This window comes from Natator depressus, chromosome 1, assembly GCF_965152275.1.
Source record: "Natator depressus isolate rNatDep1 chromosome 1, rNatDep2.hap1, whole genome shotgun sequence".
Taxonomy (NCBI): domain Eukaryota; kingdom Metazoa; phylum Chordata; order Testudines; family Cheloniidae; genus Natator; species Natator depressus.
This window is the reverse complement of record NC_134234.1, coordinates 112,086,541-112,158,629: the sequence shown is the minus strand read 5'-3', so window position 1 is coordinate 112,158,629 and position 72,089 is coordinate 112,086,541. Positions and strand designations below refer to the sequence as shown.

At 42.8% G+C, this 72,089-nt stretch overlaps 2 pseudogenes; one reads left to right on the top strand and one right to left on the bottom strand.

Moving 5' to 3' along the window:
• Positions 1 to 10,386: 10,386 nt before the first annotated feature.
• Positions 10,387 to 12,361, bottom strand: LOC141980474 (uncharacterized; annotated as a pseudogene).
• A 43,288-nt stretch (positions 12,362 to 55,649) lies between these two features.
• On the top strand, positions 55,650 to 61,043 carry LOC141979799 (sulfotransferase 1C1-like; annotated as a pseudogene).
• The last annotated feature ends 11,046 nt before the right edge of the window (positions 61,044 to 72,089 follow it).

Genomic DNA, 72,089 nt, shown 5'->3' with positions numbered 1-72,089 from the left:
AACATCTTGACCTACTGTATCTACTCATGGGGGAATTCTGTGCCACTGCACAATGTAGAATTTGCACAGAAATTAATGTTTTTTTGCAGAATTGCCACCCCACCCCACGCCAGAAATGGGCTGCAGAGCTGATGACCACCACTAGGGGGTACTGGACCCTGCAAGAGCCCAGCTCACAAATGGAAGACACTGCGAGGGGAAGGGGGAGGGTGCTGGATGGTTCCCGGCAGCTGAAGTTCCCAGCATGCCCTGAAGATTGACATACAGGAAACTCCATACAAGCCCGCCCCAGCATCAGGCTGTTTTTCCCTCTGGAGCCCTGAGCTCTGGAGGGTTGTGTTGTGGGGGAGAGCCTGGGCTGGGGGAGGCCCCATAGCTGGGGTTTGTGGGGAGCGGGTGTTGGTATCTGGGCTGGGGGACCCCACAGATGGGCTCTGCTGGGGAGGGGGTGTGGGTGTCTGGGTTGGGGGGGGCACCCCGCAGCTGGGATCTGGTGGGGAGATGGTGTGGATGTCTGGCCCACCCTCTACTGGGCTCTGGGGCAGAGAAACAGGAACTGGGTTGTCGTAGGGGTTTCCTTCACTCTCTGCTCCTGGAGGAATTTTTTTGTGTCTGTATTGTTATAGACATAGTTGCTGACAGGTATTTTGAAATAAATTACCAAAATAACTGAAACTGGTATGATTATGTAGTGTTATTTTGACAAATAAATAAATATGCAAACAAATAAAATATGCAGAATTTTGCAGAATTTTAAAATATTGTGACAGAATTTTTAATTTTTGCTGCAGAAATACCCCAGGAGTATGTATCCTTAATATCCTGAGCCACTCAATATTCTATGTGCCCTCTTTTTAAGAACACAGAAACAGATCCAGGCTACCAGCTTCTTACGTGCTGTACATTAGTAATCACTATCAGTGCAATGAGTTTCTTTACAGGTACCCCTTCACAGAAGTGTAGTTACAGTAAAAAAGATTCCTTATGAAAGGGCAAATCCCTGTTAAAAATTCCTCCATCTGCAACTTGAAATAGGGCACAGAGAGCTAATCTCACTTAGGACACCAAGAGCTCTAGGTAATGATTTTGAAAAGTGCTCAGCCACTGACTTCAATGGTAAAGTTAGGCCAGTGCTGAGAGCTTTTGAAAATTCAATCCTACACTTTCAGCCCGTCTACAGATAGGTAGGCATGATGCTTTTTTTTTCCTTTTTAAAGAATAGGAGTAAAAGTAGGGCTGTCGATTAATCGCAGTTAACTCACGTGATTAACTCCAAAAAATTAATCATGATTAAAAAAATTAATTGTGATTATCACACTGTTAGACAATAGAATGCCAATAGAAATTTATTAAATATTTTGGTCATTTTTCTACTCTTTCATATATATTGATTTCAATTACAACACAGAATACAAAGTGCACACTGCTCACTTTATATTATTATTTTTATTACAAATATTTGCACTGTAAAAATGATAAAAGAAATAGTATTTTTCAATTCACTTCATACAAGTACTGTAATGAAATCTCTTTATCATGGAAGTGCAACTTACAAATGTAGCTTTTTTTGTTACATAATTGCACTTAAAAACAAAACAATGTAAAACTTTAGAGCCTACAAGTGCACTCAGTCCTACTTCTTGTTCAGCCAATCACTCAGACAAGAAGTTTGTTTACATTTACGGGAGATACTGCTGCCACTTATTATTTACAATGTCACTTGAGAGTGAGAACAGGCATTCGCATGGCACTTTTGTAGCCAGCATTGCAAGGTATTTACATGCCAGATATGATAAACATGTGTATGCCCCTTCATGCTTCGGCCACAATTCCATAGGACATGCTTCCACCCTAATGTTGCTCGTTAAAAAAAATGCATTAATTAAATTTGTGACTGAACTCCTTGGGGGAGAATTGCATGTCTCCAGCTCTGTTTTACCTGCATTCTGCCGTATATTTCATGTTGTAGCTGTCTCTCGGATGATGACCCAGCACATGTTGTTCATTTGAAGAACACTTTCACTGCAGATATAACAAAACACAAAGAAGATACCAATGTGAGATTTCTAAAAACAGGTACAGCACTCGACCCAAGGTTTAAGAATCTGAAGTGCTGTCCAAAATCTGAGAGGGACAAGACGTGGAGCATGCTTTCAGAAAAGCTAAAAGAGCAACACCCCGATGTGGAAACTGTAGAACCCGAACCACAAAAAAGAAAATCAACCTTCTGCTGCTGGCATCTGATTCAGATAATGAAAATGAACATGCATAGGTCTGCACCGCTTGGATCATTATCGATCAGAACCCATCATCGGCATGGACACATGTCCTCTGGAATGGTGGTTGAAGTCTGAAGGGCCATATGAATCCTTAGTGCATCTGGCACATAAATATCTTGTGACGCCGGCTCCAACAGTGTCATGCGAATGCCTGTTTTTACTTTCAGGTGATATCGTAAACAAGAAGCGGGCAGCATTATCTCCTGCAAATGTAAACAAATTTGTCTGTCTGAGTGATTGAATCATAGAATCTCAGGGTTGGAAGGGACCTCAGGAGGTCATCTAGTCCAACCCCCTGCTCAAAGGGGGACCAATCCCCAATTTTTGCCCCAGATCCCTAAATGGCTCCCTCAAGGATTGAACTCACAACCCTGGGTTTAACAGGCCAATGCTCAAACCCCTGAGCTATGTTGAACAAGAAGTAAGACTGAGTTGACTTGTAGGCTCTAAAGTTTTACATTGTTTTATTTTTGAATGCAGTTATTTTTTGTACATAATTCTACATTTGTAAGTTCAACTTTCATGAAAAAGAGATTGCACTACAGTACTTGTAATGGGGGAATTGAATTCTTTTGTTTTTTTAGAATGCAAATATTTGCAATAAAAATAATAATATAAAGTGAGCACTGTACATGTAGTCTGTGTTGTAACTGAAGTCAATATATTTGAAAATGTAGAAAATATCCAAAAATATTTAAATAAATGGTATTCTATTATCGTTTAACAGTGCGATTAATCACGATTAATTTTTTTAATTGCTTGACAGCCCTAAATAAAAGAAATTCAGACTGAAAAGATAAATAAATCCAATGGGTTTTACAAACAAGCTTTTCAAAAATAGATTTAGACTAAAAAAAAAAATAGATTCCAGCATTTAAAAGTAAAAACAAACTAAAATTGTGTCCTTTTAAAAAATATGCTCATTCTTATAGAATAAACATTGCATTAAAAATCTCCCAGCCATTGTGTTTTCTGCATTCGTCCCTGGAACATTGTGTAATCAGTCCTATTCGGGACTATAACAGAGTTTCATTCAGTCTACCTGAGTTCCTTGATTCATTTACTTTTAGTGTATAGCTAAGGATGTGTGTCATCTGCAGGTTTAGCAGTTAAAAGATAATAAAATAGGTATGAGACTTTTTGTTATTCCTGCTTTTAGTGAGTTACTGTAAGGTGAATGAGTAACAGCCGTGTTAGTCTGTATTCGCAAAAAGAAAAGGAGTACTTGTGGCACCTTAGAGACTAAACAATTTATTTGAGCATAAGCTTTCATGAGCTACAGCATCCGATGAAGTGAGCTGTAGCTCACGAAAACTTATGCTCAAATAAATTGGTTAGTCTCTAAGGTGCCACAAGTCCTCCTTTTCTTTTTGTAAGGTGAATGTCATTCCCAGACATGTATTTTGCATTCTAGCCTGATGTCTGACACTTACCTGGATACACTCATAAAATCCCTAAGAGAGAGAACAAGCAACTTTAAATCTTAAATTCGTCATTTTCTTAATTAAAACCTGTCCCTGCCTACAGTTTAGGATACATCAGACCTTCCTCCTCCTCCTCAAACTGCATGTCATATGTTGTCAAGTCCCATTCAAATAGAAGTGGGCTGGGAAAGACAGGGAGCAATGGAATGTGCAGTAAACTGTGACATGGAAGGGGTTAAAAAATTAAACAGTCGCCAAATGATGCCCTCACTATGTGATAATCCCTTTTCTTCTGCCTCGATTGTGGGATACGTCAGGATGTCAGATCTGCAGCTGAACCCCACCATGGGAGAAAAAGCAGAGCAGCTAAGGGGAAGTTAGACATTAAATTAAGAATTAGAGATTGTAATTGTGATCCAACATATCTTTGTTCTAACATATCCTCAGCTCAGTGTAAAACTTGCCATAAACCAAGATATAATAAATTCAGGAGCTAAGTTTTCATTGCTTAATCAATGAACAACCGAATTCCTATGCCAGTACATAGGAGAAAAGTTAGCAAGGACACCCGAAGGGTTTATAGACTAAAAAAAAAAAAAATATTGTTTAATTAATGCTTTCATTACAACAAAATTATTTTCTGGAAACCTTCATTTTGGCCTGCTCCAGCGTGTTCATTTTTAAAACTAGAAATTAAAAAAATAGAACTGAATATGTGAAATATGTGAATATCAGGGCCTTTCTGAATTTGTGCCAAGAGAGCTATTAGCGTGATTGAAGGTGAGCCAGCCAAGATGAAATCCTCTAGGGAACAAGAAGAGAGACGCCTTTCTGCCCTAGACGCATCAACTATAATGAATGATAGGCAGAGTGCATGACAAGGACTGAAATAGAAGACTGTGACATAGGCTCAGGAGCACTTCAGAATAATTCTTTCAGTCTCATGTGTCAGAGGCAAGTCATAATATTTTTCATGTAGCTATGCTGTCAGCGCAAAAAATAAAACACAAAGCACTATTTACTTTGCAAGTTGGCATCATTTGGGCCAGAAGAGAAGGAATATTGAGTTAATAAAATGTGTAGGTTAAATTCTCCTTTCTGTTTTTGTACTGCTTATAAGCACAAGGTGCAGTGTAACACAGTAACACTAGGTGCTGCAGGAAGCAAGAGACATAATGAGCAATCTACTGATTACACTTATTTTTCCCTCTCTTTGGTGTTTTCATCCACAGCACTTAAGGCCGTATGCAATGGATTGTATCCAGGAGCTGCTGAGCCAGGCAGGTTGCTGAAGGCTGTGGATACAGGTCTTATGACTTCCTCAGGAGCAAGACTGGCCTCCTGTATACGGTTAAAACACCCCTCTGTGTTCCTGAGAGTTGTGAAGAGTTGATGAAAATGAAGTTCCCAGTCCAGCATGCCACAGCTCTCTATTTTCTGCCTCTCACAGCCAGTCAAAGAGGTTGCAAGACTAGATAACTCCCTTGTTCAACCACAGCAGGTGAAGATAAAGAACAGTTGTCAGGGTTATTTTTAAAATGCGCATTGGTAGGCATAAATGCTGGAACTAGGGGTGCTGGAGATGCTGCTGCACCCCTTGGCTTGAAGTGGATTCCATTATATACAGGGTTTACATTTTGGTTCAATGTCTCTCTGCACCTCCTACTGTACAAATTGTTCCAGCACCCCTGTTGGTAGGGATCATCCCCTTTTCCTAGAGATTGGTGTCTCCTGACCCTGAGTAGCAGGAGTTAAGGAGAGGTCTCCTGCCCCCTTCTCAGGTGGCCCATTCTCCTTTGGGGAGCAGTAAAAGTAACCCAATGGGCTCCTCTCTCGTATTTGCTCACCTACCGTCTAGAAGTTACCATTATTATTGAATGTTTGTATCAGTACAGCAGAGCTTAGCAGCCCCAATCAGGATCAGGGCCCCATTGTGCTAGCCTCTCTACAAACAGAAGGCACAACCCCTGGCCAGAAGAACTTCCAAATTTATCAGCCAGCAGAAGTGAGTTCTTCATTCCCTGCTGCCATTTTTTTTTTCAGTCTAGACTCATGATCTTTGAATGTTTGAGACTGGTAGAAGTAAGGATGGGGGAGAGTACTGTTCAAAGAAGTTAGGTAAGATGGGATAAGCATTTGAACTTTTCAAGGCTTGTGCTAACTGGACCACTAGACTTTCTAAAGTTCTCCCAGAAGTAGTAATATTCCTCAGAATTCTGAGTGACAGTGAATTTGACAAATTGCACAGACCTAAGAAGTAAATTTGACACATTCTAATTATTGTATTTCAAACTTGGTATTGTAAAGTAATTCAAAATTAAAGCTAGGGACATGTTCCTGTGGACAGTGATTTGATGGGAAAGTTTCAGGAATCTGGAAGTGTCATCCAAAAAGAACGGAATATTCAGAAATTGTAATTAGCAAAAAAAAAAAAAAAAAAGCATGTTTCTCTGGTTTTGGATCAATGAATTATTCACCACAGGTTATTCCAAGACTTTCTAAATCTATATCTGAGCTTTGCACAGTAAACTCAGAAGAACTGCAACCAAATAATTAGCATCACATATTCATGGATGGTGAAACAACTTTGCATTTTTACAATGATTGAATAATAGCCAGTTCAGAAAAATATAGGTCTCTGGGAGTAAAATAGAACAACAGAATGCATTATTTTTCTACCACTGAATTATCAGTTCCCACAAGAGTCTTGTTATTCACAGTAATAGCATATGGTGAAATTTTGTTATCATAAACTACAGGGTGAAATCATAGCTTCATTAAAGTCAATGACAAAACTCCCATTGACTTCCGTGGTGCCAGGATTTCATCCCAGGAATTTTACTCACATCTAAGGGAACAAAATGTCATAGGAACATGTCAATCAATTGATGCCCAGAATGTTACTATTGTAAAACTAAAGAGAGGGCTGGGTTTACAAAGTCTAGTGTAAATAAAAATGTTGTGATTATTTGTTTTTATATAAATGAAAACAGGGCTATTGTTTTAAATTTAAATAAATGTTCCACACCAGAAATGGAACCCTACACAGATCTGCATTGTGCGGGTGCACAAGAATTATACAATGGTAGGGACTAGAAACAGCATGAAAGTGACTGGTTTAGTTTAATTATCTAAACTGGGCTAAATTTTGATTTCAGCACAGCTGTAAACTAGGGATGGTGCACAAGCCATACCAGACTAGTAGTAGCCTCTGAAGGCATTGTGACTCACCTTGGAGTCACAATGTCTGCTCTTCTTCCATCTTGATCCCAAGGGGCAGTAATTTACTGCTAGCCTATAACAGGAAATTACTACTCCACTTCCGTGTTGGCTTAGAGAGTAGGCAATGGAGCCATAGGTTCACATATTTCCTGCCTACCTGCTCTGGGGAAGGAGTAAGGAAGTGAATAGCCCAGGGCGTCTTCCTGCAGAGAAAAAGTAGCATTTTCCCTCTATAGCAGTATTGCGCCAAATTTCATGTGGATAAGAATATACAGAAAGCAATAGCTTGGAGGTCCAGCCATAGCTATCTATCAGTGTGCAATCCATTTCCTTAGTTAGGGAATTTTGCAATCTGTTTGTAAATCCTTTGCAATTTGCTTTTCAAACATAAGCCTTGGTCCTTAAAATGCATATAAGTGTTTTCAACTTTATGTGCCTGAATATCCCCAGTAACTTAACATACATAAATTTAAATGTGTGTGTGCATATTTGTAGGATCAGCACCTTAGTGCCCTCGTGAACATGCGGAATATAGTCTGCTATCGGCGCTGTAACATACTTGCAAAAAGTCATTCTAAACTTATAGATACATTTGCTCAGATTCTGCTGAACATTATTCATACAGGTGATATAGATATAGTGAATGAAAAGCAAACTACCCACATGTTTGCAGGTACCACATTGCTTATATACTACCCAGATACTTCTTTAAGAGAGAAGTTATATTAGCTCTTTCAGCATCAAATTAATGCATACTTGAAAACTGGGCCAAAAACTCTCATCCTGGGTGCCTAAAGTTAGCCAAATAGCCTGATTTAATTTTTCAGAGGTGTTACTCACCCACAGCTCTCATCAAAGGCAAAGAAATCTGTCAGTGCTCTGTACCTCTAATAATCAGGCCAAATTTTTAGGTGCCTAAGTTTAAGCACCCAGAGTTGATAGTGTTTGGCCAATAGTGTTATACTAGAATATCTACAGGTGAAAAAATCAAAACATGAAATTGTTGAAGTTACAGTACTGAAATAATTGTCTCTTTCTGCCTAGTTTTTTCAAAATGCCACGTCATCTGTCAAGAGCTTAAATAAGGAATCCTGACTCATGTATTTTATTCTTCTCCTCCAAGGTAAAACTGTATAAATAAAATAAATAGCAGTAGTAGGCTCTTCACTATGTGAGTCGCAGCCAAAAATGGCATAAATCGTTTGTAATATATCCCTGGGGTAAAAGTTTTCACTCATGTATTTTTCTATCCGTTGAGAAATGGCAATTTAAGACTCAAATGTCAAAACACTAATTAGAACATGAGGAGGAGCATTTTTTAAAAATCTATTAGTTCACTTTAGCTTTGACGAGACAGCTGATTCCTCCAAACTTGTAAATAAAGGCCGAACAGGTTACATTCCATTTCTAACTGAAATGTCTTGGGGCTTGTCTACACTTAAAATGCTACCACGGCACAGCTGCGCTGCTGTAACACTTCAGTGTAGACACTACCTATGCCGATGGGAGAATCCCACCCGTCAGCATACTTAATCCACCTCCCCAAGAGTCGATAGTTGGTAGACAGGAGAATTCTTCCATTGACCTAGCACTGTCTAGTCAGGCCATGTCTACACTATGAAAGTACTCCGATTTTACAGAAGTCAATTTTTGGGAACAGATTGTGTAAAGTTGAGTGCATGCATCCACACTAAGTACATTAATACGGCGGTGTGCACTCACGGTACAATGGCAAGCATCGACATTCCGAGCGGTGCATTGTGAGTAGCTATCCCACAGTTCCTGCAGTCCCTGCTGCCCATTAGAATTCTGGGCTGAGCTCCCAATGCTTGATGGGGCCAAAAATTTGTCACGGGTGGTTATGGGTAAATGTTATCAGTCAACCCTCCATCCCTCCCTCCGTGAAAGCAACAGCAGACAATCATTTCACGCCCTTTTCCGTGGATTGCCCGAGCAGACACCATAGCATGGTAAGCATGGAGCCTGTTCAGCTCACCGCAGCAGTTATGACCATTGTAAACACCTCGCGCATTATCGTGCAGTTTATGCAGAACCAGCACCTGTAAAACCAGGCGAGGAGGCGACGGCAGCACAGTCATAAGGACATGAACACAGATTTCTCTAAAACCGCAGTCCCCAGCAATTTGGAGATCATGCCATGGAACACCGATTCTGGGCCCAGGAAACAAGCACAGAGTGGTGGGTGTGCATAGTGTTGCAGGTTTGGGATGATTCCCAGTGACTCTGAAACTTTCGGATGCATAAGGGCACTTTCATGGAACTTTGTGACTTGCTTTCCCATGCCCTGAAGTGCAAGAATAACAAGATGAGAGCAGCCCTCACAGCTCACAAGCAAGTGGCAATAGCCCTGTGGAAGCTTGCAATGCCATACAGCTACCTGTCAGTTGGCAATCAATTTGGAGTGGGCAAATCTACTGTGGGGGCTGCTGTGATGCAAGTAGTCAACGCAATCATTGAGCTGCTGCTATCAAAGGTAGTGACTCTGGGAAATGTGCAGGTCATACTAGATGGCTTTGCTGCAATGGGATTCCCTAACTGTGGTGGGGCTATAGACGGAACGCATATCCCTATCTTGGGATCGGACCACCAGGGCAGTCAATACATAAACCGAAAGGGGTACTTTTCAATGGTGCTGCAAGCTCTGGTGGATCACAAGGGATGTTTCACCAACATCAATGTGGGATGGCCGGGAAAGGTTCATGACGCTCGCGTCTTCAGGAACTCTGATCTGTTTAAACGGCTGCAGGAAGGGATTTACTTTCCAGACCAGAAAATAACTGTTGGGGATGTTGAAATGCCTATAGTTATCCTTGGGGACCCAGCCTACCCCTTAATGCCTGGGCTCATGAAGCTGTACACAGGCACCCTGGACAGTAGTAAGGAGCTGTTCAACTATAGGCTGAGCAAGTGCAGAATGGTGGTAGAGTGTGCATTTGGACATTTAAAGGGTCGCTGGTGCAGTTTACTGACTCGCTCAGACCTCAGCGAAACCAATATTCCCATTGTTATTGCTGCTTGCTGTGTGCTCCACAATCTCTGTGACAGTAAGGGGGAGATGTTTATGGCGGGGCGGGAGGCTGATGCAAATTGCCTGGCCGCTGAATACGCGCAGCCAGACACTAGGACAGTTAGAAGAGCACAGCAGGAAGAGCTGCGCATCAGAGAAACTTTGAAAACCAGTTTCATGACTGGCCAGGGTACTGTGTGACACTTCTGTTTGTTTCTCCTTGATGAAAACCCACCCCCTTGGTTGCCTCTAATTTCCCTGTAAGCCACCCGCCCTCCCCCCTTCGATCACAGCTTGCTTGCAAAGGAAATAAAGTCACTACCATTTAAAAAACCTATATTCTTTATTAATTGATTATAAAAATAGGGAGATAACTCACAAGGTAGCCCAGGTGGGGTGTGGGAGGAGGGTACGAGGGAAGGAAAAGGCCACTTTAAAACTTCTTGAACGACAGCCTTCTGTTGCTTGGGCTGTCCACTGGGGTGGAGTGGTTGGGTGCCCCGAGCCTCCCCCACCCCATGTTCTTGGGCATCTGGGTGAGGAGGCTATGGAACTTGGGGAGCAGGGAGGGCGGTTAAGCAGGGGCTGCAGCGGCAGTCTCTGATCCTGCTGCCGTTCATGAACCTCCACCAGAAGCCGGAGCATGTCCGTTTGATCCCGCAGTAGCCCCAGCGTTGCCTCATGCCTCCTCTGATCTTCCTGCCACCACCTCTCCTCATGTTCATCGGCCACTTTCCTGTACTCTGCTGTTGTATCCCTCCACACATTCTGCTGAGCTCTGTCAGTGCCGGATGACTGCATGAGCTCAGAGAACATTTCATCGCATGTGCGTTTTTTTTTGCCGCCTTATCTGAGATAGCCTTTGGGACAGAGGAGGGAGGCTTGAAACATTTGCAGCTGGAGTAAAAAAAAGGAGTGAAGTATTTAAAAAGATACATTTCACAGAACAATGGCTATACTCTTTCACGGTGAACAACACTATTCACATTACATAGCACATGTGATTTTGGTACAAGGTCGCATTTTGCATCTTATATTGAATGCCTGCGGCTTTGGTGTTAGAAATCACACACGCAGTGCCGAGCAACAGAATTCAGCTTGCAGGTGGCCATGGTAAGCCATAGTCTTTCGGCTTCTGCAACCTTCATAACAGCAGCGCCCTCCTGTTCCATACCAAGCAAAGCATGTTGAGTTGGCCATTTAGTGCTGTGGTTTGCCTGTTAACATGCAGCAGCAGAAACCAAACTAACTCCTCTGCATCCAGTTCTCTGAGATGATTGTTTTACCCCTACCCCACCGTGAGGCTAGTATCAGGGAAGATCCCTGCTAGCCAAACGCAAACAGCTCAGTGCCAATGCCCCTCCCTCCCACCGCGTGGCTAACTGCAGGGAGGATTTCTTTTCAGCCATAGGCAAACAGCCCAGTAGGAACGGCCACCTCTGAATGTCCCCTTAATTAAATTCCCCTATTTCAACCATGTTACCATGAATGATATCACTCTCCTGAGGATAACACAGAGAGATAAAGAACGGATGTTGTTTGAATGCCAGCAAACACTGGGACCATACGCTGCCAGGCTTTGTCATGCAATGATAACAGATTACTTGCTACTAGCATGGCATGGTAAAGTGTCCTACCATGGAGGACGGAATAAGGCTGCTCTCCCCAGAAACCTTCTACAAAGGCTTTTAGAGTACCTCCAGGAGAGCTTCATGGAGATGTCCCTGGAGGATTTCCATCCCCAGACACTTTAACAGACTTTTCCAGTAGCTGTACTGGCCACGAATGCATCCCAAGTCCTCAGGGCTACTTAATCATTAAAAAACACTTGCTTTTAGAACATGTATTATATTTAAAAAGGTACACTCACCAGAGGTCCCTTCTCCGGCTTCGTTGGGTTGGGAGGGTATTTCACTCAGGGTGATAAAAAGATCCTGACTGTCGGGGAGAACGGTGTGCTGTGTGCTCTCCTCAAGCTCCTCCTCCTCCTCATCATCATCATCTTCCCCGTCCGCAAAATCCTCAGGCATGGAGGAGAGTACCCCATCATTGGAGTCCATGGACACGGGTGGGATAGTGGTGGCGGCCCCTCCTAGAATTGCATGTAGCTCAGTGTAGAAGCAGCATGTCTGGGGCTCTGTCCCGGAGCGTCCGTTTGATTCTTTGGTTTTCTGGCACGCTTGTCTGAGCTCCTTAAGTTTCATGCGGCACTGTGTTGCATCCTTGCTGTACCCTCTGTCCCTCATGGCGTCGGAGATTTTTTGAAATATTTTGGCATTTCGTCTTTTGGAACGTAGTTCTGATAGCACGGATTCCTCTCCCCATACAGCGATCAGATCCAGTACCTCCTGTTCGGTCCATGCTGGAGCTCTTTTGTGATTCTGGGACTGCATGGTCACCTGTGCTGATGAGCTCGCCTGGCCAAACAGGAAATGAGATTCAAAAGTTCCCAGGACTTTTCTTGTACACCCGGCCAGTGCATCTGGAGTTCAGAGTGCTGTCCAAAGGGGTCACAATGGTGCACTGTGGGATAGCTCCCAGAGGCCGATACCTTCGAATTGCATCCACACTAACCCTAATTCAAAATGGCTATGTCGATTTCAGCACTAATCCCCTCGTTGGGGAGGAGTACAGAAATCAGTTTTAAGAGCCCTTTATGTCGAAAAAACGGCTTCATTGTATGGACAGGTGCAGGGTTAATTCGATTTAACGCTGCTAAATCCAACATAAACTCATAGTGTAGACCAGGCCATAGGGAGTTTGGTCAACTTAACTACACTGCTTGGGTGTGGATTTTTCACACCCCTGAGCGACGTAGTTATGCTGACCTAATTTTCTAGTGTAGACCAGGCCTTATTCTGATACATCGTTACAGAACACACTTTAGAATGTTACTGAAATTCTAATTCATCCAAACAGAATATTTCCTTTGTTCATGGAGAATTTTGAAAACAATACTACTAGACTGCTATGATTCTAAGTATTAAAAGTCAGAGGAGCTGATACTACTCCCATAAAGTCGATGAGACAAGAAATAGGCTAAGAATCTTCCATATTAGCTATTCATATAGAAATACCACCACGATAAAGAAAAACTGCAAACAGTACTTAATCATACTCTTCTTCATGGAAAAAGGCAACACACTTTCTATTTATATTTCTTAAAATGTGAAAAGAATGTTAATGTTGCAAAGCCAAGTACTCAAAAGGAGGAGCTCAGAACCGGTATCAAGTTCCAGATGTTGATGGTTTGGGATGATGTATGCAGAGCTCCTGGCTTTCTAATATGCGGGATTTACATGTATTAGCTGTCTGAATCACTAAATTCTTCTTTCGAAGCTTACATGACACCAGGAAGGAAAAAAATCACAATATATAAAGACATTAATGGTTATTGCATTGTGTCATTGCAGGGCAGAATTACGGTTATTTGGGTGCCCTAACTGGCACTTTCCAAACTTCAAAACATTTAGATTTCTTTTAAATTTAACCTTAACTCTGAATTTCCTAGGTTTACAGTGCTTGCTTTAGAATAATTGCAACATCCCTGTATTGTCTTTTACTCTAAATTACTCATATGTACTTTCAACCTTAGCTCCACGTTAACATAATTTTTGTCTGGGAATAGTCAGAGTGTTAATGTTCTATCGTTGGTGTGATGATTGCAATGAAAGTGTGACTCATTACTACATCTTTTATGTATGGGGATGGGGCGGTCACATTGTGGGATATCCGCAGAGAAAAAAAGATTAAACTGTACAGAAAACAGCTTTTCACAAGAGGCAACAGCCATGAATTAGTAGCATCTCTGGGGGGGGGGTGGATTTTTATAATTTTGTTCTCACAGGTTTACTGTTTTTCTATTTTCACTCTGCCTTTCTTCTTAGTCAGAGTCAACTCTCTCTTTGCACAGGCAGGTTCTCGCTGCTGTTTGCCAGAATAAAATCCGTTAAATAAAAATCACAGCGTGGTAGGCAGTTTTCTGTTTGTCTCTGACTGTGATAGCCCTCCAGGCGAGCACTCACACATACTGCTGAAGTGAGTGACTGTACTCCTGACTCTCCCTTCTTCAGCCACCCTGTTACCCTGATTTACAATCTATTTCTTTTTCCTTCCTCCCTAGCTTCCACAGCTGAGCCAATCTCCAGGTAGGCTTTGTGGCCAGATCCTCAGCGGGTGTAAAAGGATGTCACTCTATTAAAGTAATACCAATAAACAAACACATAGCAATACCAATAAAGGCCAGTATTTTGATATATATTTATGGATTAACAATTATTTTTCTCAGCTCCTGGCAGAAACTCTCTCCCATAAGTCTCATCATAGTGAAATGAAAACAAGCAGCACTGAATGCAGACCCTTTCGATCCCCAGTTTATATTAGCTGTCTATAATCTGTACTGAGCCACCAGGAAAAGAGGGGGGCAAAGGTGACTTTAAACCATTCTTGCACCTTCCCAGTTCTGTGCTAGTGCAGTGACCAGTGTGGCTCCCAGAGTAAAATAAATCAGCCAATGGCTGCTCCAATTTACAGCATCCTTCTGAAGATTGCCTATAGGCTGCTATGCAGCTCAACATTGCCATAGTGCTCAGCATTCTGAAGACACACACACACACCCAACAACCTCTTTTCCTCACCCAGCCCTAACCCAGTACAGCCCATGCTCTGAGGCCTTATTGCAGCCCTGTGAAGAGCCTGTGTCTGTGGAATTCTCCCCCAGCCAGCCGAGGAGCTTCTACAACCTGTGTACACCAGCAGAGAGATTATTATTCACACTTATTTGTATTACCAGTGTAGCTAGGAGCCCTTGTCATGGAACAGCACCCTCCCCCCAAGCCAGGCACTGAACAAACACAGAACAGAAACAGTCCTGGCTCCAGAGAGCTCACAATCGAAGTATAATGTACGAGACAACAGATGGCTACAGACAGACAGGGATGTACAAGGGAAAAAATGAGATGTTACTGGTCAGCTTGACAGGCAGTGGTCTCAGCCCCAGAACCCCGAGTTCCAGAACCACTGCCACTAATCCTGGGAAATGTCATATCTTCCTTTTTGTGATGGGCATGGAGCATTCTGCCAAGAGTTGCAAGTTTCCCACCAGCAGGAGTAGGCATCTCCTTCCCATTGTGTACCCCAGGTACATCACCTCTTGACTAACTAAGTGGCACTTGGATGGGTTGGATGTAAGCCCATGCTTTTGAGAGTCTGCAGGATTACAGCAACATGTTTCATGTGATCATTCCACGTCTTGCTACAGATGACAATATCCTCAATGTACATGGACACATTAGCCTCTGAAAGGTGGCTACTGAGCCAGGCAGGCAAAAGGACATAATCCCTCAATTGGTATAGTCTGAATGGTATGAAGACGACCATCTTCTCTCAGGACTCCAGGGTTAAGAGGATCTGCCAGTATGCCCTAGTGAGATCAAGCATGGTGATATAACTGGTGGCCCCTCTCCAACAATACATTAAATGTCGGCATCAAGTGTGTATCAAAATCGGACACCACATTGACTTTTTGGAAGTTGATGCAAAATCTGGCAACCCATCCTGTTTAGGCACAAGCATGATGGGGTTCCGCCATTTACTGTGCAACTCCCCAGCTACCCCAAGGTCCAACATGGCCCATATCTCTCTTTCCATTTTTTCCCACATGTGTTTTGGCAATGGTCGAAAATTCTCTTCTCAATTTCTATGTGGTGAAACACTAGGTGAGTCTGACCTGGCACCACTGAAAAGACCATAGCCTATAGGCCCTCTTCCAATGGCACTTGGTTGAAGCTGGAGGACATGGAGGCCTCAGGCCCAAAATTCCCGTTGTGAAGGAAACAGTGTTACCAAAAGCCCTTCCTGATCCTTCCATGCCTTTTGCAAGCTGACATGACACATTTTAGTGTCCTTCCTCCTCTTGGGCTGGCAAATCATGTAATTTATCAGACTGATCCATCTGACTGTTTCAAAGGGACTTTGCCACCTGGCTAACCATTTAGATTCTGAAGTGGGTAGTAGAAGTAATACCTGGTCCTCTGGTTGGAAATCCCCAGTGCAGGCCTCCTTGTTGTAGGCTTGTGTTTGCCCCTGCTGCACCTTCACTGTGTTCTCCTTTGTAAACTCAGCCAAGACCTTTATAACTGAGGGAGAAATTAGTATCTACTGTATCGTGTTAATTGCCTTGGAACTTTGCTCCTCTCATGTCTGATGAAGGCGGTCCAGTATTCCACTCGGTTGTCCAGCACAATAACTCAAAGAGGGAAAACTCCATTTACACCTGTGGGACCTCACAGAGAGCAAACAGGAGGGGCAGGAGTAACTGGTCCTAGGAAAACCTGTCTTATGAAAGGAGACTCAAAGAGCATGGCTTGTTTAGCCTAACCAAAAGAAAGCTGAGGGGAGATATGATTGCTCTCTATAAATATATCAGAGGGATAAATACCAAGGAGGGAGAGGAATTATTTAAGCTCAGTACCAATGTGGACACAAGAACAAATGGATATAAACTGGCCACCAGGAAGTTTAGACTTGAAATTAGACGAAGGTTTCCAACCATCAGGGGAATGAAGTTCCGGAACAGCCTTCCAAGGGAAGCAGTGGGGGCAAAAGACATATCTGGTTTCAAGACTAAGCTTGATAAGTTTATGGAGGGGATGATATGATGGGATAGCCTAATTTTGGCAATTAATTGATCTTTGACTTTTAGCGGTAAATATGCCCAATGGCCTATGATGGGATATTAGATGGGGTGGGATCAGAGTTACTACAGAGAGTTATTTCCTGGGTGTCTGGCTGGTGAGTCTTGCCCACATGCTCAGGGTTTAGCTGATTGCCAGATTTGGGGTCAGGAAGGAATTTTCCTCCAGGGCAGATTGGCAGAGGCCCTGCGGGTTTTCGCCTTCCTCTGCAGTGTGGGGCACACGTCACTTGCTGGAGGATTCTCTGCACCTTGAAGTCTTTAAACCATGATCTGAGGACTTCAATAGCTCAGACATAGGTTAGTGGTTTATTACAGGAGTGGGTGGGTGAGATTCTGTGGCCTGCGTTGTGGAGGAGGTCAGACTAAATGATCATAAAGTCTATGACCTTCTGACCTTAAAGTCTATGAATTTATGAGTCTAGTGGTGGGATACCAGGGCTACAGACATGGTGGGTAAGGGTGCACATCCCCATGGATGCACTGCAGATATATAGTGCCTGTGGGGTCCTAGTCTGGTGGGTCCATTCCAGGTCCCACCAGACTAGGCCACACCAGAGTTTGACTGCCATGCAAATCTATCAAACCTTGCACCTTCATGCCATTGACTTGTACGGGAACCAGTAATTTCTTTGGCTCTTTCTTGCTTGCCCTGGAGTCAGTCACCCAGACTTGGTGACAGTTACAATCCGCATATGAGTAGTCTTGATGGAAGTGGCCTGGTTGCCCACACATGAAGCTAGGCCCTGTTGCCGGAGCTGGGGTCCCTGCTTGGTCTCATACACTTATTGCTGGCTTCATGGAGTGACTTCTCCTAGGGCCAGCCACACTTCCTAGGCCTGGGTACTGATGGGGATGTGCCCGCACATACCACCCTCGATTCCCAGCCCAAGCCCTGCCGGGGTCAGGTTGCCGTACCCATCTCATGCCCCTCTTTCTTGCTATCCCTTCTGTGATCTGCACAGGGGTGGGGGTTGGCTACCCCAGGGGTCTCCACTATGGGCCCAGTGTTGAGTAGATAGTTCTTGAATAATGTTATGGCCTCCAAGAGGATTTTGGAAAGGTGTCACACCACCCACTCCCATCCTTCTGCCAGGAGGACTTGGATAAACTGTTCCAAGGTGACTCTTTCAGCTACCTGGGCTCCTGTTTTCTCATCGGGATGGAGCCACTGCCACCAATGTTCTCTTAGATGCTGGGCCACGACCTGTGGTCATGTCCCAGATGGGAAACTTTCCCATCGGAAATGATGGTGGTGAATTTCGATCAAACTATCAAAGGCATCCAAGATGGCCACCTTAAGCTAAGGGTAATCTTGTGCAGCTGCCACGCTGAGGCTTTGATATACAGCTGGGCTGTTCCCATGAGGCATAGAGCTAGAGGAGTGGGCCAGTTTTCCACAGGCCAGTTGGCCACTGCGGCAACCCTCTTGAAGATTAGCAGGAATGACTCTGGGTTGTCCTCCAGCTCCATTTTTGTTAGTTTCAGCAGGATACTTGGTGTGAGTGAGACACAGACTGGCCCCCGCTGGTGCCAGGTTCCCTGTAACAGTGTGGCCATCTGTTATGCCAGCTGTTGTGGCTGATCCATCTGTATAGTTAACTCTCTATTGAGATGGTGCTGCTACTGAATGGCTAGCTGTTGAAGCAGCTGGGCCTGCTGCTGCTGTTGCTGTTCCTGTTCCTGGTGCTCCACAATCCACTTTAGTAGTTTGTCCATGTCCATCTTCAAATCCTTACCTCCCTTTTTCTTTCCTTCTTTCTTTTTTTTTTTCAGTATCCCTTACGTTGGGCCACGTTCTCCACCAGTTTGTAACAGGTTTCACTCAGAGGCCAACAGGCCTAGTGGGCAGGCTGTGGCTCGACAGTCCTTCCACCCTGTAGTGGGTTTCACTCAGGCCAGTAGCCCAGTGTGCAGGCCATGGCCCACCAATTCCCCAATGCCTGGAGTTCTCCTGGATTGATGGGGGTGGGAGGGAGGGGAAGGTACAGGGACCTGGGCCTTCCCTCTCCACTTGTTCCTGGCCCAGGGCCCAAGGAGGAGAGGCATGGGGCGTCTTGGTCACCTCTTCTTGGTGCACCTGACAAGCTTTCCATGGGCCACTTCCTAGCTCCCAGGCGTTGATTTAGGGAGTGGTCACAGCCTACTTTCACCTCAGCTGGAGTTCCTAATTAGTCCCAGCTGCTCAGCCAGTCAACTGATCATTCCCCAGCTCTCTTCCCAGTATCCAGTTATTCTCCCCCATCAAGCAGTAGGAGAGGAAAAAGGAGCAGGCCGCTACCCCCCAGCTAGGTCTTAGCCATAGTCCAGACCCTCTTCTGTGGATCACTTTGTCCCCCAGAAACTGCAAACTATCTTCCCCCTTTGGACAGTCTCTCTTTCACTCCCTCCCACCCTCAGCCCCACTTGATTGTCAGAGTCTCTTTTTGAGCAGATCTTCCATTTGGAACATGCTCCTCAGCTGCTGAGGGATCAGGCCTTCATGGCCCAATACCTCTCCTTCACTCCCCTAGTCTCTGGGTGGGGTGTCTGTAAACCTCATCACAAATCCCCACAAAAAATTGGAGGGGGTGGGGGTTGAGGTGGATCCTCTGAAGATCATCTTCAAGGAGTGATTAGAGAGGTAGAAGGAGACCCCAGAGAGTACACAGTCATGGAACCCAAGGGAAGATGAGGTTTCAAGAAGAGGAGCATGGTCGACTGTGTCAAAGGTGGCTGACAGGGTCAAGGAGAAGGAGGATGAGGATGGAATATTGGTTCTGAATTTTGGCGAGGAACAGTCATTAGAGACTTTGGTGAGAGTGGTTTCAGTGGAGTGCAAAGGGAAGAAGCCAGATTGGAGAGGATCTAGGATGTTATTAAAGGAGAGGAACTCCAGGCAGTAAATGTAAACAGCACATTCAATGATCTTACAGATAAAAGGGAGAACTGAGTTGTGGTGGCAGTTGGAGAGGCAAGTGGGATCCATATAAGTCCTAAATATAACAAGCAATTTTGGAGCCAAATGTTGGTTGTCTTAGGGCTCAGAAACTGTCACATACAATGTTTAATATTTGTTGTTCTTGTACATCCCCAGTAGGGTGACCAGACAGCAAATGTGAAAAAGCAGGACAGGGGGTAGGAGGTAATAGGAGCTTATATAAGAAAAAGACCCAAAAATCGGGACTGTCCCTATAAAATCGGGACATCTGGTCACCCTAGTCCCCAGCTGTTGTAAATGGTATCTGCCATTTTAGGTGCTGTTAATCTCTGAAGAGAAATAATCCATGCATTTGTCCATAGTCAGTGCAGTTACGATATGACCTGCTAATAACCCAAATGAAAATAGAATTTATACTGAATTAGACTGTTGGACAGCACCCAAGACACTGACAGCACCCAAGGAACAAAAATAATACTGAACTTCAGAGGGGTAGCCGTGTTAGACTGGATCTGTAAAAGCGGCAAAGAGTCCTATGGCACCTTATAGACTAACAGACGTATTGGAGCATGAGCTTTCGTGGGTGAATACCCACTTTGTCGGATGCAACACTGAACTTGTCCTTAAGCCTCATTGGATGGCAACTAAAAGTTGATAAAAACCTACATAATGCTCTGTCTACTGAAATTGGATGGTATATGTTAAATTTGAGTGTGACAGGTAATCTGAGACCAAGTGAAGGATGACTATTGCAGGGTCTGGAGTTCAAATAGGCAAACAAAATAGACTTTTCTGTTGCCAAAATATATTAAAATAAAGCAAAAGAGCTTCTTAATGAAATAAACAAAGTTTTGTATAGACAATTGTCATCAGAATGACTTGTTGGAGCCACCATCCCTGTCAATAATTTAAAAGGACTTCTCACCGCCAAAATTTTATTTTTTTCCAAGAGAATAGCTATCTCACAGCCAATGAAAGAGAGTCCTTAGGTCTTACCCCTCTTGTAATCTCTTGGGACACCATAAATCACTTTAGCTGATCTCAGTGTTGCTGTCCTCATTTAATCCAATCCTTACATACCAATGGATGTGCACTATCTGGGGGCTTCTTTTCTCTCTCTCCCATAAGGAGATGAGTCGTGGTGGGTAGGGATGGGTCATGGTGGCATTAATTGAATTTTGCTATATCTATATTGTTGACATTTTATTTGAGCTGGGGGGTCACTGATGTTTCTAATTATTAGTGTATTTTGAAAGACTGCCAAGAGCATTGGATAGATGCTCTTGTATCATAGAGTTAGTTGTTTCGATTAATGGAATTAAATATACACACCAATATACAGTGACCACCAGCAATGTTTACAAATTACCTCAATGTAACACGGTGATTTGCCCTTTAAGAGTAAGAGGCCTTGGGCTAGCCAATCCTGTTTAATAAGCCATGCTCTGCCACTCCTGTGCTGGGTATAGGACTTAAAAGGAAGGAAGCCCAGCAGCTCGGGGCTGGCTATGGAGGAGAGCAATTGAGCTGGCTGGGGCTGGCGATCCAAGCCACAGGAATGGACTTAACTCCGGTGGGGCTGGAGATCCAAGCCACAGGTGGACCCCTGGAACAAAGGGCCATGCTCCAAGGACACAAGTAGGATGAAAGCTTTTCCTCCACAAGAGGAACAAGGAGCTGAAGAGGAGCCCAAGAGGGATGAGAGGCAAGAGAGATGCTTTGGTGGTGTTTAATTTTGAGGAGCCCAGGGAGAGGCTACTCTATGAAAGAAGAATGTGGAGCCAGGTGAAGGCCATCTGGGAGAAGCCAGCTTGGGGCCCATGTAATTACAGCTGGACTTAGATACCCCAGGAGGGGACTGAACTCTTAAGTGACCTGGCTGAAGCCAGAGAAGACCCAGATGGAGGTGACCAACAGGAGGAGATAACCAAGAGGAAGAACCAGGAAGAACCAGTAAGTCCATAACAGCCACAAGGGGGGAGGGGTCAATTGATGAGTCATTTCTGTGCTTGTGAGGCTTGCTCTGGGGTGGGACCCCACGACACTCAACTATTTAACATCCATACTGAATGTCTCCAATAGTCAAGTTACAAGTAATGTTCAGAAAATTTGAAATTTCACATTTAAAAAAGAATGAACAAGTTTTACATAGAAAGGGACTCCTATTCCTTTCCCCACCCCCACCCCCACCCACACCCACACCCCACACACACAAAGCCCCAGTCCAAGCACCACAACTTCTGGCTTGCTTAAATGTGTCTCCAAACACAGTAGTTTGGGCCCATCTGTAGTTTTAAATATGGGCGGACAGCTCCACTTAGCTTGGTTACTGTGCCAATATATTGCTACAGTTGATCTTTAAAAGACAAATTGCAGGGCAATTCTGGCAGCTGTTGGATAAGTTAACAACTAACATTCCATTGTCCTGAAGAACAGCATTTTTTATGCCAGTACTTCAGTTAATGTCGCCTGTCACATTAAAACCAGAAGTGAAAAGACATTGCTGTGTGGACCCTGCATACTTAGAAGAAATAGTCGTTACTGCTGATAGCTTCCTAAACATTATAATGAAGGCAATCACACTACTTGCACAGGGTGCATTACAGAGTAAACATAGCTCTTGTTGACATATTGGGAGTTGCATGAAACCTGCTGAATATATAACTGAAACATACCCTTCTATCTTTTCTACTAATGCTGCTACTGTAGTTATGTTAAATCTTTACAAAGACCATTCATTTTAACATACTTTTAACCTCTACAAACACTGCACAAAGACAAATGCTATGTGATCAATAAAGAGCAAAGCCATGATATTCCTTGTCACAATCTTTGTTCCCTGATAAGCTTTGGGTGAAGAAAAAAATACAGTAACCAATCTAAAAACATTTGCAGTTTTCCTAGTGAATATCTCCCACAGATACGAAGCCTACCTAATGTGTGTGCTTGGCTGCTTTTTGCTTTGTTCCTCCAACAACAATTTATTTTAGATTTTAATCACAGTTACTTGGTAGGCACCTTATTTTTCACCACAGCATAATAGATTTCAGCTCACATAAAAATGTGATTGAGAGTTCCTACTGGTGTATAAAACTCTTATGTGTAGAGGATTTTAATTATTCTGCCTCTTTCCTTGCTGAACTGAATCATGTTGAGCCATGTTTTATTTATCATCTGTCTTCTTTTTTTTTTTTTTTTAATTCTTCCCTGCTGTCTAAAGAAGCATAAAGATCTCTTGTGTCAGTCATCTGCTCCATAACCTGTGGCTCTGGGAGAGACTTTGGCCTGGCACAAGTCAGAAGTAACTCCATTGAAGTTAATGCAGTGACTCCGGTATAGAGCTGCGGTGAATGACAGCCAAATTAGGCTGATGTCTAGTGCTCCTTGCCATAGAGGATTCTGGTTTACTCACAGATTTTAAGGTCAGAAGGGACCATCATGATCATCTAGTCTGATGCCCTGCATATTGCAGGTCACAGAAGATCACCCACCGACTCCTGTAATAGACCCCTAACCTCTGGCTGAGTTACTGAAGTCCTCAAATCATGGTTTAAAGACTTCAAGTTACAGAGAATCCACCATTTACACTAATTTACATCTGCAAGTGACTCGTGCCCCATGCTGCAGAGGAAGGGCCCAATTTGTCTCTGCCAGTCTGACCCAGGGGAATTTCCTTTGCGACTCCAAATATGGCGATCATTTAGACCCTGAGCATGTGGGCAAGACTCACAAGCCGGACACCTGGGAAAGAATTATCTGTAGTAACTCGGCACCTTTGCCATCTAGCGTCTCATCTCCAGGAGTTGGAGATATTTGCTGCTAGCAGAACAAGCTTTCATTTCTGTAAGCGCATGGACTCTGTGTGTGTGTTGTGTGTATGTTTGTGTTTGTTTGTTTTTACAGTCAATAGCCTTTAGATTGCCAGTAAAGTCAGTTTGTATGTTTGTACGTCAAGTAAGCTGCAGGTACTTGGTTTTCTGTTTGGTATGATCTGTGCTGAAGGTTTCTGTGCCAAATGTATTAAAACTCTAGGTTTTTGGCATTGTCAGTTCAATTATTTTACTGAACGCAACAGGATAGGACACAAAATCAAAACCTTGCAATATGTGCACTTTTCTAATCAGTATTGCTCTGCAATGGAAAATGAACACAACTTCTCCTTAACATATTGAACACCAAAGGGCAGATACATAGTTACAAGGAGAAGCATCTCAGGGAAGGAAATGTGGCTCTGTAACCACAACTCCCAGCTTGCTATGCTCCCACAGTTGTTCCCTAACAGATGGTAGCTTATTGCTGGTTTCCACTAGGATCAGGCCCTGAAGCAGCTAAGCTAAGCAATGTGCACGTCCAGAGCCAGAAACGTAGGCACCTGTAAAACTTTCACTGCAAAAGCATAGGCCCCTGCAGGGTTAGGCACCACCTGGGCAGGGTTTTGTGAATGCCAGTGGAGTCTAACTCTGCTACTTCAACATCTTAAGTCCCTTTGTGACTCTGGCACTAAGCTGAGTGAGCATAGCTTTCAAAACCCCTGGTAACTGGTTTTAAAATGTACCTCTGGGTGGGCTTTAGGTTATCTGCCTTTGCTCTTCTGTATGTTTGTGATTAAATGGTTGATTCCAAATTTTGCAAACTCCGTTTCTTTTAAACAGAAAAATTTAATATTTCTTTCTGGAGGGGATCTGCTGTTGGCAGTATACAGATTCCATTTCAGTAGGCACTATTCAGCAGAGTGCAAAAGTGCATTGATTTACCGTGAAAAGGGAAACGCCTTCTACCACTAGCATATTTTGGAGTAGCTCACTCAGATTAAATGGGTGGATTTCTAAAAAGGAGAATGAAATACTAACCTCCAAATACTTTCCCCATGTAAATAAAAAAACCTCTTTTTTCTGTCCTTATTGCTGAAATTCCTCATTTTAGCTAAATCATCTCTATACGAAATGTTCAATATGCAATTATTATACTTGTCTATGAAAACAAAGAGTTGTGCCTGTTTCAAGAGCTGAGCAAATAACTTATATGACTCATTTAACCTTGTTTTGTTTTGTTTTTTGCTGGGAGGCTATTCAACAAACAAACAATGTATGATTTTGAGGATCTGATCCAAGTTGCATTAAAGTCATTGGAAAAGACTCCCATTGACTTCAGTGGGAGTTGAACCTTCTTGGGTTATTCAAAATTATTCACCAAATAATTAGAGTGATTAACCCTTGACCTACTGCTTTCTCTCAACAAACTGCTGGTAAACATTCAACATCCAAAATCTGAAATTCAGTGTTTGCTTGACTAGTCTTGATTCTAGTGCTTCAGCTCTGTCAGTCTCATTGCCCCGTTGGTTGGGCTCCCTGACAATCCCTGGGCTGAGGAATTTTTCCCTGACAGAATGTAATTCTTACAGTTGGGGGTTAGATTTAAATACATTTATCTGCTCAAAATTAGCATTCTGTGAATATTCCATAATATTTACTTGAAAACATTGGCTCGCACAAACATTTCTGCCAGTGAACTCATTTACTAGACATTCACAGAACTCAAACAAAAATAGGACATGAACATGGGTGAAGTGACTTAATCATTATATTAGAGTGGACAGTTTTGGAAACTTTGCTCGGGCATCTACCCAGTTCTCTGTACTGTGCATCTCATTTCTGAGGAGCAGCGCTCTCATCGTTCTAGTCTTCGGCTTCTTTCAGCATCTGTTTGAAATGCACTGAATTGTTTTGGTGCTCTTCATGACTACATGGCAAAAGGATCAGTCCCCCTGTATGTACTGCATGCATGCATGCATCAAGACATCTAGACAGGCATAGGTGTAGTGCTGAGGAGGAACTGGTGGTCCTGGTACATGTAGATACCAATGACAAAGGGAAGGATAGGTGAGCGGTCCTGGAGGCCAAATTTAGGCTGCTAGGTAAGAGATTAAAGTCCAGGACCTCCATGGCAGCCTTCTCTGAAATGCTTCCAGTTCCATGCGCAGGGCCATTTAGACAGGCAGAACTGCAGGGTCTCAAGGTGTGGATGAGATGATGGTTTTGGGAGGAGGGATTTAGGTTTATTAGGAACTGGGGAACCTTTTGGGAAAGGAGAAGCCTATACAGGAAGGATGGGCTCCACCTAAATAGAAAGAGAACCAGATTGCTGGCATGTAAAATTAAAAAGGTTCAGAGAGGAGTTTTCAAACCAAGAGCTGGGGAAAAGCTGACAGATGTGGAGGAGCGCACGGTTTGGACAGACACATCCCTGAGGGGAGGATTTATTAAAGGGATACTCTATATCCTCGTAAGAGGAGGGGATAGAAGCTGATGAAGTACAGGTAGGAACTGAAGAGAAACTGTCGAACAAAAGAGTCCCATTCAATTGCATCACACGAAGGGCAGACAAGTAAATAGTGACAAATTTTATAAGTGCTTGTATACAAATGCTAGAAGTCTAAATACTAAGAGGGGTGAGATTGAGTGCATGGTATTAAATGGTATTGTTATAATAAGTATCACAGAAACTTGGAGGAATGATGATAATCAATGAGACATAATAATATCATGGTACAAAATAGAGAGGAATGACAGAGTAGGTCATGTTGGTGGGGGGGAAGCACTATATGTGAAAGAAAGCATAGAGTCAAATATAATAAAAGTCTTAAATGAATCAACAGTACCATAGAATCTCAATGGACAGCAATTCCATGCTTAAAAATACTGTAATAAGAGTATAGCAGTAGGAATACACTATCAACCACCTGACCAGGATGGTGATGGTGACTGTGAAATACTCAAGGAGATTAGAGAGGCTACAAAAACAGAAATAATAACAACCCCCAATAATAATGTGGGATTTCAACTATCCCCTTATGGGAGTACTTCACCTCAGGACGGGATGCAGAGACACAATTAATGATTGCCTCTTGGAGCAGTTAGTCATGGATCCCACAGGGGGAAGAGACAATTCTTGATTTAGTCTTCAGTGGAGCACAGGATCTGGTCCAAGAGGTGAATATAGCTGATCTGCTCAGTAATAGCCACCATAATATAATTAAATTTAAACATCCTTGGGGGGGAGAGAAATACCAAAGAAGCCACTATACAGTAGTATTTAAGTTCAAAACAGGGGACTAAAAAAAAATGAGGAAACAGAAATTAAAAGGAACAGTCACAAGAGCGAAATGCCTGCAAGCTGCATGGAATTTTTTTAAAACATCATAATCGAGGCTCAAACTATATGGCTAGCCCAAATAAAAAAAAACTAAGAGAATGTTTTTAAAAATGCCACTGTGGCTAAACAGAGCATGCGGGATGGATCACTCAATAAATGTCCCTGTTCTGTTCACTCCCTCTGAAGCATTTGGCACTAGCCATCATCGAAAGACAGAATACTGGGCTAGATGGACCATTGGTCTGACCCAGCATGGCCGTTCTTATGTTCTTACATGTATTATGTACATTTAAACTGAATTAAGGAAAAAATACAGATAAATATGGTAACTGATGACCTTAAACAACTCCAGTTAAAGATGGTATGTGAGCCCCAGCCAAACTAGAGAATGAGTCCATTCTCACACCACCACCCCCAAAAACCCCAAACACACACCCAAATCTTGGACCTCACTGAATACGCATGGGCAAAAATACAAAGGAGATAACCAAAATATTATTGTACTATAGCAGGATGGATGCCTTGTGGGATGGGTCCTGATGCCACAAATAGAAAATTTACTATGAGAGCCTAATGAGGATCCTAATGAGTTCCACTTCTTCAAAAAAGAGTCTGCAAGAAAGGTCTTTGCAATACATTCAGATTGGAGACCTTGTTCAGTGAAAGTATGTAGGCTTCTATTGATGGATGATAGGATTCCTGTCCTATTACTTCTCTGGGGCTTCTGATTAGCTTCAGGTGGCCCAGAAACCTCATGGTAGGCTAATGTCACAGCTCTTGTGTTTGACTTAGCTTCTCAAAGGTTTACCTCTGCCCCTTAATATATGATAACATGATTTGTCAGGCAATTAGCACTTTTAGAACTGTCAGCTTCTTCTGAAACAGCAACCTGCCCCTCTAATGGCACTACTGACTCCAGAGGAGATTAGTCCTTGACCTTAACTAGAGTCCTATTCGGCACTCTTTATGTGCAACAGGTGGATGGATACCTTCCCTGAACATTATTTCAACTGACCTCCACCTCAGCTCAAGCCCTGCAGGCCTGAAAATGGAGGATTCTCCTAGTCAACTCAGTAACAAACAGTTGTAAATGCCAATCTAGGCACTCCACAAATAATTATTTCAGGACACAGACATTTGTGATCTATCCTAGGACTCAGCAACAAAGGTTTGTGGTGTGTCTAGACTAGCTTTATAATTATGTTAGTTAACTCAAGTCAACTGGCAATCAATTAAACAGGACCCCAGAATCTAGTCTAGACAAATCTTTATGGTTTCACCTGTCATTGCGGTCAGTTCTCCAAGGACAAGGAATAGGGAAAACAAAGAAGGGAGGTGAGTGCTTGGCAGCTCTTGGACTCTGGAGATACAGTGTAGGGTCAGTTTTACATATACTACCCTCTTCATGTAAGGATTGGGAGAATAACATGCCCACATACTTTATAATGTTATAACATTCATGTGTGGGAAGAAGAGTGAGAATCAAGATATCAAGAAATGCCTCTGTTTTTTCATTTTTAAGCAAAATATTCTCGAACCATGGAAATTAAAGAAACTCACATGTAATTAAGTTACAGTTCTAAGTTTCTAACTATAACTAAAAGGGATTGAAAAAATGTTTTATCCCTTTAAGTTTCATAAAGTTCAACCCTGAATTATATACATTGTGAAAAGAGCATTACATTGTGAACCTGGTAAATGGAAGCCACAAGTCATTTGTAGAGTACTCTATTCCCCAGTGGCATTGGCTGCCTTTTTACACTAGATTTCTAAGCCATCCTTTACAGTAGCCAGGATCCTTGAAAGCATTCAGTGGTGCAGACATTAACAGCACAAACAAAGGGTGTTTGTATTTTAAGCAATGCATTACACATAAAAAAAAAAGTTGACCTTAAACTACTTATCACAGAAAGACATAGCAGTATTTTCTGGTTCCTTGCTATTTGATTTTAACAACACACAATGTAGAGAGCCAGAAGGTGTGGTAATTCTATGAGGTTCCCATTCAGCACTCTGTATTCAGGTAAAACGCCCATTGTAAGTAGTGTAAGTGGGAGTTTTGACTGAGAAGAGTGCTGAATTAGGGCACTAAGTAGTTAGAATGTGTGCTAGCAATTGGGAAAGAAGGATCCTGGGAACTCCACTTGCTAAACTTTCTCTACTAAAGCCCATGAAAGTAGATTTGCCACCCCAAATTTAGGCCACAAGCTTGCGCCACACACCATATGTAAAACCATATTTAGCTGATCCCCCTTCTAAGTAAACCCACCACACAAAAAAATCATGGAACTAACATGACGGCATCCCACTGTTCACTGCACTTGTGTGTTATACCCATTTCCCCACCTGTGCCTGTCTGGGTCTATTGAGGTTGCAAGTTCTTTGGGGCAGGGACCATCTATTATTCTGTGTTTGCACAGTGCCTAGCACAACAGGGCCCCATTCTTGGGTGACCCTTAGGCACTACTGTAGTAAGCATGATTAATAATAATTAATAATAATATAATGATTTTCCAGTGTTTGCATCTCCCCTGCCTGTTCCTGGTTCTATTTCCTGTTCCCATGCACAAGGTGTTTGTTTTCCTGCTCCTGTACTGCTGTGAATGGCTACATGCGTACTCCCACCTTTACTTCTTGCACTGCATGCAGGTGCGCTCTGTTGTTGCCACAAATTATCACAGGAGTAATATAGTAGAATTCTGTATTGCCTTCAGAGATGTCATTGCTAATAAATGTACTGTGACACAGTTATGTTAAATATATTATGTGAATATTAATACTAGAAGCTGAAGCTAGACACATTCAGGCTAGAAATAAGATGCAATTTTCTTTTGAAACAGCAATGGTAATTAACCATTAGAACATGCTACTCTTTTGTCATGTATTGTATTTCCCAGTCCCCCATTCTCTCTCTGTCTCACCCATCTATATGCCAAGTCTTTATTTTCTTGTTCCTTTCCCTTGCTCACCCGACTCCCGGGGATGCCCTAGCAGGCCCAGAATACTACTTTCACTTTCCTTAAATTTGGGGAGAGAGTCAACAGTGCTCCAGCACCTGTTGCAACAAATGATCAAAAGAAGCCTGCATCCTTGTTCATTAAAAAGGGGGAAGACTACATGACACTATTTTGTTGCTACCCAATAAACAGGCATATTTGCGCAACCCCATACATTCAGTACGGCCTGGATCTTGAGAGGTGCTGAGCGACTAGAACTCCCACTGAAATCAGTGGAAATTGCAGGTGCTCCGCTCTCACAGTCATGCCCAGCATGGGTTAGGATCATTCATGGAGATGGCTCCAGTTTCTGTAGTGTACCGTGGAAGAAAATCAGCGAACACACACAAGCGCACGTATGGGTTAAATGCCTCTATCAGCAGAGCTCTAGTAGTCTGTGCCTCACAGGGACGCATTGTTATGCTTGTCTCTCTCCCAAGTACCTCACAAAATACCAGAAAAGGATACTTCTTATCACTGGCAGCAGATTTTTCTGTGACATTTTAACTGAGCAGTTCCCTCAATCTTCCCACAATCGTACTGTGGGGAGGGGGATAGAAGGGCTGCTATGAAGTGGAGCAACGGAGTAAAAGCAGCAGATGGAAAATTACATGTACAATCACACAACAGGGTACCAATTATTTTTCCTTGGTAAGAACAAATTCTTGATTACTTTAACAAAACATGGTGAAAACTCCAAGGCTCATTCATATTTAATAAAGGCGAATGCAATCACATTCTATTGTGAGGGTCAGAAAGGTTGAAGGCATGTAATATTTGGATTTTTCTGTGACATTAAAGGTTAATTCCATTAGCATCTGCGGAGTGGGGCTGATTTACACCAGCTAGGCATCTGGTTTCAAGTGTTTAAGTAAAGTAAAAGAATACCAGAGAATTTACACCAACCTGCCAAAGAAGTTCTCCAATCAAGTTCCCTCAAAGCTATGGAGCAATTATTCAAAATAGTGCCATCTACTGGTTCTGACTTTTCAAAGCCTGCATAACATAATAGAGGAGTTACAATTTCAATCATAGTCTGTTCAGTGTTTTTGATTCTTGTTTGTTGTTAGCTTAACTGCATAGTTGGACACTGGGATACAATTTCAGAGCTACAGAAGTGATTGATGGAGACCAGAGTGTTTATAAATATCTTTACATTTCATCCAAATGCTATGTGAAATGTATATTTGTTTGCTTACTGTCAGAATTATTCAACATAGTATTTAGTTTTTTGGGGGTGGTGTGTGGGACAGCGTTGAGAGAAGGGAATTGCAGTATTTTAATTAATACTTCCCAATGCACTTACTTAGACCCCAATCCAGCAAAGCACTTAAGCATATACTTAATTTTAAGGAACTGAGTAGTTTCAGTGAAGTAGATGGAAATACTCCTATTTCTCTGATGCCTTGGTGTGCGGGAAAACATACGATAAAACTACATTCTTAGAAATTTGGCTAAAATATGTCTGTTTCTTATTTATCCAAGATGCTCAGGATCGTATTTTAGCTTCAGATTTGTATGTGCAGATCCCATATAAGTCTTTGACTTTATATCCAAACCAAGCTTATGGCCCTTATATAGGGAAACTTTATATAGTAAAATCATTTCATTGTCTGAATTGTGAATTTTAGAAAATGAAAATTATAAATTTTTGGCTACTTGGCAAAGTAATATTCAGCACCGTCAAAGCACTTTATATGTTTAAAGTGCTTTACAAATGTTACAGAATTAATCCTTGTAACCTCAACAAGGGATCCATTCGAAATGATCCTTTTTAAATAAAATAATAAAAATCTTCTCTCTGTTACGCAGTATAAGTAGATAATACATCCAACAAAACAAAGTTAAAATAATGTTACGGTTGCAAAGTCAAGCCCTCCAAAGTTATGAAATGCTAGAATTGAGGTTGCCTGTGTAACCTTAATTCAGCCCATTTGTGCATATGTATTATTAAACGGACTTCAATTACATGAGCACATAGGATCTTTTCCACAGAATGGATGAGTAGTTCTTCAATATTTCTTTGTTCAATGGGTGGACCCAGTCCTGTTTAATACACACCATCCAAATCCTGCACAGCATACAAAATGACTAATATCCTTCTGAGTATGCCCGTGGTGCTCTCACCATAGAAACTGGGAGCTTTGTAAACCTTAATGGATTTATCTTCACACACCCATGTGCAAATAGCTAGTATTATCCCTATTTTACAGCTGAAAAACTGAGGCACAGAAAGATTAAAGCCAGAATTGTCAAATGTATCCACTAATTCTGGGTGTACAATTTGAGACACCTAAGGCCTGATTTTTTTTCTTTCTTAATGTTGAGTATCTTTATTTGTTCAAAGAACAACTCCAGGCAACTCCAGCTGCAATAGTGAATGCTCAGCATGTCTTCAAACCTGGTCCCCGAAAATGAAGTACACACAATTAGTGGTTGATGGTGAACAGTTTGTCTAAAAGATTGATCTATACTTAAATTTTACCCACATAGTTTTGCTGGTTAGAAGTGTGATTTTATTCCCTACACAGCTATGCTGGTAAAAGCATTAGTGTAGACATAGTTATATCAGTGAAAAAGCACTTAGACTAGTATAACCCGGTCGATGTTTGGGAGGTTTGGCCACTTTAACTATGACAGCATACTTAAAGCAGGAAAACCTGAAATGTAGATAAGGCCTAAGGGATTGTCTACACTTGAAATGCTACAGCACCACAGCTGTAGCAGTACAGCTGTGCCACTGTACGTAGGTGCCGACTTCCCTTCTGCCCGGTGAGTGCTTGACACAAACCCCACCACACCACTGGCCCCATCCCTTCCCCGCCTCTTCCTGCCCCTGCACCGCCCTCGCCCCGCCCCATTCCACCCATTCCCCAAAGTCCCTGCCCCACCCTGCCCACTTCCTGCCCCCATTCCACCCTTCCCCCAAGTCCCCACCCCGGCTCCGCCTTCTCCCCTGAGTGTGCTGCGTCCCTGCTCCTCCTCCTCCCTCCCGCAAAGTTCTATGTGCCGCCAAACAGCTGTTAGGTGGCCAGCAGGCGGGAAGTGCAGGGAGGGATGGGGAGGAGCGGGAATGTGGCATGCTGTGGGGGGAGAGAAGGAGGTGAGGAGGGCGTGGGGGCGGCAGGAGTTTGGTTGCCGGTGGGTGTGGAGCACCCACGGAGTCAGCGCCTATGCCACTGTAGTACTTCAGCATAGACACTCACTACAGCAGCGGGAAGAGTTCTCCCATTGGCATAGTTAATCCACCTCCCAGCGAGGTAGTAGCTAGGTTGACAGAAGAATTCTTCTGTTGACCTAGTGCTGTCTACACCATGGGTTAGATTGGATTAACTACGTCACTCGGGTGGGTCGGATTTTTCATGCACCCTTTGAGTGTAGACCTGGCCTAAGTGACTTTCCTGACATCACATTGGAACTCTGTGGCAGAAGCATGGATAGAATCCAATCCTCCAGGACAGCATTCAACTTAACAAGCTTATCAAAAAGAAGATTGAAAGGTGACTTGATTACAGTGTACAAGTACCTTCACAAGGAGAAAATGCCAGGTACTAAAGGGCTCTTTATAGAATCACAGAAGATTAGAGTTGGAAGAGACCTCAGGAGGTCATCTAGTCCAACCCCCTGCCCAAAGCAGGACCAACCCCAACTAAATCATCCCAGCCAGGGCTTTGTCAAGCCGGGCCTTAAAAGCCTCTAAGGATGGAGATTCCACCACCTCCCTAGGTAACCCATTTCAGTGCTTCACCACCCTTCTAGTGAAATAGTTTTTCCTAATATCCAACCTAGACCTCCCACACTGCAACTTGAGACCATTGCTCCTTGTTCTATCATCTGCCACCACTGAGAATAGCCTAGCTCCGTCCTCTTTGGAACCCCGCTTCAGGTAGTTGAAGGCTGCTATCAAATCCACCCTCACTCTTCTCTTCTGCAGACTAAATAAGCCCAGTTCCAATTTGTCCACATCCTTTCTGTAGTGGAGGGCCCAAAACTGGTTGCTCACCAGTGCCGGATAGAGGGGAATAATCACTTCCTCAATCTGCTGGCAATGCTCCTACTAATGCAGCCCAATATGTCATTAGCCTTCTTGGCAACAAGGGCACACTGTTTACTCATGTCCAGCTTCTCATCCACTATAATCCCCAGGTCCTTTTCTGCAGAACTGCCACTTAGCCAGTCGGTCCCCAGACTGTAGCAGTGCATGGGATTCTTCCGTCCTAAGTGGTCTTTCATATTGTGGAAAGAGGTATAACAAAAACCAGTGGCTGGGAGTTAAAACCGCGCAAGTTCGTATTTAAAAATAAGGCACAAATTTTAACAAAGTGACTTAACAATTGGAACAAACTAGCAAGGGAAGTGGTGGATACTCCATCTCTCGATGTCTTCAAACCCAGGCTGGCTGGCTTTCTGGAAGATGTGCTTTAACCTAACACAAGTTATTGGGCTCATTACAGGAGTAAATGGGTGAAATTCTTTGGTCTGTGTTAAAGAGGAGGTCAGACTTGATGACCTAATAGCCTCTTTTGACCTTAAAATCTATAAACTGCCTTAATCAAGAGGCCATCTTTTCCCTTCCTCTAGTCATCTACCTATTCACCACATGACTTCTAACAGCTGCAACAAATGAAGCAGGGGTGCTACAGACAACAGCCTCCTTCACTACAACAACAGCCCAGATTCAGCTGTACTTTCTACCTATGTGTAGACCAAAAAATACTGCTCCAAATTAAGGGAACCTTCAGTTCCAAAAAGTTACCCAAGTGCTAACAGGTGAGCTAAAAGAGCAGCTATGGTTATACAGAACTCTGTCTTTGTGCTTGTAAAAGTTTCTTTAATGGCCATTCCAAGAAAGCTGCTTGCAACAAAAGTTGCATGCATGAATCTGCCTAAGTGAAAACTCAGAGACAGAAGAATACTAGTGAAAGGAAGAAAATGGATTTTTCCTTTGGAAAAAGGGAGCTTTATATACATAATTTTGGCCCCAGAACATCAAAGCATTTAAGCAAATGTTTAACTTCAATCACATGTTGATGACTCTTTGAAATCAATCTGACTTAAAATAAATAAGACTTTAACACATGCTTAAATGTAAGCATATGCTTAACTGCTTTACTGAATAATGGCCAAAATTGTGAAAACAAGGTACCTCAAAAATTTTTGGTCCCTTTTCATTTATCAGACAATGATTTCCCCACCCAGTGTATTAAATTTAGCATGGCCATGTTTTGTTTTCTTTTTTTCTTTTTTTTTTGTCTAGAAGCATCAGTGGTGCCAGCTTGATTGTGAAAACTAGATTTGTTAGAAGAAAACTGCACCCATTTTCTTCTTCCCAGCACTATGAAATTTCAAAGGGAAATTTCACCCCAAATAAAATGCGAAATTACTTTTTTTTAAGTTGCAGTTGGTGTTTCTAAGCACAGTGCTGGAGGCAGACATCTTGTTGAAAATTGATAAATTTGTCATTATATTAACCTTACATCCCAATGGCAGGGACTGTAATCACTTTCCAATCTGCTTGAATAATATGTGGCAGCAAGATGGCAAACTCCAGACCTAGACTTAGGACTGGGAATTTGTTCCTACCCTTTTCATTTTCCTGTTGTGGGACAGAGTGGGATGGGTGCAGTTTTCTATTAGTTCACTTATGTGCCCTCTGCTGAGACGATAGCAACGGAGCAAAATCTTATAGGTCTTTCATTTACAGTGGTTATTTTCTTTTCTTTTTAGCTTCCCAATGAGAGAACCTTGAAATACCCATTGATACATTTCCAGCAGACTATCTCAAAGTTTTAATTTGTTGGATTTTAGGAATGGTGTCCATGACAGTGTTTACCCGTTAACTGTTAATTAGCATTAAAAAAGAAAGAAGAATACAAACATTCATTTTAAACAGAAAATGAGCTACTCTGGGAGAAAAATAATCTTATAAAACAGTGGTTCTCAACCAGGGTTACACGTACCCCTGGGAATACACAGAAGTCTTCCAGGGGGTACATTAACTCATTTAGATATTTGTCTAGTTTTACAACAGGCTACATAAAATACACTGGCGAAGTCAGTACAAACTAAAATTTCATACAATGACTTGTTTATACTGCTCTATATACTACACACTGAAATGTAAGTACAGTATTTATATTCCAATTGATTTATTTTATAATTGTATGGTAAAAATGAGAAAGTCAACAATTTATCACTCATAATGTACTGTGATGCTTTTGTATTTTTATGTCTGATTTTGTAAGCAAGTAGTCTTTAAATGAGGTAAAACTTGGGGGTACGTAAGACAAACCAGACTCCTGAAAGGGGTACAGTAGTCTGGAAAGGTTGAGAGCCACTGTTCTAAAAGGCTGAATTTCTGCAACTAAACCCCATTAATGGGCATGAGTTATTGATTAAATAACATATAACATGAAAGTATGACCCCAAAATGTTTAGGGTCATCTTCTTATATAAAATGCCATGCTTGAAGAAACTATGCAGTCAAATAGGGCATTCATTAGTTAAACATTTAGGACCTGCTGGACATCAGCAAAACCTCTTTGTGAACTTGATCTCAGACATCCATTGTCAACAGTATAAAAATGATTGCTTTCCATAAATTGCATTGTGGATGTCATACCCACGGAGAGACTCAAGCATTCAAATCTTGAGCCAAGCCTCATCTTGTGTTGATTGATGGCTCTTTGTGACTCCGTTTTATGGGTTATGACCACTGGAGACTTCAAAATGAGCTAAGCCACACATAACAGGACCCCTTGCTTAGTGAAGCAGGGATGCAGGACTGAGAAACCAAACTGTTCTGTCAAAAAAAAAATACTTTGCTCAAAAAGATCTGTCAGACTTTCAAAGCTTTTGACAGGTCCCATAGTCAATGCATACAAAAGTATTTTTGATGAATGTAGACAAATCTATCCAGGGTGTTTCTTTGACATTTAAAAATACGAATATTTCATATTCTTAAATAAAACACACATTTGTCTTATATAGTCACCTCTCTTTCATATTCTACAAAAGAAACAGCTGTCTTCTTGTTATAAGAGAGAAATGAAGTGCTCTGTTTATAATGGTCAGTAGCTGAAGTTGTCCACCCAGTTGGTATAGAAGGGATGCTCATGTTTTTATGACAGTGATGTACAAGATGCATTAACTGGAAAGGTTTTTGAAGTCTTACCACACTTTTATCACCCATCCAGTTTAGACTGCAGTACCTTGTTTTGATGGGTGCTTTAAAAAATAAAAATAAAAAAAAATCCTTTGGGGTTTTTCCCAACATTGCATCCATTCTCAGTCTCCTGTTGAGAAAAGTTGACAGCAAGAGCCTGTCCTCTTGTCTTTCAAATTACATGTACAATATTATACATCAGGATCAAAGGAGCCAGAGTGTAGCTATAACAGCAAACAATATGACACAAAATACACGGAGAACCAAAACTTCATATACATCTGCCACCATCTTTAGACAAACGGATCTCTATTCTGGTGGAGACAGCATTAAACATATCAGAACAATAGCAATTTAAGGTAAGATTTTTCAAATGTATGTAAAAGAGTTAAGTGCCTAACATCCTTAGACACTCTTGAAAATTCCACCTTTACAGCCTAATTCTACTGCCACTGAACTCAACAGGAGTATTGCTATTCACTTTAATGGGAGTTGCATTGGTTCTTTAGCACAGCTAATCTGTTTTTTTCAAAACACACATATTCAACATTTTGTTGGAAACTAAAGGCAAGGCTAAGGAATCTGGGTTTAAGTTTTGAATATGGCTCATATCCAGGTTTCATGATACATGAATTTGGGGGTTGGATAAAATGTATTCATCTGGACACATTTCTTTGGCAAACACTTTAAGTTCCTGATCTTGCAAGCACTAAATTGTAGGAGTTACTTCATGTATATGAGTAGTCTCTGACTACACCAATGGAACTCCTCACATGCATAAGCATTTGCAGGATCAGGTCCTGAATCTTTTACATTATTTAATCACAATACGGGAACTGCTGCAGCATGGCTTCCATCTTGTATAGAGAACAATGATCACTTAAGCAGTATATAGTAGTAGTACCCTAATGCGAGAGAGATCTGTCAGGTTTGACCCATCCAAAATGACTGTTCAGAATAGCTCTCTCTATTATCTTCCAACAGTAAAAGAGTCCTACAGGGTCAAGGAAGCTACAGCTACACATTGGGTGATTTAAGCACTCTAGAGGCTGTTCGGCCTGCCACATGCCTATTTTCTTTGACACCTTGGCATTAGTTTCTCCTGTTGTTGTATCTTAGGGGAAAAGATAACAGAAACATTAACCCCAACATCCCTGTTCCAATACATTAGATCAACTTTCTGGGGCCACTAAGGTCTTAATGTTTACAACTTCTCACAGCCAATAGCACAATCTTGAGTCTGCCAGGTAATGCTGAAACACAGATTGTGCCGTTTAAAAATGATGCTAGTTCTCTGGGAAATAAAAACACAAACTACTAACTGCTTTTATTTCACTGCCTGAAGGAAACAAACTAATAGATGCATTGAAAATTGAGACATCAGCAGACTTTGTGGGCCCAATAATAGTTTTATATTGATATCATTCTACTGCCTTGAATGGCATTATTCCTGAATTCTCACCTGGGGGAGATGAGAATCAGGCCCACCATAGTCTGACTAGAGCTGGCTGAGAAAAGGGGAATATTTTCTTGAACTTTTAAAAAATCTTTATTTTTCCATACATCAGAAGCAGGACCCTGATTTTCCTACAGATGTGGGCAGACCTGTACCAATTACTGCATCCTACCCTTGAGATGTCAAACTACAAATGGATATACGGGACTGGTTTAGAATATATTTTTGATGGACACACAGATTACAGACTCTATTCACACACACACAAATTTCCACTCCTGGTAGAGAGACTGGCTGGGTGGGGCCCTCGTAATCGTGCAAGGTGCCCATGATGCTGCCAAGGCCCCAGGTTGACTAGTGCAGCCCAGGAAGTGGTCAGGGCCAGACAGGAGCAGGTGTAGCTAGCGTACTTGGAGGATGTACTGTGGAACCATGGCTGTAAATGAAAACTGCCCTATGCTGGCAGAATAGCCAGGTCTGAGGAAATACCACTCGTGTTCTCCAGGGAGGGAATTGAACTCCATGGCTTTAATGAAAGTTCCTGAAAAAGGTGGTAGTGATAAATGAATTTTTATACTTGCAAGAAAACCTCCTAAAATCTTTACAGCCCTCATAGCAATGTATTTAACGGAGCAAGGTTTTTATGACATACATAAAGAGTTGCTGCCAAAAGATCAACCTTTATTAACCCCATTAGGAGATGTTTCCTTAGTGCTCAGATAGGTCCTTCTGTTACCTAACATGGATTGTGACAAACATGTTGTTCTCCAAACCCCTCTCCCACAAAGAACATACATTCCTGAATCTCTACCAATGTGTAGCACCTGGGTAGTTATTTTTTAAAAAATTAATATTCACGTAAGGTTTCTCATGTCTATTTTCCCAGCAGGACCAGAATCAAAATGTGATTTCAGAGGGATGAGTAGAATTTGACCTCTGATCACACATTCTATGCTGGCTGGAAATTGCTGAAGTTGCTATTTGATTCTTGATATCATCAGGGATTTCACAGCTCCAAACAGATGTTGTAAAAAGAAAACGAGACTTTATTCTTTGGTTGGCTAAGCAAATGTCTTTTTTACTGAGGACTGGAGCCTTCACCGAGTGGTGTCCCAGCTTGAACAACAGATGTGTCACTTTAACAAAACTTCACTTCACTGTTCCAGATGAAAGGTCAAGATGTTTCTTTAGTGGCTAAGGTGGCACAGGACAGACTTTGATCGCTCTAGTCTAGAATACCAGAAAAGTCAAGAATTAAACTCTCCAACTCCAGTCTTCAGCTGCTGCTGAGGAGTGAGCAGTGCAACTCAAGAAGGAGGTGTCAAAATGGGTTTAAGGCACCTTTCCACTCCCCTGATCTTGCTCTGTTCTCAGGATAAGTTAGCGTACCTTAGGGGCTAATCAAATTTTGCTCTGATTGCCAGGGAATCACCAAGGCACAGGGAAGCCCCTTTTTCTCAACCAGAGCCGCTATTCCAGCTGCAGGAAGGGGTAGTACAGGAGCTGTTAAAGCAGTTCGATGCCACCAGACGATCCCTTACACTGAGGTGATACACCGGTGACCTCTGTTTTCAGCCTGTGTAGCTCCACCAGCACAGCTCAATGTGGCTCTTACACTCGAGAGCAGGGGTCCCCAAACTGCGGGGGGAAATGTTTGGGTGGGGAGGGCACGGCGGAGCTGGGCACGCTGGAGCTCCCTTCCCAGGTCTCTCTTCCCCCAGCTCCACTCCAGCCCCAGCCCCAGCCAAGGCCCCATCTTTAATTCCCAGGCCCAACCGCAGCCTGGCCCAAGCCTCAGCCCCCGACTACAGCCCAGCTCCGGGTCCCACTCCCAGCCGTGGCTCCTGCTTCCAGGCCCGGCCCCGCTTCTGGCCGCAGCTCCTGGCCCCAGCCAAAGCTCTGCGCCTGGCTGCAGCCCCAGCCAGAGATCCAGTCCTGGCCTCGGTCCCACTCCTGGCCTCCAGGGGGGCACGGACATATCACTTTATAGGTAAGGGGGACATGGGATAAAAAGTTTGTGGACCACTACTCTAGAGAATCTGGGCCACAGTACAAAAGTCAGTGGAAAGAGGACAGATATAAACTGTCAGTACCCAAACCCCATTAAGAGGGGATACCTTGACTTTAGTATGCAATTAGCCTGTTGGATAACCCAGGTCATTTCATCTAAAATATGTAGAGACAGTCACAAGTAGCCAAGCGTACACACCACAGATGCTTGACCCAAATGAAACACTGCTTTGTAAGAACTTAAAATGGTTGCTAAAACAAACCATCATGATTGTGGCATGAAGCTCACCATGAATGCTCCTAGCTATGAATCAGTGGACGAAGCCATATGACATAGAAATAATTCTTACTCTTTTTAGAAAAAGAATTAAAATCATGCACTCAGATCTGAGGCCTGTTCTTTTATACTGGTATAACTCAATAAGGAGAAGGGAATATTTTACATTATTCACCATGGATTTTAATTTCAAAATCCTGCCTTTACCTGAGATAGCCAGGAGGGGGATAAGAAGTGGTACAGACCTGGCATTTGCAGGACACGTTGCCATGGAGTGCTATGGCGGCTATGACAACAATGTTGTTTATCGCTGCTCACAGTGGGAGTATTGTATGTGCTCAGCCAGCACTTGCTGGTGGGAACCATAAACTATCTGGCTGGAGGCTTGTGCACACATCCTGGCCCCCACACTGTGGCCTCTTAGTGGCATGACACATGACCTCATGCATTAGCAAGGTTTACCTACTGTGGCTCTGTAGGAGGTACCTCCATTACTAGTGGTAACACAAATGTAGATAATATTTTATGGGGGTGGGAGGGAAAGCGTATATTCTAAAGGTTATGTGCCAGTTTCTCTGGTCTGCTAAGTCCATTCAAAAACAGTGCAAAGTGACCTGGAAAGGCTGGAGATAGCTGGTGGAGATTCCCCCTTGCATGGGGAAACTCTCCAGTGGTGGAGGCAGCTCTGCTATCTCCTGTGCCACATGTCCCCACACAGCATTAGGGGTGGGACAGGGGGGCAGTGAGAAGGAGACAGTGTGGCGGGAGCATTTAGGGGCTAGACCTTATGTGTGAGGGTGTGTGGAGGAGCAGAACTCCACTGTATCTGATTATGCAGTGGTGCGATGTCCTGTGACAGAGCACAGGGGGTGAACAGGTGAGTCAGCATTCTGATCACTCAGATGTTAATTGGTTCCCCTGGAGAAAACTAATGGGGGTAATTAGACAATCAGGTTGGATGGATGAATGGAATAAGGGGATAATGAGCCCATCAGCCCAAGGCTGATAAAGAGGCAGGAAGGAAGCCCCAAGGGGAAAGAGGACTTGTTGAGCTTCGTTACACAGTGGCCTGAAGAGAGGGAGCCCTCCGTTCCTCTCAGGTCCTGGGGAGAGAGCTAAAAGGCATTGTGGTGCTATAAATAGACTGTTGCAAGGGGATTGTTGTGGATATGGAGGAGGGAACTTAAAATAAAAGGGCTCAGTGAAGGCACAACCTCTGAAGTCCATGCAGTTTCTGCAGGGAAGAAGGTGAGAGAACCCACGCCCGGTGAGAGGTCCCTAATGGACCTTACACCAGTGAAGGAAGTCAGCGTATGTCTTCTGCAAGGCTGGGTGGCCAAGAAACAACTGACTCCCTGCGGCAGCTACTCTCCACTCCCTCCAAGCACAGCGTGGATGCAGTATAGAATCAGGGCCCACGTGAACAAAAAAGAATGGTGGCAGTGAGACCTCGGCTAATGAGAAGCAGGAGGAGATGCTGGCTGCAAGAGATCCATATGCACAGACCTTGTATAGAGTACCAAAGAGATTACTGGCACTGTATCCAGGTGTGAGGGTCTGCAGGGGGCTTTGGAGGACTTTGTGGCCCTGTGGAAGACTGGGGCCATAGTTAGTACTTGTCAGAGTCCAGGATCAATTTATCTTCATTCCCTGTTATTACTTGACCACCTTGTCAGTCTTCAGCATGAACAATATTTTGACACACACAAGGCCAACAACATTTTCAGTATCAGCACATGGTGCCTGGTGTTAAGCTAGTGACACTGCTTGAAATGCAGATCAAGAAAAGCGAGTTCACAGCAAACCATCCCTTCTTGGAAAGCTGAGTTCATGTTGCTATTTAAAATTGTTTCTTACAAGCCATTCATTAAATTTCTGGCTGTAGCTGACCTTCCATAACAATATTGTTTCTAGAGCCTTCTCAAAAAAAAGCTGTTCCACTATTTTTATGAAGCTGTGTATAGAAAAGTCCATGGGTGAGGGGGACCATGTACACATCAATCCTTTAGCTATAGACCAGGGGTTAAAAGGCTCATTACTGAGCATTTCAGAGGGTAGTTTGTAACAGAAAACCCCTTCATTGTGACTTCATAAGTACTGCCTCTCCCTTGCAGTATAAATCTGCAATTCTAGTTATACCATCCCCCCAAGATATCCAGTTAGGGCCTGATCCTGTTCCCATTAATGTCAATGGAATTTTTGCCCCAGACTAAAGGCTCAATCCTATTTTCCACTGAATGATGTGGATTCCCTCTTATATTGATGAAACTCTGTATGATCCCACCTGAATATTCAATATTCTGTACATTTTTAGTTGCAGATAGCCTCTGAATGTTTAACTACTGGTGTCAAGGTTCCTTCCCCACTCTGAACTCTAGGGTACAGATGTGGGGACCTGCATGAAAACCCCCTAAGCTTATTTTTACCAGCTTAAGTTAAAACTTCCCCAAGATACAAACTATTTTACCTTTTGCCCTTGGACTTTATTGCTGCCACCACCAAGCGTCTAACAAATATATAACAGGGAAAGAGCCCGCTTGGAAACGTCTTTCCCCCCAAACCCTACACCCCCTTTCCTGGGGAAGGCTTGATAAAAATCCTCACCAATTTGCATTGGTGAACACAGACCCAAACCCTTGGATCTTAAGAACAATGAAAAAGCAATCTGGTTCTTAAAAGAAGAATTTCAATTGAAGAAAAAAAGTAAAAGAATCACCTCTGTAAAATCAGGATGGTAAATACCTTACAGGGTAATCAGATTCAAAACATAGAGAATCCCTCTAGGCAAAACCTTAAGTTACAAAAAGACACAAAAACAGGAATATACATTCCATTCAGCACAGCTTATTTTATCAGCCATTTAAACAAAACAGAATCTAACACATATCTAGCTAGATTACTTATTCAATTCTAAGACTCTATTCCTCTTCTGTTCCTGGCAAAAGCATCACCCAGACAGAGAGAGCCTTTGTTTCTCCCCCCCTCCAGCTTTGAAAGTATCTTGTCTCCTCATTGGTCATTTTGGTCAGGTGCCAGCGAGGTTATCCTAGCTTCTTAACCCTTTACAGGTGAAAGGGTTTTTCCTCTGGCCAGGAGGGATTTTAAAGGGGTTTACCCTTCCCTTTATATTTATGACAACTGGACTCTTTGATATCCTCAGCTGTACAAAGTCAATAATTTCTATCATTATGTGTACCGGTGACATTTTTCCCCTGTCACATCCCACCACATACCTTTTAGCCCAGGGAACCACTAATGGCAAGTTTAGCTATTTTAAGTAAATTCCATAATTTCACTTTATAAAGGGCACCAAATTTTGTAAATGTTTATTACAAAGTTTGTTTTGTGCCCTGTGGGTCTAAAGCAAATCTCATTTACTAATGGAAATGTGTTACCCTGCCTACTGTACACCTGACCTTTCATTTGTACTGAGTAATTTCTGGAAACAATACTAAAACCATGTCCTGCTACTGAAGGATTGACACCGCAGCATTTCATGGGTATATTTTCTTGACAAAGGTGTTTGGAAAAGCTTGTAGGAATCCAATTAAACTTTATCATATGATTATTCATGCTGACAGTAACAATTTCATATATTAATGTAGCTGTGTCTCCAACACATGCCGTGCTTGGACAGATTTATTACAAAGGCTGGCTCCATCTCCTCCAACAGGAAAACGTACAGGAGAGAGAAGGTGTAATATGAGGACATCTCTGCAGCTGAAGTCAATGAAACTTAAAGTAAAGTACATGCTTAAGTGATTTATTGAACAGGAATGGATTCAAGCATGTGCTTAAATGCATTGTTGAATGGAAGAGGCCTAAGACCTATCACTCCATCTGTAACACTTACCATTTTACTGAGTATTATTTATTTTGCTTATTTATAGGCATTTCCATGGTACTTACCATCAGTTTCTAGGCACCTCCCAAACATTAATTAAGTATGCCTCACCGCGTTAATATGAAGGTCAGAATTAATGCTCCCCTTAGGCAGATAACACAGAGAGTGTTCTTTGGTAATATATACACTGTAATACCTCGGCCCAGTGGAGTTTAAGAATGGAATGTGAATTTCAAGTTTTCAGTGGTTTTAATTAGGTCAAATCATGCCTTCCCTGTACAGGTGCTTTAGAAGAGGAGTGTGTGAAAGCAGCCCTTACAGCTGGCTAGAAAATGAGTGTGGAAACAATTTTAATAAAAAATATAAAATATTTTTGTCAACATTTTCATTTTAAAAAATGGTGGAGGGTTGACTGTACTTCTGTCCCATTGCATCTAAAGCTTCCATTGAGCTCAGTGAGCTAGGTTTACTCAGTACCTCAGTGACAGTCACATCACTTTTATTTAGGGGGCTAAAAATGGATTTAGGAGCTTTAGAAACTCCAGTTTGGAAATTTATCTTAAGCCTACAAATTATGTTTTGTTTCTCCAACAGAGTTTGTGTATTTCTGAAAGCTAGGCATTTAAATGTAGTTATCCATATGCCTGAGAGAGAGAGAGGGAGAGAGGGAGGATTTATATTATAAACCCCACAGGATTTAAATTAAAAAACCTTTGAATTCTAATGCTGAGTATGTTAAACATACTATTGCTAACATACATGGGAACGAAAAGATGGTGTTTTGGCTACCAGAGGGAGACTACCGTTTGCATTAATGTAATACAAATATAAACTGTTGCAAGGTGATTTTAAGACTTCAACATATTGACTACAGATTTTAAGCCAAATGTTGTTTCCTTGCTCATGCAGTCATCTAGATGTAGGCAACATTTCATAAAAATCTGACTTAATACTAGTTTGCTATTGTCTGAGAATAACAACTTAGAATCCCCATCATTTGGTCCTATATAAATAGTAACAGAAGTACACTTTTTCTAATCCCTACTTCACATCTCTAACAAGACTCTCAATTATTATGACTTTATTTGTAGAGATGTTTAAATCTAACACAAAATTAAAACAAAACAAAAGCAAACTGTTTTCCTATTCATTAAAAATGTGGTAATTTACTATTGTTCATATTTATTAACACAATTGAACTATACCTTGATCCACATTTCTATGACATGCTCGTCAAAAAGGAGGTGCTGTGTAGGCCAGAAAGGGTTTTCGCTGTATTCATAGCAACCTAGCTGCATTCCATTACACTGCATACTCTTTTTCTCCCTCCACATGATCCCTGCAATCCTCTTATTATAAGAAGAGAGTAATGAGGTTTAATGGTAAAATATCAATGTTTCCTGTTACTTAATAAAATGGAAATCTGTCCAAAATATATTAATAGAATTGTTAATTAGAACATTGCTACCAATATTGATTTAAAGGAATAAAAAGCTAAATCTAGTATTCAGAAATATGTCAATATAGTCCTTACTACATTTTGTCAACTTAAAAAACTGATAATCAATATATTTAATTAAAAGTAATGGGAAGAAATCCCTCATTCAGTGCACAAACTGAAAGCAGGATTAAAGCTGTGGGTAGGGTTTTCTAACCTCTCTCCGGGACATCTGGTGCACTACTCTGTTCACAGGCTACTCAGATTCACAGTAGTGAAAAAAGAGAAACAAACACTAAACAACTTCATAACTTTTCTTTGTTCACTCACTTTTTAGTTAATTTATCCCAGGGATTCATGGCATTATCATCCAGGTTGTGTAACTAGAAAGGGTGTAGGCCAGGAAACAAACCACCAGGTGCAGGCATGTGAAGGACAAACAAAATCCAATGTGGCTGCCACAAACAGGAGAACATTAGATCCCCTGTTAATAGACTATACAGGGTCTGTGGTAATGTCACAGATTACCTTACACTGTAAATTGGAACAAGGGAAACTAAAAGAAAATTATTGCTACTTGAGTTTCCTGTGTTCTTTGCTTGTTCGCTTGTGAACAAACTGTTCCAAGGTTGCCAGTTCTAGGAGTAAAAAAACTTGAGTCAGAGCCCCTAAAATAAACATTGGCTTAAATATCAAGCAATATTTTTAACTGTTTGGGGTTTTTTTCTGGCTCCTGAGTTTTTTTAACTTTATTTTTTACCCTGAATCTCTGTGTGACCACTTCAATCTGAAACAGCACTATCATATAGCCCTCCCCTCATAGCAGCCCTCTATCAACTTCTGAGATGGGGAAGTTATCATTCTATGCCTCTCCATTCCTTTTTTCTATCACTATCTTGCTCCCTCCAGATCATCCCAGCCCATCCAGTCACAATCTCTTGCCCACACCTTCTCTTCTTTATCCCCTCAGTCTTTTGCCTCCATCTCACGCCCTTGTCCTGTCCTACCCCCATTTCACTCTCTGATTTCCCAGTTTCTTATCTGTCTGTCTAGTGGTTTTATATTGCTGCCCATAGCCATAGTATCTGAGTGCCTTTCACAAAAAATCAGTAGTAATAAGAAATCCCTCGTGGATTTCATGGATTCTTGGAACTTCTTCCTTTTTGGAAGTAAGAACTTTGCTTGGGGCAGGTTTTTGTCTTTGATTTCTTAGACTTGGGATTTATTGGCTAGAAGGCGCTGTCAGTGTTGTATGATAGAAAGAGGAAAACGAAGGTTTTGCCACATTTCCTAAAGACAGGGAGACTCTGGATTCACCTGATCTCCTCTAGAAATGTGTTTCACGGACAGATCCCTTGACAGAGAATGCTTTGTCCCCAGTTCTCATGTACTTTGTCTGGGGTTTGTGATCTGTGTTGCCCCAGAAGAGTGCAGCTGTCGCAGCAGTTCATAGATCCAAATTCAGTCTTTAAGGTAGCTGTGGCTTGAACCATCCATTGCTTTGAAAATAAGGACCAAAGCCTTAAACTGGTATGAGAAGCTGAATGGGAGCCTGTGACGGGGTGGACTAGGTCCAGAGGCCCCATGCTGGAGGCCTCAGGGTCCTGGCACACCCATCCCAGGAAAAGAGCAGTAGTGAAATTCTCCAAGCTGCCTAGAGTGGCTGCAAGGAACCAGTCAATCAGAGAGGCTGCAGAGAGCAGCCAATCAGGGCCCAGGGGGACCATATAAAAGGAGCTGCAGCGCTAGAGTCAGGCAGTTGCTGCTTGGAGCCTGAGGACTGAAGTCAGTGCTCCTAACAGACTGAAGGATAGCAGCACCAAGGACAGCTCAGTGCTGGCAGGGACTGGGGGAGTGAGAAAAAGCTCCTGGCTGGCTGCTGGGCATGAACATAGAAGAGCCCTGAGGTAAGGGTGAAGCATTGGTGAAGGCTGGGGGGTGGGGAAATAGCTGGGGAACTGAAAGCAGTTTGGTTAAAGGAACAGGGTGGCACAAGGGCTGAGACCCAGAGTAGTGGGGGGACCCAGGTCCATCCCTCCCCAATAAGCCACTGCGGAAGTTGCCTACAACTGGACAGTCATAAATCTCCAGAAGGGGGATCTGAACTGTTAAGAGGCCCTGTTGGAGACCTGGGGCCAGAACAGACTAGAGTGGGCAAAGAGTCTCCAGAGAGGAAGCCCTGGGGGCACAGCCCCTTACCAAGGCCAGAAGCACTTAAAGACTTTGTTGGATTCATACCCCAGAAAGGGTCTGTTAGAGTTGTGTTCCATACAGACTGCATGTGACTCTGCTGGAGGGCTGAGTCACTAGAAATCGCCAGAGAAACTGTCAGAATGGGTCACCACAGACAGAAAGAGGTGCAGATACACACTCGAACAAGGGGCTGATTGCGATAGGTGGTGTCAACCCAGTACAGAGCCAGTGGAGGGACTTGATCAAAGGCCTGATGTGCTCATGGCAGCCTGAGCAATAGAGAAGATGGGCAGACACATTCTGCACCAGCTGGATCATGTGCATTGTCTTCATATTCAGCTTCAGATACAGTAAATTACAGTAATCCAGCCTGGAAGTGACTAATGCCGGGATCACCATGGCCAGGCCCTCATCCAGGGAAAGGGAGGAAGTTTCCAAGCCAGCTGGAAATGAAAAGCATTTTTAGAAACTGGTGCTACCTGGTCATCCAGACTTATTAAAGAGTCAAACAGGACCCCAAGACTTCACACTACTCTGATGAATGGGGAATGTATACCTTCATTAGAAAGTAGAGACAATGTCTTGGCTTTTTCTTCAAAGCATTTCCTCTTTCCAGACAGCATCACTTTAGTCTTTTGTAGGTTCAGCTTGAGCCAGCTGCTCTTAACCCAAGAACTAATTTCCTGTAGGCATTGTAACGTTTTAGATAGATGCAGCAATGGTTGCATCAATTGAGACTGAGATCTAAGTGTGTCATGGGCACACTACTGGCAGCTAATCCCATGGTATCTCGCTGTCTCTCCTAGTGGTCTCAATGTAGACTTTGAAGAGAAAAGGGGATAGCGTGAATCCCTGTGAGACCCTGCAGGCTAGGGCCTTCGGAGGGGAGAACCAGTTACTCATCACCACTCCATATTCTGATAGAGAGGAACAATTAGAACCACTGTAGTGTTTGGACCATCTACTACAGATACCTCCTTTAGGCAGGTTAGTAGTATCTTGTGGTCCACTGTGTCAAAGGCTGCAGAAAGGTCCAGCACTACAATTGTGGTGATCTTGCCTCTGTCGATGGCCACAAGAAGATTGTCCTTTAGTACCACAAGAGCCATCTCTGTGCTGTGCCTTGGACTGAATCCTGATTGTGGGGTACTCCTGTCCCCATTCCATGTTTCTCCCACATTTTCCTTTCCCCACTTATTCTTCCTCCTGAGCCCTTTATATTCGCTTGTCCTCTTCTCTGTGCTTCCACCAGTCTCACTCCTTGACCTGTCTCATTTTCCACATCTGCACACTGTCTCCTGCCTATGCCACATAAGATGAATAGGCCAGTTATTTTAGCTAAGGATAGGTTGGGGGAAGCCTTACTTCCACCTGCAAAGGATAAAGCAAATGGCAGGCATTTTGGCAGAGGGCAGCCTATATCTTCAGTCACATTGAAAACAATAGGAGATGATAGCCATTTTACTAATGGCAAAAAATATGAGACACACCCATCTTTGGCTACGAATGGCTATGCAGGTGGTGTCGGAGAGAAGGCTTTGGATTCTTTGACCATGGGATGGTGTTCCAAGAAGGAGTGCTAGGCAGAGATGGGGTCCACCTAACGAAGAGAGCATCTTCGCAAGCAGGCTGGCTAACCTAGTGAGGAGGGCTTTAAACTAGGTTCACCGGGGGAAGGAGACCAAAGCCCTGAGATAAGTGGGATACCGGGAGAAAGCAGGAGCTCGTGAGAGGGGAGGGCTCCTGCCTCATACTGAGAAAGAGGGACGATCAGCGAGTTCTCTCAAATGCCTATACACAAATTCAAGAAGCCTGGGAAACTAGCAGGGAGAACTGGAAGTCCTGGCAGAGTCAAGGAATTATGATGTGACTGGAATAACAGAGACTTGGTGGGATAACTCACATGACTGGAGTACTGTCATGGATGGATATAAACTCTTCAAGAAGGACTGGCAGGGCAGAAAAGGTGGGGGAGTTGCATTGTATGTAAGAGAGCAGTATGACTGCTCAGAGCTCAAGTATGAAACTGCAGAAAAACCTGAGAGTCTCTGGATTAAGTTTAGAAGTGTGAGCAACAAGGGTGATGTCGTGGTGGGAGTCTGCTATAGACCACCGGACCAGGGGGGTGAGGTGGATGAGGTGTTCTTCCGGCAACTCACGGAAGTTACTAGATCACAGGCCCTGGTTCTCATGGGAGACTTCAATCACCCTGATATCTTCTGGGAGAGCAATACAGCGGTTCACAGACAATCCAGGAAGTTTTTGGAAAGTGTAGGGGACAATTTCCTGGTGCAAGTGCTGGAGGAACCAACTAGGGGCAGAGCTCTTCTTGACCTGCTGCTCACAAACAGGGAAGAATTAGTAGGGGAAGCAAAAGTGGATGGGAACCTGGGAGGCAGTGACCATGAGATGGTAGAGTTCAGGATCCTGACACAGGGAAGAAAGGAGAGCAGCAGAATACAGACCCTGGACTTCAGAAAAGCAGACTTTGACTCCCTCAGGGAACTGATGGGCAGGATCCCCTGGGACAATAACATGAGGGGGAAAGGAGTCCAGGAGAGTTGGCTGTATTTTAAAGAATCCTTATTGAGGTTACGGGGACAAACCATCCCGATGTGTAGAAAGAATAGTAAATATGGCAGGCGACCAGCTTGGCTTAACAGTGAAATCCTTGCTGATCTTAAAACACAAAAAAGAAGCTTACAAGAAGTGGAAGATTGGACAAATGACCAGGGAAGAGTATAAAAAATATTGCTCGGGCATGCAGGAGTGAAATCAGGAAGGCCAAATCACACCTGGAGTTGCAGCTAGCAAGAGATGTTAAGAGTAACAAGAAGGGTTTCTTCAGGTATGTTAACAACAAGAAGGAAGTCCAGGAAAGTGTGGGCCCCTTACTGAATGAGGGAGACAACCTAGTGACAGAGGATGTGGAAAAAGCTAATGTACTCAATGCTTTTTTTGCCTCTGTCTTCATGAACAAGGTCAGCTCCCAGACTACTGCACTGGGCAGCACAGCATGGGGAGGAGGTGACCAGTCCTCTGTGGAAAAAGAAGTGGTTCGGGACCATTTAGAAAAGCTGGACGAGCACAAGTCCATGGGGCCAGATGCGCTGCATCCGAGAGTGCTAAAGGAGTTGGCAGATGTGATTGCAGAGCCATTGGCCATTATCTTTGAAAACTCACGGCAATCCGGGGAAGTCCTGGACGACTGGAAAAAGGCTAATGTAGTGCCCATCTTTAACAAAGGGAAGGAGGAGGATCCTGGGAACTACAGGCCAGTCAGCCTCACCTCAGTCCCTGGAAAAATCATGGAGCAGGTCCTCAAGGAATCAATTCTGAAGCATTTAGAGGAGAGGAAAGTGATCAGGAACAGTAAGCATGGATTCACCAAGGGCAAGTCATGCCTGACTAATCTAATTGCCTTCTATGACGAGATAACTGGCTCTGTGGATGAGGGGAAAGCAGTGGACGTGTTGTTCCTTGACTTTAGCAAAGCTTTTGACACTGTCTCCCACAGTATTCTTGCCAGCAAGTTAAAGAAGTATGAGCTGGATTAATGGACTATAAGGTGGATAGAAAGTTGGCTAGACTGTCGAGCTCAACGGGAAGTGATCAATGGCTCCAAGTCTAGTTGGCAGCCGGTATCAAGTGGAGTGCCCCAAGGGTCGGTCCTTGGGCCGGTTTTGTTCAATATCTTCATTAATGATCTGGAGGATGGTGTAGATTGCACCCTCAGCAAGTTTTCAGATGACACTAAACTGGGAGGAGAGGTAGATACGCTGGAGGGTAGGGATAGGATACAGAGGGACCTAGACAAATTAGAGGATTGGGCCAAAAGAAATCTGAGGTTCAACAAGGACAAGTGCAGATTCCTGCACTTAGGACGGAAGAATCCCATGCACCGCTAGAGACTAGGGACCGAATGGCTCGGCAGCAGTTCTGCAGAAAAGGACCTAGGGGTTACAGTGGGCGAGAAGCTGGATATGAGTCAACAGTGTGCCCTTGTTGCCAAGAAGGCCAATGGCATTTTGGGATGTATAAGTAGGGGCATTGCCAGCAGATCGAGGGAGGTGATCGTTCCCCTCTATTCGACATTGGTGAGGCCTCATCTGGAGTACTGTGTCCAGTTTTGGGCCCCACACTACAAGAAGGATGTGGAAAAATTGGAAAGAGTCTAGCGGAGGGCAACAAAAATGATTAGGGGACTGGAACACATGACTTCTGTGGAGAGGCTGAGGGAACTGGGATTGTTTAGTCTGTGGAAGAGAAGAATGAGGGGGGATTTGATAGCTGCTTTCAACTACCTGAAAGGGGGTTCCAAAGAGGATGGATCTAGACTGTTCTCAGTGGTAGCAGATGACAGAACAAGGAGTAATGGTCTCAGGTTGCAGTGGGGGAGGTTTAGGTTGGATATTAGGAAAAACTTTTTCACTACGAGGGTGGTGAAACACTGGAATGCATTACCTAGGGAGGTGGTGGAATCTCCTTCCTTCAAAGTTTTTAAGGTCAGGCTTGACAAAGCCCTGGCTGGGATGATTTAGTTGGGGATTGGTCCTGCTTTGAGCAGGGGGTTGGACTAGATGACTCCTGAGGTCTCTTCCAACCCTGATATTCTATGATTCTATTCTATGATTCTCTCGAAATCATGAATAACTTAAAATGCCTAATATCATATGACTTGTGAAAACTGACAACTCAACAATTTATTTGAACTGTGGGGTGAAACACACACAAACAAAAATGAACTCCTCGCACTTTGTCAGGCCACAGTAAAAAATTATCCATTCAATTTTCATAGATTCATTTAAAAAAAAAAACCAGAAGGGACTATTAAGAGCATGTAGTCTGACCTCTTGCATAACACAGACCAAAGAACCAGTAATTTCTGCATCCCATCCATAACTTCTGTTTGAGGCATTATATCTTAGCTATTTTTCATTTCTTAATGGTGCAAATGTCCAGAGTATTTCTGAAGAGTCCAGCTGCTGGTCTCTCTCCCTTCATGTCCCTGTCCCTCTCCTCCAGCCTAGTGGGTAACCATCTTAGACGCCTTTTTTTGTAACGGCATCAGTGTCAATTTGAGCAGAGTTTTTTGTATCATCTTAAGATTGTTTTCCTCTGTACTCTTTATTACAACTTCAATTATCTAAACAATATTGGTGTCCTTGATCAAGACTTATCAGGCCGGAGGGATGAAAAGCCAGTGGACCCTGCTGTAGGAAGGAGGAGCTCAGAGACTTTAAGACCAGAAGAGACCATCATGATCACCTAGTCTGACTTCTCTCACATGTTGCAGGCACAGAACCTCGCCCACCCAACTCCTGTACTAGACTCATAACCTCTGGCTGAGTTACTAAAGTCCTCAGATTTTGATTTAAAGACTTCAAGTTACAGAGAGTCGACCATTTATTCTACTTCAAATCAGCAAGTGAGCCACGCTGCAGAGCAAAGTGGAAAAACTCCAGGGTCTCTTCCAATCTGACCTGGGGGAAAATTTCCTTCCGACCCCCAAAATAGCAATCAGGAGGGTATTGACATCTGTCTGGCACTTATTTACCCATTTATCTGGCCCATCTGCAAGTCTAGGAAGTGGTGGAATTGGCCACTGCCAGCAGTACCATGCCTTCTCTAATATGGTGGAGAAAAGCCACCTAAGTTAGATGAGACATTTCTTTTCCATATGGCGAAAACACATGTGAAGCAGGTTTCAGGAGCAATGGTAGGAGGAACCTCTGCTATCATTACTCCATAAGGTCAATAGTGGCTCTGAACGTTTCCTCTATTAGATAACTCCTTGGTGGAAAAATCAGCAGCTCAGCTGTGTGGGGCAATAATGGACTTAAAAGATTACTTCTAATTATTTTATGTGCCCAATTCAGCCTGTTGAACAAACATTTGACAAAATCTAATGGAAATGTTCTCATGATGTTACTGAAAACAATTAGTTGTTTAAACTTTTAAATATATGTTTGGATTAAAATATTGCACATCATGTTAATGACTGACAATCAGAAAGTGAAATTGACTAGAAACAGACTTTAAACAAAAATTAGTGACCATGGAATCAGTTCTCCTTGTCCAAACTGAATAAAATGAAAAAAGTAAACAAGCAGTTTACAGTAAGTGGTGAAAACTAAACAAGATTTTTTTAAAAAAAAATTCACTGTATTCATTCTGATACTAATGGTAAGATAAAGAGACTTATTTTCCCTTTAAGATACTATATGTACAGATTAGGTCAAATATCCGGGAAAACTTTCTTATTCTGAGACTGTTTAAATAACATTACAAACAAATCGCCCTCACTGGAGCTATTTGTCTTTTAATAATCTCAGGTGTTAAGTGTCATAGGTAAGTAAACATTTTTTAACAATATGATTAAAAACATATCCTTCCAGATATTAAAAAGGAGCATACATTGCAAGGCAGTGAAACTCTCTAGCCATTGACTATTGCTATGCTGCCTCCTCCTCTTATTCCTGCATTTGCAGGGGACTTTTTTAAGCTCTGACCAATTTCCTACACTATTTCTTTGTTGACAGCACTTATATTAAAGAAGGTGTGGATAGGATTAGAAATAGAACAGCCCCCAGAGAGGATATGCTCTTCATCCTGGAACTGCAACATCAGGGACAGGAAGCATCCAAGTTCTCCAGCTTCAAGTTTCTTGCACAGTTTTGTGGTTCCAAGCCCTGCACCTTTACTAATGCCATCTCCCCAGACAGAGCAAAGAAACTAGAATTGGGAGGACGGAAGGAACAAACAAAATCCAGAAAAACCCTCTTCAGTCTGTTTTGTGAGTACTGGATTGCAGCAGGCATGCTATTTATAATCCTGCTGTTCTGTGGGAGGAGTGTGACAAGCAGGAACAATGAGCCAGTTTCAACTTCAGTGATCTCAGAATTTTCCAGATATGTTACCATTGCTCAAAAAAGCACTGAAAAAGGTGACGGAGGTGATAGAGAGAGCTGTAAAATGCAACAGTATTCCAGAAGATAGAAGTCCAGAACTGGAACAATTACAAAGGACCAATGGGGTTTAGTTTTCAGTAGCAAGAGTAGGAGCACTGACATTACTAAGCTTTTGCCATTTGTTTTCTTTAGTAAAGAAGGACCTGGTCCTGTGAGGTGTCTTCAGTTGACTTCAGTGGAAACTGTGGGTGTTCAAACCCTCTCAGGATCATGCTCCAAGTTGTTACGTAGTTTGTAATTTGCCTGTGCCTGTCACTAATTTACATTAAGTAATGTATGCAAAGGCTAAAATGTTCAAACATGGGTACCTAAGTAAATGGCATGATTTTCAAAGATGCTGTCATTGAAGCCAGTGGGAGCTGCAAGGTGCTTAGCACCTTTGAAAATTAGGCTACAGTTTACTGTATCTAAAGCAACATTTAGGCATGTCTAACTTTAAGCAACTGAGTCAGAGAATTGTGGACATTTTTACCATACTAAGTGCACTGAGTCCCTGGCTGAGATTAGAATAGTAAATTCATATACTTCTTTAGAGCAGACCTGTTTACTGGCAACCTGCTTCTTCTCCATGCAGTACACAATGGTCCTGGATAAGATGAAAGATCTGAGTCTAGAGTGCTCCATAACACGCTCTGAAACAGATGAAGTGGGTGGAGTTCTCCTTCCAAAAAGAGTGTGTGACAGGTGGGATCATATCTGGAACTTCAGAGCCAGACCTGATGATCTGCTGATCGCAACCTATGCAAAAGCAGGTGTGTGGGAACAGAGGGGAGTGGAAATGGAAGTGGAGACAGAACTATCTGCCTGTACTGAAACTCATGATTTGCAATACTTTCATCAAGACTTGTGATTTGAGATGTATGTACTCACTAGCATAGGCCTTTCATCAGAGCACCAGTGACTTCTAGCTTCCTTTTTAGAAAAAAATAACCAACCACTTACAAAATGCAAATAGATAGTCTAATATCATATGATTAAATCTTTAGTTCAGTTTGTGTAAATGTGTAGTCAGTGACACACAATTTGTATTAATTTAACAAAACCCTGGTTAAATTCATCATTCAATTTACAATGAACCAAAGGGAATTGGTTGAACTATTATGAATTTAGGGCTTGGGGGTTTTGTGGGGAGGGATCTTTTGTTTTGTTAGTTACTCGGGTATGAACCATTCCTGATTTCTGCAAGTTTATCAGTTAGGGCTGGTCTATGCTGAAAACTTACATTGGCATAGCTATGTCTCTCAGGGGTGTTTAAACATGATACCCTTCAGAGATGTAGCTCTGCCATCCTAACCCCTGGTGTTGACACCACTAGGTCAACAAAGAATTCTTCCCTTGACCTAGCTACTGCCTCTTGGGGAGGTGGATTAACTACAGCGATGGAAGAACCCTTTGCATCACTGTAGTGCAGGTGTGGGCAAACTTTTTGACCCAAGAGCCACATCTGGCTGGACATGGAAATTGTATGGCGGACCATGAATGCCCACGAAATTGGGGGTTGGGGTGTGGAAGGGGGTGAGGGCTCCAGCCGGGGGTGCAGACTCTGGGCTGGGGCCAGAAATGAGGAGTTTAGGGTACGGGAGGAGGCTCCAGGCTGAGGCAGGAGGTTGGGGTATGGGGGGAGGGGAGTTATGAAATCAAAATTTTGCTTTCTAAATAATGGAAAATCTTATCCACTAAAAAAAAGAGTATCCATTGTAGATGACAGTTTTCCAAGAAAATCTCCATTCCATTTGTCATGCTATCTGGAGAGATTTCTACACACATCATTATGATTATTCAGGTCTATGAGCAGGAGCTCTTCAATGAGGCCTGCTAGTGAGTGTGAGTCCTCAAGCCAACCCAACCTAGCATATAGTCAAAGAAATTCTCTCTGACTGTGGATAGCAGCTGTATGTCTCACCTCCCCCACACCTGATTGTGTCAGGTCATAGAGGGACAAAAGGGGCGCCTGTTTCTTGGGGAGAGAAAAGAGGAAGGACCAAGCAAGAGGAAGTGGCAGTGGGGGGGGAGACAATGACAAAAGTATCGAAACTAATCTAAAACCAGAAAACCCAGGAGGAGGAGAGTATAGTGACAAGACAAATGGAAGAATTTTTGTTAAAAATGCTACTCTGGAGGTATAAGATCAAAAATACTGTCATTGAGTTGGGACTGGAAGAAAATAGTAAAGGTAAATACTGTTTTCTTTCACCATACTTTCTCTAACGTACTCATCTTACTCTTAAAGGGGACAGAACAGTGAGACAGGAGAACATAGTTACTTAGATGAGAGAAGTTTTTAAAAAAAAAAAAAAAAGGTTCCCTGTTCCATCTTGTCTGTCTCATGCACACATCCTGAATCCTCATTTAAATAAAAAAAACCCTCACTGCCTCCTGTTCCATGACAGATGTCCTAGTTTTTTTACTTTGACAATCTGGTCACCCTATCTATGGCTCTCTTGTCCTAAAAAGAAATAATCTTCTACAAGTAAAGTAAAATGAAAATTCACTGAGTGCTGAAATGGGATAAGGTCCATCCAAGTAGATGAGTCAATATTCAGCATTGCCCTAGATGGATTCAGACCATAACCCAAAAAAGCTAGAAAAAATGAATCTATATATGAATCAACATTCAGCATTCCTCCTCAAGAATGCAGGCAAAGTCTCAAGGACACTGACTGTTGATACAAGTTGTTATACCATGTTTTCCATGGAGAGTTGCAATGAGGGAGAGTTGCATATGTATAAACTGATACAAACTGGCATTTCCCTGGAAAGTCTGAGTCAAAATCCCACACATGATGGTGACAAAGACAAAAAGGAATATAGATACAAGGACACTGGAGAATTACTACAAAACTTTTTGCAGGCTTGGAACTAGCTGAAGCAATGTCCTCCCCACAAACACTGAAAACTCATCTCCCTGCACAACTGGTGCCTTCATCCTTCTGGGAGCAAAAGTGTAAGGTAATGAGGGGAGGGTGGGGCTCAAGACTACTTTATTTGGAAATGAACAAATTAAATAGGATGAAGGCTGGTTTCCAGACTCCTCCTAAAATCTAGAGGCCCATCTTCCCTGTAATATATCGCTTCTGTATGAAAGTGGAGGAACTTCATTCAATCACAGATTTGGTTTCAGGAAATAGCAGCTCCCAAGCAGAAAATTTTTATGACTTGTGTGTTCTCTCAAAAGATGATCACAAAACAGGACACTCAGAACCCTCTGTACATTTCTACATCTATAACGTTAAATATACATATTTCATTTCTTTCTCTCACTTGCTTCCACACCCAATCCAGATAATCTATGTGGCAAGAAATGCAAAAGACAACCTGGTGTCATACTCCTATTTTCACAGAATGAATTAAAATATGCCTGAGCCAGGAACCTGGGAGGAGTTTCTGGAGAAATTCATGGCTGGACAAGGTGAATGGAACCAATTGTGCAAAATCCTGTGCCTTTTTTTTTTAATTTATGCTATTTATATTAAGCCCCCATCCATTGTTCTGAACCAACACTGATAATGTACTGTAGGGAAATCTACTCCAAACATTTAAACAGGAACTCTATTCCATCCTGGTGTCTTTTACCAAGAAACCCTTCCTTTCTCCACTTTCTCACTCCAAGGACTTCCCCTTCTCCTCCATGGTCCCTAACACCAAAAATTCCTTGTTTTAAAGTTTAATTTTTTTCCATATATTTGGAGGTTAAAGGCATATTGCTCAGCAATCAGCTGGAGAGGAAGGATAGTCTGGGGCTCTGGAAAATGTTTCCAATGCAGACTTAATGTGTAACCTTGGCCAAGGGGGGAGGGATAGCTCAGTGGTTTGAGCATTGGCCTGCTAAACCCAGGGTTGTGAATTCAATCCTTGAGGGGGCCATTTAGGGATCTGGGGCAAAAATTGGGGATTGGTCCTGCTTTGAGCAGGGGGTTGGAAAAGATGATCTCCTGAGGTCCCTTCCACCCCTGATATTCTATGAAGTCACTGCACAGCAAGCCAAAGTGTGAATCTACACCACACCAACTTGTCACACAGTAACAACCTATGTAAATGTGACATTGCTACAGCACGCCCAGATTAAAGCCTAGTTTGCTACAAGCAGTGCCCACAAAGGACATTACCATGGGACAAGCTGGCACACTGTAGTGTGACACCCTGGCTTGCTGTACTGTAACTTGCTGTGTAGAGAAGTCCTCAGTCTCTCTGTGCCTCAGGGTTTGTCTACACCCCACACGTGCACACTGGGTTTCAGAGCCCAAGCAGGAACGTCTACATGGCTATTTTTAGCACTGTAATGTGAGCCTCAAACCCAAGTCTGTAGATCCAGACTCAGATTAGATGCCGCTGGTTTTCTGGGTTTTTTTTTTTCCTCTTGTCAATGTAAAGGAACACCCCCTACGCCAACTCCCCATCTATAAAATACCCTTATTTCTCTGGGGCATTGTGAGGATAAATACACTACAGATTAAGTGCTCAGATACTCCACTTATGGGGGCTATATAAGTAACTAAGATATCTGAATAGATCAGACATTGCTACTTGCTGACTACTGCTTACTCTCTTCTCTTTCAGTGCTTTGGGGTTGCTGGTATGATCACGTAAAAGGATGGTGGGAAGCAAAAGAGAACCACTGTATTCTCTACCTCTTCTATGAAGACCTAAAGGAGGTGAGGGGGTGAGTCAGGGTTCATAGTGCTCTGTTATTGCCATTCAAGGTTCCAGCAGGTATGAGCTCCCCACAGCAATGGTCTGTTAACAAGAGCTGGGTCTCCAGCTGATCTGATTCCACCCCTACACCAGTCATAGGTATGATTCCAACATTTAAAACTTCGTCACAACTTTTCCCTATCGGATTTGTTTCCTCTTCCCGGGTCGGTTTCTTATCCAATTTCACTCCTTCCACAGGATCCAAAGCGTGAAATCCAAAAGGTGTTACAGTTCCTGGAGAAGGATTTGGAAAATGAGGTTCTAGATAAGATCATCCACCACACAACATTTGAAATAATGAAGGACAGCCCCATGGCAAACTACACTTTTCAGCCTCCTGCAGTAATGGACCACTCAATCTCACCCTTCATGAGAAAAGGTGCTTGTAGCAGTGTGGCCATTTACAGAGTGCCCTCTTGTGGCAAGGGAATGCTTTGCAGCTGCCCTGCCCTTTTAATCTCCCTCTTGCAGGACCCTTAAGAACTGTATACAGGCTTTCATATGGATAAGAAACACCTTTCCCCCACCCCCACCCCCCACACACACCTGGGGCTGGCTTAATAACAAAAACAGTTCTTAACAATCCTCAGGGTTCCAAAATAAAGTCCATCCGCACACAACAGTCCATACTTTGCTCTGGTGTCTTATCTCAGTCAGAGCTCTTCTGTCCTAGTCTGTTCTCTGTCCATCCTCCCAGCTCTTTCTAGCTGGAGCTTAGCTCACTGGCCTACAGGCCTGTGAACTTCTAGGCCCAAATTCTGTCTGGGTTTCTCCACAGAAGCTTCCAATTCCCTTAGTCTCAAGGTCTTCCCTGCAGAAGTCCTTCATGCTCCCTACGGTGTCTCTCATTTTCCTAAGCTTCCTCATTGATTGCAGCCTCCTTTTGCACTTTATAGGACAGTCACCCTGATCTCTCCCAGCTATGGCTCATTCTGTAGTACGATCTGAGCCAGCCCCAGCCCTTAAGGAGTGAGTCAACCTGTTACAGTGCTGCTGTTTTGTATTTTTAGTATTCCCTCATCTTCCTTTCTGTTGTGTTTTTGAATTAGCCCTTCATTGAACTGTTAATATCTTTTGAGTTAGTGATAATGGATTTCAGGACTTGGGATGAAGTGGAAGAATTCTTCCTAATGGTGACTGAGTATCTCTTTGGCTTTCCTGTATTGTAGGGACTGTTGGAGACTGGAAGAACCACTTCACAATGGCACAGAATGAGAAATTTGATGAAGATTATAGGAAGTAGATGGCTAGAACCTCTCTGACCTTCTGCATGGAGCTCTGAGAAGGGGCAATAGGGATTATTCTCTATAATGTACTAGCACTTTTCCCTATAAAAGCCTCACAAAATACCTGTGCATCTAAAATTACAATGCCCTAGTTTCCCACACCACTGATTTCAGACTAGCCACCTTCCTCTGTGTAAACCTAATTTTGAGACAAACATCTTAGTTAAACTAGAGTCAAGCAGCAATGTACTGTAGAGAATTTGCAGGAGTCCCTCAAAACCCCACCCCCCAATTAAAGAGGTGGCTGGGATGATTTCCCTGTTGGAATTTATCCCCTCATCCCTAACTTTTATTCTTGGTGTTCATAAAATTCTTCTGAAGAGCAGGGTTGTGGGGTCTTGTTCATTTGCTTTTTTTGCATTTGTAAACTTTAGATGGTAATATCCAATATTTTCAAAACCATTCCCAGCAGCAAGTAAAGACCCTGAGATAGAAGGCACTACTGAAGTGCAAAATGCTGTTATTGTTTGTATGTTTTCAGTGTGCTGGACAAACTAATCCATCCTCACATTCCACTAGTGTGGTAAGTAAGTACTATTAGCCACACTTTGCAGATGGTGAAATGGTGTCATGCAAGAATTTGAAGTTACTTATCCCTCCTCTCCCCCCACACTTACTGCATGCTATACGAGATCTAGCCCTAAATGACATGCATAGGAGGCAGTTTGGTCTAACAAATTAGTTTATGGGACTATGAATCAGAAAACTATACTCATTCCACCTCTAGGAATGACGTGTTCTCAGGCCTCAAACAAACCAGCTGGTGACTAAAGCTAGGCACCTAAATCCATACTTTGAAGTCAGTCGGATACTGGGATGTCTCAGCACCTTTGAAAATCAGACTGCTTAGCTAGGTGCCAAATATGAAGTTAGACCTGGATCTTTGAAGGTATTTAGGCTCATAACTTCCACTAATTTTTTTTAACAGACGTTAGGGGCCTGAATACCTTTTGAGGATCTGGGCCTGATATGCTGAACTTTAGGCACCCACATTTGACAATTTTGTCATTAAACATAACCTTTCTGAGCCGCAATTTTCCTATTTACAGAATGGTGATAATGAAATAAATGTACCCCTCAAAGTGGTTGTGAAGCATGATTTGTGTTGTAAAAGCACTTTGAGAGCTTTGAATGAAAGATATTATGTAATTGAAAAGTACCTGTACTATGACAGGTTTCAGAGTAACAGCCGTGTTAGTCTGTATTCGCAAAAAGAAAAGGAGGACTTGTGGCACCTTAGAGACTAACCAATTTATCTGAGCATGAGCTTTCGTGAGCTACAGCTCACTTCATTGGTTAGTCTCTAAGGTGCCACAAGTACTCCTTTTCTTTTTACCTGTACTACGAAGACCATATTGTAGGGAACAGATAGGAGTAGAACTCAAGAGCAATTTTGTTCCCAATTCTCTCCTCGCTTCACAAGACTACACTGCCTCTGGTACTTCTATGGGGTAGGGGGTGCGAAGCATACATTTGTGCAAAATGAATTGTGTGAGTGAACCAGGGAGAGTATATGGACACAAGGTGTATAGGTTTCACAAAGTCATTCATATCCTGTTCAAAGGCTTGTCATATGTGAGGAACCTCCTAAATTCTGCCAGGCCATGAGAGCACTCTGATGTTTCTATTTCAGAGGCACATAACTCCAAAACTAGCACTTCAACATCTGCCCTATAGAGTCCTGTGGAATAGATCTGATAAAGAACTTTATATGACAAAAAGAACCTTCAGAACTTAATGTATGTCTACACTGCACCTGGGAGCAAGGCCTGCAGCGCATGTAGACAGACTCACTCTAGCACACTAAAAATAGCTGTGTGGACATTGCAGCACCAGAAAAGGCTCAGACTAGCCACCACGCTTGAGCTCTGCTCACTAGCTCAAGCCTCTGCTGGTGCTACACCATCCACACAGCTATTTTTAGCATGCTGGTGCAAGTCTAGCTACCTGGGCCGGGAGGCTTGTTCCCAGCTGCAGTGTAGACATACAGGAAGATATTACTATGGTAATGGGAGTCATAGATATGAGCACCTCCCAGTCTTCAATGTATATTCACAGCACCAGGGTGAGATAGGGCAGTACTACTACCTCCATTTTATGGGTGGGGAACTGAGGCACAGACTTGTTTAAGTCACACAATCTGTCCACGGCAGAGTAGGGAATTAAACTCCAGTCTCCAAACTCCCAGGCTAGTGCCCAAATCACTAAACTATCCTTTGTCTCTGTAAACTTAATTTGCACCAATTTTTTTCAGAGCATCATATCTCAGAAACAGAATGCTTGAACCACCTCCAATTTAGCCAACAGCCTTCTCCTCTGGCTGCAAACCACACATTCAACATTTTAAACAAAAAGACCATTTCTAAAGAGTTGAGAGAAGCCCAAAGTAAATTTACAAGTGAAAGTTGATTACACCCTTAACTATAGAAAGACTCCAAAACATGGAGCACATATTTATCAGCTCACTGCCTCTAGAGAGTAACATTATTGGATTGGTTGTCTAATTTTAGGTAGTATGGTGTGTTAGTTTATTTCACTCAGTGGGAACCTAACACAGAGAGGAACAAATGAAGCTGCACAGGCGTTCCTACTGGTAATAAAAAGCTGAAGGTGATAAAGTGAACCTTCTCTTTGTGCCAGCATTCAAATGAACTATATTATTTCCATAGTATTGTCACTATATTCTTTGATATGGCTTTCTTAAACTAGGAAATAGAGGGAGGAAAATAAAAAGAACTCTTGAACGCACCTAATATTTTTGCTAGTTTTCTTTAGTACAATCAATATGTAAAGAAAATCAGCAAGTAAGCAAAGAAATCTACACTCTGGTCAGAATAAAAATACTACTCTCTTTCTCTCTGCCTGAGTGTCTGGACTGATGTTTCCCTCTCACAGCTCTCATACCTCTCTGCCACTGTGGCCCATGAGTAGCTGTCCTGTTCCTCTCACTTTGTCTGTGCACTTTGCCCCATCTGAAGGGTTCTTCAGATGTGTCATGTTGCTACCTCTGGGCTTTTGCCATTCCTCTCTGTTGTCTCCTTACTCCTCCACCTTTTCTTCACCCTTTCATTGGTAACCATCAAATGAACCATCTAATAAGGCCATTAGTAGCAACAGGAGCACACCAGTATTGTCCACTTAAAGCTAGTTGTTGGTATAGTACTATTACCGATACCGTAGCCATTTTCTCTTTCTTTTGGAGGGAGGGTTTGTAGAAAATGAAGCAACACAATTTATAGCTGACGTAATTCTAAGTAAAAACCTAAACAAGTTGTTGCTGTTGTCAATCCCGTTTTGTCATTAAGTGCTAACATTATGCTTGACACTTCACCTCAAAAATAGCCCTTGCCACACAGAGCTTAAATTTCAAATGACAGAGAGGGAAGATAGGACATAGTGTGATACTTGGAGAAAGATGTTAGCTAAGGCCTGGTCTGTACTAGGAAATTAGGTCGGTATAACTCCATCGCTCAGGTGTGTGAATAATCCACACCCCTGAACAAACACATTTAAATTTACCTAACCCCCAGTGTAGACAGCTCTAGGTCGACAGGAGAATTCTCCCATCGACCTACCTAATGCCTCTTGGACATGGTCTACACTATGAACTATGAACTTATTGGCTTATTGGTATGAACTTGGTATAACTATGTTGCCCAGGGGTGAGGGCTTCTCCTGTCAACGTAGCTACCACTTCTTGGGGAGGTGGAGTACTGTGCTGATGGGAGAAGCTCTCCCTTCGGCATAGGTAGCATCTTCACTAGTGCTACAGTAGCTGCACCGCTGTGCGTGTAGACAAGTCATCAGGGAGGTGGATTACCTATGCCATTGGGAGAAGCCCTTCTCCCATCAGCGTAGGTAATGTCTTCACTGAAGCACTACAGCTGTAGCGTTTTAATTATAGACAAGCAGCCCGTAGTCTTGGCTAACAGTTAACAGAAAGAAAAGGAGGACTTGTGGCACCTTAGAGACTAACCAATTTATTTGAGCATAAGCTTTCGTGAGCTACAGACTAACACGGCTGCTACTCTGAAAGTTAACAGAAAAAGTACAAGAAATGCTTGTTGGTGCAGTTTCTCTTTTGGGCCAGTAGAGGTTGCCAAAGATCCAGCAAGCAGAGTCACTGCTGAACTACTGTATGTCTATTGTTTTCTTCTTCTATGATGTGTTGGATGTTCACCAAAGGCTATCAATTACTTACATTAAAAAAAATGTATCCCCATCTCATGACCTGTTCGGTGTCTCCAGGAACCCAAGAGAGACTGAAAAATGTAATAAGTCTTGCTCCATGACAATTGCCCTGGGCAATAAGCAGGCCACAACCACTTTCAGTTGCCTTCCCCTTGGCTTTCCCCTCACAGAGCTGTAAGCACTGTCAAAGGACAGGAACAGGACTCTCCATGGACACAAGTGACCCACACGGGCACATATACAACAGTAATTGAGGAAAATCTTTCAACACTAAAGGCTACATAATGCCTGTGAGGCACATCTCTGAGTTGGATAGAAAATGGGGCCACCCCACCCCATGGGGAGCTCAGTGAGGGCTGATACCTAAGGTCACCAGTGCACTGGAAAATATTCTCCGATACCTCTCTTTAGGATGGTGCAGCCTGCCCCATCCCACTATGAGCCTGCTCTGTTCCATGATGCACTGACAGGGGGACAAAGAGAATCTCTGTGTTGCCCCAAGCTAAGGGACTGTGCCAGTATCAGGGAATGCAGCAGAGCCAGTCTCCAGGCAACCTAATGAGTGCAGCTGGACTCTATTAGGCTCCCTGACTGGCTACAACACCTGAATGGCTGGAAGGCTCTGCAAACCAGCTCTTCAGCCCAGCAGCAGCACTGCTTTGTACTCAAGTATTTGCATGTGGCTGTGATAGTGCCTGTAATTGTCTATTCCCAGTCTTGTCTCTGCCTTGCCGCACTTCAGGTAACCCTGTTCTACCTTGGCTCTGATTTCTAAACTCTGACTTTGGTTCTGGCCCTTGGCTCTGGCCTCTGACTCCAGCTGTGATCCTTGGTTCGAGCATCTGGCTTCCGATTCCTGCTCTGATTGCTAAGCCTGATTCCTGCTCTGACTGCTAGGCCTGGTCACATAGACAGACTGTGATGATTCCTAGCATAAGGCACGTGGGGATGAGTGAGATGATTCCTGGAACCTTTCCCCTTTGTGTATATCCACCCAAGAACCCTGGACAATCTGATTCTAAAAAGACCAAAGGAAAGAATCTTCCCCTCTTGGGACGAGTCTATACTTAGATTTATTTCATAAAGAGTTCCCTGCTGCCCAGTCAGAACAAATGTCCACGGCAAATGCAGAGTACAGAGCGATACATGCAAAAGGCAATATCACATCCCTATGTCACATGTGGAGAAATACATATTTAAAGACAAATGAAGGGATATATCCACAGCATATGTGTAAATGCACATACTGAATGGCTTTCGGTGTCTATGGAGGGTATGTCTTGGGAGACAGACTGCCTGCAGTGGAGGGTCAGAGGACTGGACTGAGCAGCAGCCTGAGGAGTTTTGTTTCCTTTTCTGACTATGTTAATTGGTGCCTTTTTTTTTAATTTTGCTTTCTTCTTGTAGGTATTATCCCTTGGGGAAAAGCCCTTGCTGGCTGTGACTGGCTGTCATTCTCCTGAACCACTTCACCAGCTTACACAACCAAAAAGAGTAATGCCTAATGCTCCTGCTATATGGCTTAAATGTACTTTTGGCTGAGAGCAACCAGCAAGTAGCTGTGCTTTAGCCAAACACAAGATATTGAACTCAGTATAGGGATAATAGGGTGACATTTCATGGCTTGTGTTACACAGGAGAGACTAAATGATCTAATGGCCCCCTCTGGCATTAAAATCTATGAATTGATCAGATATGCACTACACTGGCATTCAGTTGTCATGAACAGTAGGTAAAGGAGTAACACAGGTCGGTGTGCGCATGCCGGGAGAAAGACTGACAGATACACCAGCGCTACTGAGAGGCACAAGAGAGACAAGTGCGTCCAGCACCTGAGATGTTCATAAAAATCATATGACTGCACACCTCAGAGAAATGGTAAAGTATAGTTCTACTCTAAAAGGACCATGTAAAAATGCTAACATCTTATTCAACAGATCCCTTTCCTGTGTATATTCCAAGTCAGGTTTGCCGACTTTAGTGACAAAATAAGCATTTGGGTTTTTTACTGCCTATTTACTCCCTTTATTACTGAGGAGCCAACACATCTAAATGAGTTTAAACTGTGGATTCTGCCCCTTCTTGTATATGAATAATAGCATTTACTAAATTCCAATCAGTTACACTTGTGTGAACCCATGGGTGACAATGAGCTGTGTAGGTGTTACTAAAAGATTAATTTGACCATCAGAATCTTTTACTGGTGAGAATGCATGGGATAGAAAGAAACTAGCTTTTTTTCTTACAAGCACAAGCAATGTATGTGGGGCTGTAGGTCAGGGAAAATACCTCTTGTGAGAAGAACACACTTGACTGAGGTCACCGAGCTACAATAAACACTGATCTCCATGATTACAGAGTCACTCTCCAGAGCAGAGCCATCCTTTAAGCTCAGCTTTGCATGGGAAATAGAAACAGCATACTTTATGGCTTGCTTACTTCAAGGCTTGCCTTGAAAGGGCCAACATAGTGTTTCTAAAGTTTCTAAGATCTACACTGTTTTCCATATGCTTTAAATTAACATTTCAAGTCTCTTTGACAGGTGGCTAAAGCCTCAGTTTTGCATCTCATCCTGAAGTCAACAACTTCAGCACCACGAGATCACCCTAACACCTTTCCTCTAGATCAGGGATCGGCAACCTTTGGCACACGGCTGGCCCATCAGGGAAAGCAGCTGGCTAATGTTTACCTGCAGCGTCCTCAGGTTTCGCCAATCATAGCTCCCACTGGCCGCTGTTTGCCAGCCCAGGCCAATGCGGGCTGCGGGAAGCGGCGGCCAGCACATCCCTCGGCCCACGCCACTTCCCGCAGTACCCATTGGCCTGGGACAGCGAACTGCGGCCAGTGGCAGCTGCGATTGGCCAAACCTACGGATGCTGCAGGTATACAAACCGTCCTGGTCCGCCAGCAGCTTTCCCTGATGGGCCGACCGTGTGACAAAGGTTGCCGATCCCTGCTCTAGATTCTGCATTGAATCGAACACCGGGTACTTCCTACCTTACCCTGGTTTTCCTGAGAGGCCTCCCATACAAGTGCTGACTATGCATTACTGTGCTTAGGTTATTCAATCTGAGGATCTTAGACCCCTAGGTCAGGGTGACATGGCTTCAGTTTCTGAGTACTGCTGTAGAAAGAATCTGTTTAAGCTATTAAACAAGATTCTTACATTTCTTTTAAATAGTGCTTGCTATTCCTAAGTCTGCTGTCCATCCTGAGGTACCCAAGTGCCATGGAAAAACTGAAAGACTTCACTCCAGAGAAGGTGAGATGGCCTGAATTATACGGCACAAAGAGAATTCTTCTGCCGAAAGAGACTTGTGACACATGGGATTTGAATGTGAAACTTCAAAGCCAGGCCTTATGATTTACTTATCTCTACCTATTGCATAGCAGGTGTAGGCAAAAGGACAGGAAAAGGACAAGTCTTCCAGAACTCCCTTCCCCAAATATGAGTGTAATTTTTCCAGAGCTGTGCAGAATGGGCAATACTGAGAAAGTCCGGTCTGTTTGTCATGGTGGGGCGTTTGCCAAAGAAGGAGCTGGAACTCTGTCATCCCCATTGGGCTGAGTTAAGGTTGCTGTGCTTTGTCTGGTGGCTGTGAGAGCGCTTCAGTGTCCCTCTCTGAGTAGAGGAGTGTATGTTCTGTTAGATGCCTAAATTTTACATTTCCTTACTCTTGTGGTTTTGGGTCAGGTATGTTGTATATAGAACAACTTTAAGTGCCATTCAATATAGAGTTTGTGTATTACTATCAATTTAGCTTAATTTGGTAAGGAGTTGACTTAAGCTGACTTGGCACAAAACAGTCTTAAATTGATTTAGGAGCTGCACCAATAAGGGGGTTGCACCAATTTTACTAAATCATTTTCTAAACCAGTTTAGTTAAATCAGTGCAAGTTTGGACTGTAGCAAGGCACTAGAGACTCCACAGCATTTTACCATTATGGTAGAGTACTAGCTGGAGATATATACTGAAGGTAAGCTTATAGCTGGTCTACACAAAGTCTTGCACTGATTTAAACGATGTGATTTTTTTTTTTAGGTGCTAGGCAGAAGCAGACTAAGCAATTGCTTAGAACCCCAAGAAGCTCAAGGGGCCCCTCTATTTTTATTGGGTGGTGGTGGGCCAAAAATATTCCTGCATAGGGCCCCCAGTGGGCTAACACCACCTCTGCTAATTTAGTTAAACCAGTGCAATTGTGTGTGTGTGGGTGTACGTCAATTTAAACCATGCTGATATCTGTAACTTGCACTTGTAAGAATCATATGGCAAACTACTCCATGCTACTTTTCTCCATTTGACCACTCTCTGTCCTTTTTATGTACATAAACATACATTTGAGAAAACAACCCCTTGTACTTGATAGAGGTGGATAACTAGGAAATCAATGTTAACTAATGGCTATTAGCTGTTCACATGTACGTGTTTTACAGCTATGCAGTGGTTTTGTAGCCATGTTGGCTCCAGGATATTAAAGAGACAAGGTGGGTGAGTTAATATATTTTTTATTGGACCAACTTTGTTGGTGAGAGACACAGAGTTCTTCTTACAGCTGAGAGTTAGGGATTATCTACTGGAGAAAGTCTCACCGTGATACTGAAGTTTGTTTCAGGGCCCATTGACAAACTGTCAAAGTCTCTAATGGAGACTGAATCTCGCTGTAGCTTTGCTGTATTTAGGGACTGGAAGAACTATTTTACTCTTACATTGAACAAGACATTTGAAAAAGACTTTAGGAAGATGATGGCTGGGACCTCTCTACTACTTGCAAGGAGCTCTGAGAACCATAAATGGAGCAAAGAGACTGTCAGAGGCTCTCTTTTTCCTATCTCCTTAACTAGCATTCAATATGAGAGCAAACATTAGATTCATTCCACTGATTTCACAGTGTGTGATCTGCCTCATGCTTGGATTGAAAGTTATTATTTAGCCAGTTAGGAACTAGGGCAGAGACACAGAGTAGGGTTTTTTATCCTTCTTTTCTCTTCATCAAGTTTGTAGAGGAACTGAATGGTTTTTGTCAGTTACATAAATCATTATGTAAGTGCAAGAAAACTTCATGCATTTAGACCAAAATTTTTAAACATGTCCACTAATTTCAGAATATCCAGGTGTCTCAAAGGGGGCACCCAGAAACTCAGGCACTTAAATTTAGAGAATATTTTGAAATTGGGCCCTTAGGTATATGCTTGGTGTATCATAAAATCTATATTATAAGTTACTACTTTCATGTAATGACAAATACTCTTATGTACAATTAACAGTAGGAAAATAACTGTCACCTAGACTGTACCCTTCCTGCTCATACAAAATGTCAGTTTCTTTGTTTTAAGTTAAAGTAGATTTTTTGAGGGGGACTGCAAAATAAGAATCAGTAATAGGACATGATACCTTTTCTCTTAAAATCTCCAGTTCCAATTCAACCCAGATTGGATTGGATTGGATTATTTATTTTAAACTTTTCTTCTGCAAAGTACAACTAAATTGCTTTGGCCAACACACAATAGTGGGCAGTATCACACTCCTATGTCTCAGGCATTTGTTCTTGCTCGCATATACAGAGGCCTTGTCGTTTTAGACACTAGATACTATTGCTACAATCCATGCAGTTCTACTACTGGAAGCAACAGTGGGTGCTTAAGTGTAGATATCTTTCACCCTTCAAACTTCCCACTGGTGGTTACAACGGTGGGAGTGATAGTCTAGATTGGCTGGTGGCATTTTAACCACTGAATTTGCTAATCCTGTTCACAGCGGGCTTGGAAAGCCTGGGGCTAAGACACAGGCAACTACTAAAGACTGGACTACACTTGAGCAACTCAAGGACATGGAGTGGTCAGGGAAAGCAGTCATGGTAGAACCATCTCTACACCCTGGTAATCCCCAGCTGCCAAAATGGCTCCTTGGGCTAAAGTCAGCCAGAGACACTTAGCGCAGTCTACAGCAGTGGTGTGAAATGATATAGATTGCCCACAGGATATGCGAGTTCAATGCCACTGTAAGGTGTTGTGCAAAGGGCATCTTCAAGAGATGTGAGAATCTGGCCCACTTTGCACAAGTGTAAGTGACTACACAAGATATTAAAGTATCAGGTCAACTTTATCTGTAAAAGGGAAGTTTCCCTCAATTACGAAAGGATGGCAATTTTTTCACTCTGTACAATCACAGAAAATTCCTGAGGTTCTAGTAACTGGACTCTAGGGTGACAAGGCACCTTACACATGAAATGTCAAATCCTGGTCCTGTTGAAGTCAGTGGGAGCTTTGCCATTGACTTTCAATGGAAGCAGGATTTGGCCTGTTGACACTGCCGTAACACACCATAAACAGTGCTGTAGTAGAAAGAAAGAGCCTGAAGCATGGGCCTGAGGCCTGAACCAAAGTCAGCAAAAGTTACGCTATGAGCAACAGTCAGGCCCTGTCAAAAGCAGATGCTTGCCTGTAAGCTAGTGTCCAGTACATGAACCCGGCACCAGTATTGCTAAAACACAATGCATATGTAAACACATTCCAGCAGGCCAGCACAAGAACACCCCAACCTAGCACGTGATAAAACGGTTTGACAAAAGTGATGAATAGTGATATTTTGTCTGAAACATCAGGCGTGAAAGTACAAAGTCAGGTGGTGAATAGGAACGTTTTGTCTGAAATATCAGGAGCAAAGTACAAGGGGAGGTAACAAACAAGTCATGAAACATGTAAGGTGATATGTAAGCTGTTTATCCTAGATTGTTTGTCTCAGTCTAAAAATGATAGAATACCTTGCCTTAACCCTTTGTCCAGCCTAGGGGGCAATGGAAAGTCCCACCACTGACTGAGCTGTGTCCATTGTCACAGGCATATATATGTT